The sequence below is a fragment of the Ischnura elegans genome, chromosome 1 (assembly GCF_921293095.1).
Source record: "Ischnura elegans chromosome 1, ioIscEleg1.1, whole genome shotgun sequence".
NCBI classification, from domain to species: Eukaryota; Metazoa; Arthropoda; class Insecta; order Odonata; family Coenagrionidae; genus Ischnura; species Ischnura elegans.
Window position 1 is genome coordinate 109,882,964 of NC_060246.1, and position 72,089 is coordinate 109,955,052.

At 38.3% G+C, this 72,089-nt stretch overlaps 2 protein-coding genes across 2 annotated transcripts; one reads left to right on the forward strand and one right to left on the reverse strand.

Moving 5' to 3' along the window:
* The first annotated feature begins 17,250 nt into the window (after nt 1–17,250).
* Nucleotides 17,251–19,808, forward strand: LOC124167899 (piggyBac transposable element-derived protein 4-like). Its single transcript, XM_046545967.1, has 2 exons — nt 17,251–17,630; nt 17,837–19,808. Exons 1-2 carry the CDS (start codon nt 17,492–17,494, stop codon nt 19,483–19,485), a joined length of 1,788 nt encoding a protein of 595 aa, XP_046401923.1. The 5' UTR covers nt 17,251–17,491; the 3' UTR covers nt 19,486–19,808.
* Nucleotides 19,809–31,149: 11,341 nt separating this feature from the next.
* LOC124161477 lies at nt 31,150–33,491 on the reverse strand. The gene is made up of 2 exons (XM_046537838.1): nt 33,311–33,491; nt 31,150–31,799 (listed from the first exon to the last, which is right to left on the reverse strand). The coding sequence occupies exons 1-2, from the start codon at nt 33,489–33,491 to the stop codon at nt 31,150–31,152; spliced, it is 831 nt and encodes a 276-aa protein (XP_046393794.1).
* Nucleotides 33,492–72,089: the final 38,598 nt, after the last annotated feature.

A 72,089-nucleotide genomic window follows, 5' to 3' on the forward strand; every position in this document is an offset into this window, starting at 1 on the left:
AAATACCGTTGGATTAAAAAAAAGGATGTTGAGTAACGAATTTTTCTGATATTTTAAGAAAGTTTAGCTCTTACAAATATAATATTATGATGAAAACTGTCATTAGCCATTATTATTTCATAAAAATCTGTAACTTATAGGAGATTCCTAATGAAGTGGACTTGCATTACCAGTTTCCCTCGGTAGTCATCAAGGATTACGAGTTTTTGTTAAAAAAAATTTCTGCCATGAGTCTGATTCCCAGGGCGCCCAGCATTACCCGTGTTTTTTTGCGCATGAGGTTCTTGGATTCGAGACCAAGGACTAGATTTAGTAAATATCTAAATGTAAGATTTCCTAAATCTTACATTTTATAAAGTCCTTGACTACGGTGAAGTGGTTTGATATTGGTTGCGAGTACTCTTTAGCAGGTTTTTTACTAACTTATTCATCATTATATAAAGCACAGACGTGAGTGGATTGTTTATAATAAAAATTTTTAATCCTGACTTTATCAATTTACTCTTATGGCATAAATCCACAGATATGATTTTATCTGGTTTGGTATGCTTTTTATTATTTACTCTGCAATGTTGAATCAATAGATCCATAGAAGGTGCATAACACAAATGATCTGCAAGAAAAACTGGAGTAATTTTCGAATGTGCATTATAGGTCAAATTCTGCTTATCCAAGCATTTATTAAAAAAATGACTTCGATACATAGGTCTTCTTTACCAAGGCATACATCAATTGAAAAGCGTTTAAAAAAATTTAATCTCTATTCATTGCGAATGCTCCAGTACAAAACACTTTGTTGATGCACGTGTCTTTCTCGTGATGAGACGATGTTCAATCCGTGAGAAAAACGCGCCGATTTCCTCTATCTTCCATATCATCTCATTCTCTTCCAATGCCCTCGGCGCTTCGGCAAAGTAATCATTGGAGATCTGCGTGAGGGAACTTCGGGTGATACGGATATAATCTGCGAGAAGAAAAGATCGGGAGAGATGAAGAATGAGGACGATTCCGCAATGTATTCTTCTCTCGTATTCTCTTTCTCGCCTTCCAATCCATTTCCGTGTGATCTCCCACCCGTGCGCTCGGGCGAGGAAGAAAAAGGGAACGGCAGCAATCAATATGTTTCGCCCAAAGGAGGATGGGACATCGGGAGGCGTCCTCTTCAAGCCGTCACGACGGACAAGGAGCAATGTCGCACAAAGAGAGAGAGCTGAGATGAGGGAATGGAGTCGCCGCCCTCAGGTGCTTCCTCATCCTAGCCTCAGCCTCAGCATCTTCAGGGTGAAGAGGGTGGAATTTTTCTTTTTGCAAGCCGAGAGTGCGGTTGTCTTTATGAATCTAAGGATTATTTTTCTATGTTGAAGCAATGAGTGGAACTGTGAAGTTCAGTTGCTTTTTCTATAACACTCACATTTTGGAGACAGAATATGTATCCCTCCCACTGACTCCGCCCTCAATCTCCACACCCTCGAATTGGCGTGCATTTGGCACTTGCAATCCAATAGCTTTCCGGGTTTGAACGTTGCATCCTAACGTCTCTTTCTAACCCCCTCTCCCCATACCCCTTCCCCTCTCCCCTCTTTTCCCTTTTCCAACACTCTCCTTTCCTCCCCACTCTTACAGAGGTTGAGAAAGAAGTTAGTGCTTCGAAAGCTTCCGAGTTTATTTTCCCGTGTGTTTATTTTTTTGTGTTTCTATGTTTATTGATATTGACTTGAACTATTTATACATATATGAACGGGGAGAAATATATATAGGGGAGTGGGTTAGCCTGTCGGGAAGGGCATTTGGATTTTGATCGAGGGATCTCGGGTTCAAATTCCGGGTGAAGATTTAGAAGGCCCGTAAACAAAATTCATCGAAGTGCGAGTTGGCTTAAGGGAAGTAGCAGGTAAAATAACCTGACTTTGTGAAGCTCACAAGCTCTTAGTACGGGGGGCTCTATCCTAATTTGGGAATAGATTGCTTGAGCAATTGAGAAAAGATATATTTCGTTGCAACACGGTGAACATCATATTATAACCCGATTATATTTCCAGGTTGGACAGATAGATGTTTTGTCGAACGGATAGGTATGGGAATTCATTTTTCCCGCGAGCAATAAAGGACCTTTATTTATGCTGGGCGTAACTTCGTTTGATTATTTTCTATTTATTTGTAGATGGCTGGTGTCATAACACTCCCCACCACACGCCTCTTTAGGCGGCTTACGGGGTAGTATGTAGAGGTATATATAAAAGAACAGACCATGGAAATGACAGCGCACAGCGCTTGAATATTTAGTATAGTTAAACCCAGAAATGAGAGCTATGCTGCGCAACCAGGGGCCGAAATATCGGTTAGAGAGAAAATTTCATGGAATATAATATTGCACTGTAGTCTATTTAAGAAAGAAAAAAGTAAAAAATGTTTGTGTATCAAACTTAATAACAAATAAAAATATATTTTCCATTGTAAGGGGTAAAATATTTTTCCCGATGGTTATTCACTGCAAAAAAGATCAAAGTTTATTTACTTTACTATGATTAGCTACTGTTTGGAGGAGTAATTAACTTTTCTCCTCAACACAAGTGAAATTATTGCTCTTCAGAAATTTTGCTACAGCCCATAGTACTTTGAGTAAATCTTATCCGGATATCTGAAATCATTTATGGTGTTAAGTTTATATAGCATCATAATGGATCTAAGTAGGCGCTAATAGATAATCTATGTGGATATCCTAAACACGATGTGAAGTTGTGGTCGCTATGATAGCACCAGTCTCTAGGCAAAAATATAAGTTCACATGCTTAAGAGGCTTATGGAAAACATGCTCTTCCTCCACCTATCAAAAATAAACACGTAAGCTAATTAATGCATACTCATATGAAGTTTTAACTCAGGAAGTTCAGAAACTCATGATGAAATATAACAGCCAGAGTGGAAACACGAAGTCAGTTTTGGTATGGCGTTTCTCTACACGCAGAAGTTGTGCGTTCCTCGAAAGCAATTTCTTGTTACACGATATTTGTTCCGCTTGGTACGTGAAAGACGACACGCGCTGATGTTCTCATAGCTGTAATAAAATGTATGCAAATACCTCGTCCTGTTTACACTATTTGTTTACATTAGCACGTATCATAGCTTTTAAATAATAAATAACAAACATAGTTCAGGACATACTTAAAGAATTATTGTGCTTTCATATTTTTTATGGATCACATATATTGCAAAATAGATTAAAATTATATTCTAAATTTTTCTGTGGCAGCATAGAGAATTTTAGCTTGCCTTAATGATGTTTTAATAATCTTTGAGAAAAATATTCGTCTATGCTAAACTTTTATGGCCATATTATTCGATGACCTTTTTGGAAAATGCATCAACAGAATTAGTTCATTTAATGTTATTACTGCATCCATACTTCAATATTGTAAAAAATGGTCCAAATTATGATTATATGAGAGAATTACGTGGACTATGGCTAACTTTGTAAATAATAACAGAAAGAAATAGAAATATAAAATACCTATAGCTGTATGTTACTGAGTCTCTACTTTTTAGGAAACTATGCCGATTATTTCTCATAACCTCTTATGTTTGTTATTTATACTTTCTATTAACCTTGCACGTATTATGAGCTGAATGTCACCACCATTGTTACTACTTCCAGCATCCTTTTCCTTACAGGGACAACGTTAGGGTCAAAATGATGTCAGGGTCAACACTATACCTAGTTCTCAGGAATTTATCTCATTTTTCATATGCATAAAAACCCAATGCATTCCAACTGTAACCGTTGCTTTCACTATATCTGCGATACTTCGTACGATCAGGCAGTCCAATTGCATTTCATTAATTTAGTTGCCTTCTCTAACACAATCACAGGTAAATTAGATACATTGATATTTCTATTTGTTTGCTCGTTTCGAAGACATAAATGCAAGATTTTGCCTCAAAAATGTCAACTTTATACTAATACTGAAATTAATAGAAAAGCGGTAGTAAGAACTGGAAACTTCATTAACTCAGCCATCCGAAAAAATAATAATACCAGCCATCTAGCTTCAATTAAAGTACTTTTGGTAAGCAAACAACAAAGCCACAGCAGCGTGCTGAACGGAAGCCAATGTATGAATGCACATCAGGACTCTTGTGGGCCCAGAATGAGAGTTATAAAATAATACATAGTTCACAAACCGTCTCCGGGAAAAAAAACACACACGTGCCAGCTTTCACGATGCTGGGATAGGGTTATAAACTCCTCTAATTTATTCCACCTGAGCAAAGCTTAAGGTTATAAGTGGTATTTTAATTTTTTCTGATGTCAGGCAGCCATACGTTAATTGATTAATCATTTGGCGGAAATATATTTTTATAGCATGAAGGAGAAGAATTGAGTTGAAAATTTCCCACGTTCAAAATACCCGGATTCGTGAGTTTCAAATATGCCACGGTCAACTTTGAAGTCCATGGTTGCTGTTAATTTGAGTAATTTTTCCTTTGATTAAATCCTTTCTGTTGCGCAGTGCAATCCTCAGTTGAGCAGGAATCCTCACTCGCAGAGTCTCTCGTATCTAATCGGCGGATGATTTGTGTTTGGGGTACTAGCTGCATATCTGGGCTGTTGGTCACTCTCCCGGCGGTCCTCGGTTGTATCCACCAAGTAATGCATGAGCTTCAGCTCACGGGATCCTCCACTATAGTTCTCCTCGGCCATTATGTCTTAGGCGGGGCGGCACAAATAGCATGCGGGTAAATCCATTGTTACATTGCCATGCCTCAGTCTGTGACCTCCAGCGGTTTCCTTCCTCTATCCCTTAGCATCCCCGTCAATGTGACTCCGGTAATTACCCAAGCCGTATTTATTCTGATATAACGCGCACGGTTCGGCGTGGACTAATCACTCGCTCAGGAAATGGGGCTTAGCGGACAGTTGTCTGGAGGATCAATGGGATCTCCCTCGTTGTCACTGGGAAGATCGAAAAAAAAATAATAATAACGTCGAAGCGCGGCCATTTCATGTTACTACTCCCATTTTATCCGAACTTACTTGGTTGGTACTATATCTCCTAGATATTTAACGCCTAACATTAAATGCCACGTGAGCCAGATTTATATGTATATATATTTTTTTAAATACATGTAAGTACGCTGTCTGGGTACGTTTAACGCCTCTGCAATCGGAATAAGATATTGGATGAACACAGGAAAGCATCGTGGCGGAAGTTTCATAGAGCGATATTTGGAGCTATTTTAGCGTCCGAACATGGAAAAAATCGGTGCTTGAAGCATTGGCTATTTAGAAAATCTTTCCTGTCGCGTCATTAAGGCTGGATTATGTCGGAAAAAATAAAGCGTCGCAATATATGAGAAGGGGAAGGAAAAACAAAAAAAAAAACATCGTATCGCGGCCGTTTCGAGTTGCTACGGCTATTTCATCCGAACTGTTGGTACTTTACCTTCTTTAGTTTATTAGCGCCAAATTTTTACGCCCCATGCGTCAGAAATATATTTTTTGAGAAACCCGAGGGTGCAAGTACGCTGTCTGGTTTCGTTTAATGGTTTTCTGCTCGGAATATGATGTTGGATTAATTCAGGAGAGCCTAGTGGCGGACATTCGGTAAAGCGATATGTGGAATTTAGTTTGCGTCCAAATACTATTCACTGACGATTAAAAGCAATTCTTTTAACTCTCGCAAAAGGGTGACATTGAGACTTTGATTCACCAGCCATTTATCCATGCATGAGTTGTTCCACGGGAAACAATCGCTGCTTGAAGTAATGCCTATTCACAAATATTTTCCAGTAGTGGTATTTGGGCTGGGTTGCATCGCAAAAAACAATGCGTCGAGAAAATGTCATTTCCATGGAAATGAAAAAGGTTATTGCATAAAGCTTGATTTTTGTTGCGAAAATAAAATTCGGCGAGAAACTATGCTGTAGTAACTCGTATTAGCTGAAAAACGCGTATTTGCATTACATTTGGTTGGCAAAATCTCAGCAGGTTTTAAACCCACCAATTCTGCTTTAGTAACCAATTAAATTTAAAACTAGCTTCTTCTGTATCAAATTTAGGTGACACTTAAGAGTATGTATCTTCATTTATATGCTCTTGACCTAAACATGTTTTCAACATATTCACATCAGTGTGAACGTGAGCTTAATCCATAACTTGCCTTTGTTGAAGCTGGGATACACATAAAAACAATTTCAATTGTTATTTAATCCGCAAAATTTATTATCATTGCCTGATTTACGTAGTGGAACTCACATTTTATTTAATAAAATTCTTCTTCATAAATTTATGGTATAAATAGATTAGTTCCAACCGTCTAAACATATTGGATACAACGTGGGTACATGAATTTATGCATCGTAATAATACCCTGACAATAAGACTATGAGAATTGAAACGGAGTTGTTTTTTATAATGGTTATATGAAACTTCCACTGCAAGACAGAAGAAGAAATTACGTTTCAAATTGCCGTACTAACAATGTCGAAGGAGAATGTGATATAGGTAATTTTCTTTTAGCAAATGAAACTTCATAGTGAGCATCAACGGAGAGATTCATGGCAAACGAAGGCGAGGAGAAGGGTAAAGGAAACTACTTGGTCAATTCTTTCAATTTTATTACCAGGGTCTGATTACGATATGTACGAGTAACTACCTGAGCCCTTTGTATTTTAATCAATTACAGGGACGCAAAAGTGTCATCTTTTGTCAGAAATATATTTAAACATTGTAGCGTCATCACAATGATTTCTCGATCGTAAGAAGTATGAAATATTCTCAATAGATTTATTCATTTTCGGGAAATGTAACTTAAAATCCACGCTTATAATCCCCGATTCAGCATTTACAAAGAGAGACAGGTGTTTTTCACGTTTTCTGGCTACGCCACTGTGAGGATGCGATTGAATGGGAGATATGCGTGCGTGTGTGTGTTTGTGGCGTGAACTTGTGAGGGTTGGAGAGGAGGAGAGGGAAAGGAAGGATGTGCTCACGACATTACACCAGAATTTGGCGCAAAATGAAACGCGACCAAGGCAGTGAACTGAGCTTCCTGAGTTAGATGATGCGGTTCGGGATGCTCTGGTACAAGGTCGGAGGGGGAGTAATTCGTTTGGAAGTGGAAAGGGGAAGGAGGGGCTCGGGGGGAGGGTTGTCTCAGGTGGGGAGGGAGGGCACTTGGAAGCGAAATTGGAATTGGGGGGAGGGGGAGGGAGGGAGAGTCGCCTCCCACTTCCCCTTCCCACCCGCCCCACCATGCTCTTTCTCTCTTTTGCTTTCGCTCATTCAGGCCTCGCCAGGATAAACACTCAAGAGGGTCGCGGAGGACTTCGGTGAGAGTTCGGTTCAATGGGGCCCGCGAGCGTGTGACGAAGGAAGGGTGTGGAAAATTCACCCCTCTTGACTCCCACAAGGTTAAAGTTCTGAAAGGCTGATGCAGTAAAAGTTACGCGTGGGACTCGTGAAAATTCTATAAAGCCGCAAAAGCAACATAGAGTTTGTTAGATATATCGTAGGAAACTGAGTTTATGCATTTGGATGCGTGGTACACGCGACTTGTAATTTCTTGCCAAGTAAATTTTCTTATTTAGTAGAAACCTTATCGGAAAATTATAGACTTTGTATTGGTCAAACATTTGTTTTTTGTCCCGTTTTAATAATTATATCTGCATTATTCCGAAGTCGCTTGATTTGACTTTTGTCTCCAATTTGAGGCAAGTTCCCGGGAATATGAAGCGATATTATTCATAATTTATCTCAGAAATTTACTGGACAAATGGCATTAACTTCAATTTGCATCGCTTGTAACAAATTAATTACTTCCGACGCAAAATCATCTAAACACTAACTTGAGAAGTGAGGGTCGCGATAACTAGTGTGACCCTTCTCAGCGTATCGTATTGGGCAATAACTCCGCAACGCAGTGCTCACTTGTATCCCTCGCCTAGACGGTGTCGACATCTCGGCGTCTGTGTTGGCGTCGCAGGGGGCGGTCGAGGGATCGTCTCTCTGTGGATGGGAGACCTTGTAAGGGGTGGGGATGAGGGAAGAGCACTTTTCGATCCGAATCATGCGAATCTGAAGGGGAGAGAGTTGTGGGTGCAGAAGGAAGGAAAGGGATGGAGGGTGTGTGGGTTGCATTGTGGTGTGTATGGGAAGAAGGATGAGGAGACGATTTGAGAGGAAGCCTCGAGAGATTCATGCGAAAATGTCGCACCTCCTCCACTTCCTTCGAATGACTCCGCTGACTTTCACGCTTTGGTTTGGAAATTTTGAGTGCGGGGAGAATCCTACTCACAATGCATTGGAAATTTTACGCATGAGATGCAACCAAAAAGTAACTACAAAGAAACGGGAACGCTGAGGTTGATGTTGGAGTCACCATTTAAGTACCGATAATGCTAGAAGTCTCGCCGAAACATGGAATTATTTAATTCAGGTTCAAGGTGAAATTAAAATTGTAGCACGAGCTAGCAATAAAAACTTAAAGTTCTTGAATGTGAACTGCACTTCACTTACACATGAAAACACCAAGATACTAAGGTTACGCTATTGTTATCGCTTCTTTTCACTGATCTCTTCCCAAGCTCTCCTGATGCCCTGATTCTCCTTTTCTTGGTAGGTGATGTGTGTTTTTGTTGTGCCTGTGCTTGAAATTCGAATGCACCCTAATAATACTTATTTAGTGCTATGGTAATGTTAAGGAAAAAAACAGAATCCTTTTTTAAATAAATATTTTTAAAATAAGAAGTTTTGAGAGCAGTGAAAGAAGAGCGTAACCCGTGGAGAGATTTGAAAAGAACGTGGGTTGGATGGATTGGACACATAATACGCTATTCGGGATTAGTGAAGGTAAAATTTGAAGCAGTGGTGAAAAACAGACGATATAGAGGAAGGCCAAGACTGGAATATTAGAAGCAGATAGTAAAGGATGTATATATTACACAGAAACGAAGAGAACGACTGCAGAGAAAGAAAGGTGGATAGCTGTCAACAACCAATTATTGGAATGATTTCTTATCCCATCCCATCATTCCTTAACGGAGCTATGTAATTTTATTAGAAAAAATATAGAACTTATATAAGCAAAGAATATACACTCCCCAATATTCGAAAAAATTCTGTGTGCATTGCAGGTTATATTTTTTGTATTGATACTAACGCAATTGCGCGGTATTATTTATTGTATAAAATTATATTCGACAGTTTCAAGGCGAGAATTTCATGATTTATTATGAAATCCTTTTGTTATTGTTGTGCGTTGTTACACTTGGAATTTTGCGCAATATATATTATTTTTAACACCGACACAAACAACCCAAATTGACGGCTCTCCACTCCTTTGTCCTTCTTTTAAGCCGCTCGACTTCCTTGCCAATTGAAAGCAAGTCGGCGAGTGATTCAATTTAAGAGCCACCGAGGGATGAGATTATGTGGTTGCCGTGGAAAGAGAGAGAGAGGAAGAGATAGAGAGATGGATAGAAGGAGACAGAGAGTGTGGAAGGTCACAGAGAACGGGAATTCTGAGTGAGAGGAGTGGAAGGGGGAGAGGATGTTTTTCAGGCGAGTGATGCGGCCGACGGAGTGATGGGAAGGAGGAGGTGTCAGCGGAGGGGGCGCAACGCTCGTGCGTGTATTTTCTGCGAGAAATCATATACACATACGCATCATCGTCATGACGGATTGTATCGTCGTCTCGCAGTTGGTAGTGGCTATTTCATTTACAGTGGCCTTGTTCGTGAGTGAGTCCTCGTTCCTTCTCTCCACAAGGTGACCATTCCTTTTGAGAGTGTTATGATCCAAGCCCTTCTTTTCCCAAATACATAACTCTTCCCCCTCGCCAAGTAACTTCCCTCATCGCGTTCCCTGGTGACAATGGGACGCGGTCTTTGGGGAAAGGAAGAGCCGTGCCGATTGTTTGGAGTGACCGTGAATTTGTATTGTTTTATTGTTTCGTTTCCACTTGGGTTTAATTTTCCTTTTAGTTGCATTTCATTGGCTAAGTTTGACCTCTCAGGGTGAGGATTAGCAGTGTGATCATCAATCGGGGTTTAATTTAAGTGAATAAATAGCCATATGTTTTTGAGAATTAAATTCACCGACGGTTGTCGATATAAAACTTTTATCGTCAAAGAAAATGAATTATTAAGCTGACGGTGAGGGCATGAACTAAAAGCAAAGATTTTTATTGAGGCCATCATCGGTCGTTTTACGGAAGAATTAACAGCATATTTTCCATGGTAGATGAAATTCGAGCGGATGAACTTGATGCAATAATTAGATGTTACTACAAAAATGGAAACAAGGTAAAAAAATCTCTTCAAAACTTGTGTGACCGGAATCCTTTGATAAATATGGATTTAATTGAAAAACTAATATATACATTTCTGATACATTGATTGCGTTTTTTAATGCGATCTACATTTGACATAAATATGTTATCATCTTTCAAATTTCATTATTGAAAACAATATTGAGCTAGGAATTACTATTTGAGGTTAAGAAACTAGAATCTGAAATATGATTGATTAGAAAAAAAGTATTAGATTAGACCTACCTCATGGATTGGAAAATTCGGGTGAAATATAATAAATATCTTCATAAAAATCTATTCGGATATCAAAAATTGAGCTACGTCATAGTCTTTACGAGAGAAAAACTAAGCCATTTAAAAGTATTTCTAAAGCTGACTGAAATAATTAATGTTTTCCTGTCGTGTTATATTAATAATTCATATAATTGAAATTTAATTTTTTCGTTACTCTTGGAATATTTTGTGGCGGAGTAACTTCAGTTCTAATGCGTTATTTTTTCATCAATTTGGTAAGTAAATATTTGATACGGCAGTTGGGAGGGTGACAAATGATTTTCTCGTTGAAGTTTTGGTCATTAAAATATTGTCACAGGCTCAAGCGAGAGATATTTTCATTCATATCTCGAATGCCTTAAAAAATTATTACGCCGGTTATTTTTTTGAGATATTGGGTTCCTTTGCAGAACCCGTGAATAATTACCCTCGAGGCCCTCATTAATGTCAGCTCTATTTTTTTCCTGCCCTATCTCGTTACGTTCGCGGGAACACTCATCCTCGCACCGCGGACGGGGCGGGGCGTTGCCACCGGAGAAAATTTTAAGATCTTCGTGAAGATTTATCGGGATCTCTGTTTCATTTTTTCAGTGAAAATTTTCCAAAAAACAAAGCTATTAAATTAAATTTTTTATTCAAGGAATACTTGAGATATACGTAGACAAACGGTGTGGCATTCGAGTGGCGTACATGGAATTTAGAGAAGTAAGCGCCTCTCTTTACTAGTTAGTGCTTATGAAGCGAGTTGTCAATTGATAAGAGCTGCGAATTTTAGCTGGAAAATATAAAAGTAATTTCATCTCGAGGTTAAAACCCTATAGGTTGGGTATGAGGCTCTGGGAATATACGGAAACGTATGTATGCCTATGTCATTTGCATCGATCCCCGCAGTGGGCTGCGCAACGCTTACGGTTAAGAATGGCTGAACCAAGGCAACCTCTCAAAACGTGGTGGGGATGGTTGCGGATTCTGAAATCCACAAGGGCATTAACGCCAGGGACAATAGGGACATCTGCGCTCTAATGGGCGGCCGTCCGCGTCTTGATACCGCCCCCCTCGTGAAAAGCCATAACAGCAGACCCTGGGATTCCGGCCAACCGAGACGCCGGATTTGCACCCAGACCAATTTAACCTCTCGTCATTTATTTCCTTGCCTCACCTCCCAGCCTCATACTGCAGTGTAGCTGGTTTTATGCCAAAGCGAATGTTGCGCGTTTATTTTTCACGGTTATGAGGTCGCATCAAAGCCGATCGAATGGTCGTATTCTATATTTTTTCGTGGACCATTGCTCATATAAACCGTATGCTGTAGTCTTGAATCATTCTGGATAATATGGATTAGACCAATGCCAATATTTTCCTGCCACTCGTGAATAAAAACATTACCTTTGAATGAATGCTGGGAAGATATTTTTTCATCAGAATTTCATGATGATAGATTAAAAAAAAGAAGTCTTGCCTGATAAAAAATGAAAGCCCGAACTGGTGTGATGCATTCTCTTCACCATTAAATAAAAACTTATATTTTATGCCGTGCAAGTTTTCCATGCTGAGGCATAAAAAGGACAAAAAATCAGAGAGCCGGTAAATTTGATAAATCATGGAGTGAAGAGGTAAAGTAATCTTTGACCTGAAGGTTTTCTAGCTTTTTATTTTTTGGCAAATCAGCATAAAACTAGAAAGACAACGATTCTTAGCATGTTCGTGTACGTAGAACTCCCTCAGCTTCTGCTTTAACCATGCATCGTTGTCCAGTGTGCATGCCCTGTATCCAGCAAGAGAGCGCGTTTCTATCTAAGACTATGATAAGCGCTGCATGCCTTTTATGGTATCATTCCGGGATCGGGTTGGTGTGGTGGCTAGAGTGTTGGCTTCCCACCCGGCGGGCTCGGGTTCAAATCCCGGCGGGGGAAGAGAATTTTCAGAGACTGCCCGATCCCTGCTTGAATGTTGTGGAGGACGTTTCAAGCGCAACACTCCGTCCGTCGGATGGGACGTTAAGCCGTGGTCTCCTTGGCGCCTTTCGTTAAGAGCAGGCTAATGCCGACACCGGTTTCTCTCCACCCTTCCTTACCTACCCTTTCCCTCATGGCGAAAATGACCTCAGCTGTCGGTCGCCTCCCCCAAATACCATACCATACGGAATCATTCCGTGCCATACATTCTGGTGGTGGCTTACTCGGTAACTCGTATATGTAGATTCTTTTCGTGGTAAAAAAATTTGCGCCCAAGCTTTAACTTTTAGCGTGATTTTATCTCTTAGAGCATTATCTTACATGTGAAGGGGAGTAATCACACGAAAAAGTATCCAATTTTTAATTCATCATCACTCGAAAAGGTATCCGTTTCGGTTATTGGAATCAGCGGATGACGGCGTTCAAGTTGACCTTGCTAGGGAACTTCAAGAACCTCAGCTCTCGATTCAATGCATTGCGATAGCAGCGTTCGTTAAAACTACTCAAGGTTACGAAAATAAATCTTTTCTTCAGATGACGCATTGCATGGGGTTCCTGGTGCAAGGCCATTTCTGCTGAGAATTATCCTCAGTCGTCCTCCTTACGAGCGGAGAGTGTGCAGAGAAATAGCTGGACGTGAGGTTTATTAGTTTGTGCCTTGAAACGCAGTGAATACTTATTTGCTTTGGGATTAGGTGGCATATTTAATAACATTAGTTTCTTGCTGGCATCTTAAGGTTATAATCATAGCGCAGAAACATTTAGTGTTTATTTAAATAATATAATTGTTTACCGTTACGTGTGAGGAGGTTTATCCGTGAGCAGTTTCTAATTTTTTCCACTGCATATTTTTTTGTCTCTCTTATTACGAGGTCTTATTCATCACAAACAGTAATTTTCCATTCCGTTTTCTAATAATGAGATCAATTAAAGTGGTGCATCGTTTTTAAAAATCGTCCCAGTGAATTCTTTTCCACAGCAAGGGACTACTTGGTGATAGGTCTCTTAGGCCTCCGCAAGAATATTGAGAAACGGTAAGTAACTTATTTTTTAGTATTAATTTTTAGTTTAGATCTTTATAATAAAATTATATTGAAGAACCTGGGTAGCGTAGTGGTCTACCGAGTGACCTGGATAGCCAAAGGTTCGCGGTTCTATTCAAGGTCAAAGGAAATTTTTTCTCTCGGAAATTAATGTGAATTTCACTGCCGTTCACGCAAACGGTTTGGAATAAGTCATATTTACAAGTTGAATCGTGTTTCAAGAAAATTAAGTCTAAAGCACAAGGTTCCGATGGTATACCACTAGATTTCATAAAAAAGCTATTTCCTGTCATTATCCCATACATCACCAACATTTTTAACTACTCTCTATTTCAAAATCACTTCCCAAGTCAATGGAAGCGAGCATTAATCAGACCTATTCCAAAAAAGAATAATTCCCAAGGGGAAAAAGAATTCCGTCCAATATCCTTTCTTCCCATCCTTTCCAAAGTTCTAGAAAAACTTGTATATGAGCAGATAACACATTTCTTAAAGTGCAACAGTATTCTCGATAAATTTCAGTCTGGCTTCAGACACGGTCACAGCACATCTACCGCTTTAACTAAAATCACCGATGACTTGAGACGCTCCATGGATCAAAAAGAAGTTTCAGTACTCGTTTTGCTTGATTTTTCGAAAGCTTTTGATTCCTTAGACAAAGATATCCTAGCAGCAAAAATGAGAGGCATGGGCCTTTCTCCTACGGTAGTCCATTGGATAACATCATACTTAACAGGCCGGCATCAGCGAGTGATTACAAATGATTTCTGCTCAAGGTGGATCGAAACCACAAGAGGTGCGCCCCAAGGCTCTATTCTAGGACCTCTGCTATTCTCTCTGTACATTAATGATTGCCCTTCAGTGATAAATCATTCTAAATATCATCTTTATGCTGACGATCTCCAAGTGTACCTAAATTCAAATGTTAAAAGCCTGTTCAATGGAATATGTAATCTAAATAATGACCTAGAAAATATCAACAATTGGAGCAAATCCAACTTCCTAAGCATAAACCCTAGTAAGTCCCAAGCTATTATAATTGGATATCCTAAAATACTCAAGTCAATCGACAGAGATCAATTACCGCAACTACACATCTCCGATTCTCCCATAAAGTACTGCGACGAAGTTATTAATCTAGGATTGATCATTGATGAAAGTCTGTCTTGGTCATCTCATATAACTAAGATATGTAAAGCAGTGAATAAGTCATTATTTCCATTAATACGTTTCAGAAACATTATTCCTCTCTCCTTAAAGAAGCAATTAATTTCAACATTAATACTTCCCCATTTTGATTATGCCGATGTTGCCTTTCAAGACATATCTCAGATGCTGTCGAATAAACTTCACCGCTCCTTCAACGCCTGCATTAGGTTCATATTTAATTTACAAATATCAGATCATACCACCAATCATATTAACGATCTCAAATGGTTAAAGCCTAGTTCTCGACGCCGGATGCATATCCTTTGTCTTCTCTATCAAATCTTACAGACAAATACACCAGCGTACCTCAGAGACGAATTTCAAAAACTTAGTAGAATACACGACTCAAATACGAGGGGAAATGAAAAACTCGTTATACCTCACCACCGGACAGTCAGATTCAATAAATCATTCATTGTTACTGCATGCCGCGAATGGAACAACATTGACCTACCACTACGTAAATCATCATCACTCGCCTCCTTCAAAAAGGCACTACACGTAAAACTTCTTCGAGAACAACAGCAAGACATGTAACATCACGGGAACAGTACGAAAGATTCATCAATTATCTCATCCGGCTTCATCTAATTTTCCTTTTCTTTACAGGTACTGGGTGAAATTTTCCATGTAATTCATTGTATTTGTATACTCAGGTTTACATTAGCTTTCTCAGTAGGTTTTCGCAGGTTTTTCACGCCCCCCTTCTTGTGTGGGCGTTTTCCTGCAGTGGGTTTTTTCCAATAAGGACGACAGTCAATATCCTTAGGTTTTTCCCACGTTCACTAACATCTTTTTACACTTGGTCAATAGTAACTTTGTTAAATTATAATGCTAATTGTTGATTGAAAATGGAACTTCTACTTATTTTTATGTAATTTTTCTGCATTTAATTTCATGAGCAACTAGACAATGTATTTAACTGCATATATTTAATGTTTGACGAGGGGTTAGATGGAAGATGGGACTTTCTAGTCCCAATCTCGCCCAATAAAGACGTATTATTATTATTATTATTATTATTTAACAATTAATTTTGTAATATGGTCATTTAAGCTGTTTAAGCTTTTATGGTTTTTTTTAAGTATCCTTAACCTAGTCTTATACTGATTTTTCTCCGTGATTGAAAAAGATTTTGTTTTCCACCCACTTCAAGAAGATATTTTTTGTAATTTTCCGGTGGATTTTCTAAACCGGAGTAAGGAGTCGAAATACTCTTTAATGTGCGAATCGCTAGCTTCGTTTTTCATCTTAACATTTCACTACAAGTACTTCCAAGGTAAGGAATCCTAAACCTAAGGGAAACTATTTATTTACAGCTCCAGTTTTGGTTCTCTATCTCCTCTTCATATTTTCGTATACACTCACTCCTCCTCATATCCCGCTATGACGCACACCGCAGTTGGAGTAAGGAGAATCATGGTCTCCTTTTACATCGCATCCCTTCGGGTTACCCCAAGGCAGCTTGCTCATGAATGGCGCATTAGATACGCCGCGGTATTAGACATGAGGAATGCCTTGAATTCGTCATGAAGCCCCGGCGTAGCGATGGCGTGCGCGAATCCCTCTGTTGACATAGTAACTGGCTTGCACTCCTAGCTCGAGTTGGAACCTGCCACTTAATCCTTCGATCTCAGCGAGGCTCGGGCTGCACGAATTTTTGGAGGAAAACAACATACTGACAAAATGCCAAACACTCACGTTCATTAAAGTCCTTAAAACATTGTCATCGTCGAATAATTTAATTTAATTAAAAATTACATATTCAAGATAGCTTACTTCAACATTCTTTCCAAGGCTAGATGAAATCGAGTCCTTCGGGAAGGAATAGTTTATTTTGGGATATTTTCCTCGAACAGTTCAATAATAAGGTTATCTGGCTCACGTTTTTGCATGATTTCCGAAGAATAAGTATTCTTTAATACTTGCTTTAAAGATGACAGTTGAATGAAAAGGCCAGCCATTCTTGATCTTTGGCAACTGAAAATTGAGGTAGCAAGGGAATGAATGTGTTTGGAGACTTTTTAATATAAATGGAAAATGTATTTAAAAAAAAATGAAATCAAGTTTGAAAAGCGGTCAAAATTTATTGTAAATATTGTATGTAGTTCAAAGACTAAATTGCTATTCCAGAGAGCGAGGTGGTATTTGTGCGTTGAGAATTTGCCTTGTGATCATCGAAAAGTTTTGGGTTCAAACTTCAAATACGATCAATTCTTCAAAAACTCGAAAAAGGCTTCGTAACTTACAGTTGACTTGAGCAAACAACTACCCTTTTTACCCATGAGTGTGAATGCCAGTAGCTTAGCTTTCTACTCTCAATGCCTCCTATTCTTCCACTAGGAAAAAATATTAAAATTAAGGTGTTCAATTTAAAACCGCGGGGGTAGATAGCTTTGCTTGTACGTTTTAATTGAAATGGAATTCATTTAAGTAATTCATTCTAGCACTTTGAGTGCTAACGACGTAATATTACGTTCTCGTGAATCTTCGTAGAACTGCGGGCAACGTAATATTACGTCGGTTTGAATTTGATCGTCTTTTATGTAGCCAGCGTAATATTACGTTCTGAAATCTACTTAGATCGGTTGCTTACACGAGTTAGTGCATAGAAAATATTCTAGATGGCAGCTCACTACAGTAATGACCGAAAAAATATAGGTATTGCATCACCCTGTCAGTTGTGGAAAAAGCAGTCATCATGGCCGACGCTATGCTCCGTGATGAAGATATTCTTAGAGAACTACGTCGGGAATGGGATGACAGTGGCACTTCTGATGATGCTGAACTTAGTGAAGATGATCCAGATTTCATTTTAAACGAAGTGACATCTGACTTAGGTAAGCTAATGTCTTTTATTTGGTATTTTTTTTATTCTGCGTAACGACCTCTGTTATTCTTGAAGCCCACTTACGTTACTTGTGAAATATTGCGTAAGGTCGTTTTTTAGATAATTTTATTCTTACATATTACTCAAGGTTTCTTGAATATTTTCAACTTGGTTTCTCAAATGCCTGTTTTGTATACTTCTATTTTGTTCCTTTAGATTCGAGTGACAGCAGTAGCACCAGTGATTGTGAGACCGAAGCAGCGGCCATGAATCAAAGGGGTTTGAGAGGTAGAAGAGGGCGGCCACGAGGCAGAGGTGGACGAAGGATCATGGCAGATGCACAAGATGGAGGTTGGAGTGAAATAGACCATGTTCCAAATATAAATGTTTTCACCGGAATGTCTGGTATGGTTGAGGAAACTGGTCTCGACAAAACCACTCCTCTTGCTGATTTTTTTTCTTATTTTTTTGATGATGATATTATAAAAATCATCAAGGAACAATCAAATCTTTATGCTCGGCAAATTTTACAGAAAAAGAGGAGTTTGAATCAAATATCTCCTAACAGCAGGCTGCTGAAGTGGAAAACTGTTACACTGGGTGATGTGCGAAAATTCCTAGCAATTATTTTGCACATGAGCATCAGTGAGAGGCCATCTTTGGCCAATCATTGGAGCACAGATCCGGTCATATCATGTAATTTCTGCCCTAGTGTCATGAGTAGGGATAGATTCCTATCCATCTTAGCTAATTTTCATTTGAATGATAACACCAGTGCAAAGAAGAAAGGGGAGGCAGGTTTTGACCCTCTACACAAGGTTCGTCCCATGTTCGAGTTGCTCAGAAGTAGATTTCAATGTGCATACCAACCGGCAGAGGATGTGACCATCGATGAAGGCATGTGTGCATTCAGAGGGAGGCTAAGTTTCAAGCAATACATGCCTCAGAAACCTAGCCGTTATGGCATCAAGTTATATATGCTCTCTGAATCTGATTCTGGGTATATTTGGAACTTCGACGTATTTTGCGGTCAGGACAATGTTGTGAAAGATGTTGTTACAAGGCTTCTTGGAAACTTAGCCGGAAAAGGGCATACTTTGTATACAGACAGGTACTATACAAGTCCCTTGCTTGCCATGGAATTGGAAGGTCTCCAAACGGGGTTGGTAGGAACAACGCAAAAAAATAGGAGAGGGATGCCCAGTGCTCTTCGTAATCCTCAACTAAGTCGTGGGGAACAAGTTTACAGGAGGAAAGGTAATGTACTCGTGTTATGTTGGAAGGATAAGCGTGATGTATACATCATAAGTACACGACATACATCAGAAATGGTGACCTATAGTGATAGAAGAGGTAACCAAAGAACTAAGCCAGCTGCAGTGGTGAACTATAATAAGAAAAAATTTGGTGTAGACCTTTCTGACCAGCGTATGTCCTATGGTGTATTTGACCACCGTAGTATGAAATGGTGGAGGAAATTAGCTTTCCACATGATTTTGATGACAGTACAAAATGCATGTGTCTTGTATAACCAAGTTACAGGGAAAAAAATTCCAATGACATCTTTCATGAAGGAACTCTGCAGTGACCTTGCAATTACTCAGGAAGAACCTTCATCAGGACCTGGTCCCAGTGGAGGTCATCTAACCCGTCTCTCCGGAAAACATTTTCTCAGTAGAATACCAATTCCCCCAGAAAAGAAAAAGGCTCAAAGAAGATGTAAAGTGTGCTCTGACAAGGGTACAGAGCAAGCAGGGAAGGCAAGGAGAAAGGACACATCTTTTGAGTGCAAAATTTGCCATTTAGGATTTTGTGTATCTCCATGCTTTCAAATATATCATACAAAAAAAAATTATGTAACATAAATAGTCGATAAAAATGATGCTCACACTTCACATAATGGTATTTGAAAGGAAAATGTATATTTAATTTTAATTGTGATTATCATTTGTATTACAAATCCGGAATTTTCAATTTTCTTTTTTTAAGAAAATTGATTATTTTTGTAGAGATGGCAAAAATATTATATTATTTGCGTATATTACACCTAAACACATAATTAAAGATAAATTTATAAACAATATGGTCGTCTTTATTTTCAATTTCTATGTATTGTAGTAAAATTATTAAAAATTTCTAAACTTTCGTAAAAACGCCCAGCACTGGGGTAAGGATGAGGCTTTAAAGCGCTAGCACTCAAAGTGCTAGAGTGGATACATTATTTAACCAGCTAATGCAAAATTCCTAGATGATAAATGTTGATTTCAATCTTTCCTTGATCCGTTTATTCCGGCCAGAATTTTCAGAGATAAATTTAGATGGATGTATCTCATCAAAATATAAAATATGTGATTATTATGGTGCAATTATTTGTATGTATTCCACGATACCGACTCAAATTGAAGGCGATCAATTAGAAGTTATTCTGAGAGAATAACTGAACATGTAAAAGAATCCGTATTGTTTTAAGTTCGACTAATTGAGAAGAAAGACTTGGGTATTATTTTGTACACTTAAGAGAGTTAGAGTAGGTATCCATTGCTTCACATCAGGCCTGCATGGTTGAATTAGCGAAGGGAGAAAGTCATATTATACCGTTCTAAATTAAGTGACAAATCTTGCAGGCGCCAGGAGTGGCAAGATTGTCTGCGGCAAGGCTTACTACCCCTAAGATAGCTTTAGCAAATATAGGACTATTTTTTACAGAAAATATAGCATATACGACGGGTAAATTGGGATTGTAAATATCTGAAACAATAAATCTTTAAGCTTAATTAAACGAGAGATCTGAGCGAGTATTGGAGATCGAGTTGCGCAATCTCACCCAATTTTAGATTCATTCAAGTGTATTAGATAAATATAATTTTTCCCAGGATAATGGAATTTAAGTTTTTGTGTCTAAATTGATTAGCTAAGAAACTTTTATCCATAGTATTTTGATAAGATCTCTTCCATTATTCCTACTGGTCTGAAGTCACAGGAGAAAAGAAGTATGAGCCCTGAATAATTGTAAATGTTGGCACTACATTATTAAAACAGGAGAGTTCTGGTCACGAAGAACGTTCTTCCCACTGAGAAGTATTTGAAATTTTAAATCTGAAATGAAAGCTTATTATGCTATCGTATGATGATTCTCTCTGCTTGTTAGTGCGAGAGAGGAATAATTAATTGAAATTCATGGATATCATTACCCTAATTGATACTAAGAAGAGAACTTCGGGGAACATTTTGCTTCTCTTGAGAATGGCTTCGAGGCAGCGGGCAATTTTCCCTCTTCCAATCCTTCTCCTTGGGGCATCTCCACCCCTCCCCCAGTCCCACTCATTATCTTCCTCTCACTCTCATCCATCCCGAATAGGTGTGTGATGTTTACACTATTTCGCCATCTCCTTTTTTCGTCTTAGTTTCAAGTTTTCCACGTTCAAACGGGTAACATTTTTGTCGACTGTTTTCACTGATGAGAAATATCATGCGAGCATTAGACTTCCTTTTCAAGGATTAATCCTTGAATTGCGTAATAACGCTTTCATACGTTTTTTTTACCGCCCATTCAATTATTTGGCTATTTCTTTTAATTGACACCGTATATCCGATATTCACATATATCATTTAAAGGCCTGTTATCCTACATAAAGTCGTTTCCACTTCAAATGCCTGTCTTACGTTTAGCCTCATTTTTCTCCCACTGTTATTTGTCTATTGCTGTCCACCACTACGCGACAAATTATAATAATAACTCCGCAAAAACATTTCAAAAATTGATACTATTCTATTCATAGCAACATCAGATGCTGGAATCTCACAATATTGAAAAGTTATTATTACTATTATTATTCATGAACAGTTTACAATGTTTAAATGTCGGTGGTAAAGATTTTCTAAACAATCTTTTCAGGGCATTATAAGATTTAAATCTCAAAGTACACTTGGGCAGGTAACTGAAGTTTACCAGGCATAAAGAGGATATAAATTATGAAACCTTCCAACAGCGGTTGAGTATATGTCATAGTCAAGTTGTATAGCTGAATGAGCATAACGCCGCTACAATTTTTATGGAGAAGGCATTTATATTACTAGAAATTTACTGAAACTTCATCACCCCCAATTTATTACTTAAAAATTTTACAAGTCAAATATAATATTTCATAGATTTCAGCGGCATAAATGTTGCAAATTCTTTTTTTCTCATCTGCCATTTTCTCGCTACTAAAAAACCCTTTTCCAGTTTTGCTCACCGAGACTCCTTTATGCTCAATCTTCAACACGAAGCCACGCTCTCATGACCCCAGGGCATTTCTCGACAGCAACATTATGAGCTGCTTGAAGGATGAATGGAGTAGAAGAAAAATGTGGTGGCATCGCTGCGGGTTGGAGGGAGCGAAAAATGTCTCCATGACATCAGACACTTGAGACATAAGCCGCGCGACCGGAGAATAATGCGAAGGATGAGATCGGAATTTCGGGAAAGAATAAAATAAAAAAGGGGAAGTAAAATGAGGCATGGAACGCTGAAATTAAGATAAAGGAGTAAGGACGGTAAAATATGCGATGAGAAGGCGTGAGTTCGTAAAATGTGACCGATGACGTGCTGAGAGAAATGTCATGTCTTTTCGTAATGAACGCACGGAAGTGAATCACTGGAAAGGGAAAAAACGAATATTCTCATGGCTCAGTTACCAGTGGTGTGCGAAGTCTGTGAAAGGAATAGCAATAAAATATGTTTCCCATTGTATTTTCTAGTATTAAAGATAGTTATCATTTCCTAAGCAATTTATCCTTTAGCAATTTACACTTAAGTCATGCTTATTGTTATTGCAGTGTCCTTTTTTATATTCCATGATAGCGAATTTTCAGTCAATGACGCCAATGGCTGGAGATCAGCTGTTGTGCAATAAATGTTCTAGATCAACTCTAGGAATATTTACCAAAATCATTAATAAGAGTCATATTTATTCGATAGTTCGATTAGACATAAGTATGTTGTATACCTCATTTCCCATTTAAAAAATCCATTTATGCTACATGCAGCAATACGAATTCTTTCGCAAATCCTCATTTATTTTTAAATTTGGCATTAAAAACATTCAATTGTTTTCGTATATTTATTATTCTCATACAATAGCGAAGTTAAGATTTATTCTCGGATAAACTGTTTATATGGTCGGAACCCTCCTAGAATATCAAAATCGCTCACTTTTAGCAATTTCATTTAGCCCTAGCTAGATATTGTCCTGGAATTTCAAACCCAAAACGAGACCCATACAGACTGGGCCTGTAATAGAAAAATGTATAAGGTAGAAACTATAGCGTTGGAGAAAATTATCTTCAAGTATAGAGATTTGCCTTTTTCCGTGTTGAAGAACTGAATGCCCGCGTAATCATAGATGCGTTTTTAACAGCGTTACTCACATGCCTTTTACAGTTGCTTAGAGTGACTGATACTGTTTTAAACTATTGATTTTACTTTAAAAAAATCTGAGAAGGAAAGTTTATTTGATAAGCATTATTTCAGTCGATCATTCCTACTATGCAAATAAGATTTCCGAGCTTTGTAGGGTGACGTAAATGACGAGGATATGAGAAGGCAGGGTGGGTAAACAGGGGGATTTAGCGACGGTATCTCAGTGTCCAGTGGTGGCTGAGGATTTATGTGAAAAAATATATGCTCAGAGTGGCCCAAGGCTGACATCTCAGCCTGTCTCCATTAAGGAAACCTGTGCAAGGGGCAAAATGGAAACGGAGGGATATCTTGGAGGAAGTTAGTACCTAAAAATATTTATTTATATGCTATTATTTTCATCGGCAGGATTCTCCAATAAATAGGATTTTTCAAGAATATTTTCTGGCAAATACATAATAAATCTGCATGTATATGCGGGCTCTAATGGCTATTCTTGCCAAAGTATAAGTAAAATTTTGATTAATGGTAGGATAACTACGTAAAGATTTTTGACAAAAATTATATGATGATCGTTCTACTTTTAGAAAGATGCACAAAATAAAAATTAGGCTAAAATACATGGCTATGTTTTGAGTTATTATCAAAGAAATACTTGAAGTCAAAGGATGTTCCGAAGGTCGGCGTAAATTGTTTAAAAAAAGTGTTGAGTTAAAATAAATTTGTTGAATTGCATATACTTTAATTTTTCTTCTTAACCTTGATTGATGTTGTTGATAACGAAAAACCATTTTAAACAGTGTTCTGATTGGAGTGAGTACTGAGCGGAGATGGGTTGTTAGAACAGAGTAAGATAGAATTTTATCATAGCGAGGCAGGGAAAGGATGATAATAAGATCCATGGATAGAAGGAAAAGAAGTTAGCCTTATGAACTGGAGAGTGAAGTCTAAGTTGAGAGATGAGTCAGGCGGGTGTAAGCTGCATGTTGCTCCATGTAAACCATTCTCACCGGTAGAATACTTATATAAAAATCTTAAAAGAACTTCGAAATCCTACCTCCTTAAAACTATGTGAGGGGTCTCCTCACAAATTTTAAGAGTGGAACTAAGAGTGAATGTAGTTTCATTTAAGTCGGGTGAAGTGGCGAGGTTCATGACTTTCAGAGTTATATCCTCACTCTTTCCTTCACTCCAAGTGTGACCTCTCATTGGATCCATCAGCGTACTATTCCCCCCACCTAGCAGGATTTTGACGCCACGCACCCTTCTTCTGGGTATCTCTCGTAAAATGTTTTCGATCATTGGAATGGCGAAGTCGTAATCCAGACCGTAAATCTCATCTTAGACGAGGAATGGGAGGTCCCGATCCTCCATCCTAAAACCGCAAAGATACAGCCGTTGTTTTCTTCTTTTTGCCCGTCCACCCATCTCTCCCCGCCCTCTTCTACTGCAGCGCTCTTATGTGAGGCGTAACTAAGTCCTCTCTTTCCTGTCATGATGGAGAAGGATTATGCACTGATGAAAAAAACTCTTTTTTCTATGTCATCTCTTTCTGGTGTGTTGCGCAGAGAGGGTGTAGTTCTTGCTGATTGGTTACCTTAGAAAGGTTTTGCGCTTATTTTTTTTTTACTTAACTTTGAGTTAACTTGCCACATCAACAATTAGTGAATTTTTTAGGCCTTACTTTTTATGCATGAAAACCGTGCTTGATGGATTGCTTGGCTGAAAGATACATTTTGATGGCATTTATTCAGAAATTATATGCTCTTTTGAGGGCCTTGCACACCTCAAGAAATAACGTACCTGAGAATGACAACACAACGAGCTTAGGGTATAGGATTAGGTATTTGAAATACCGTATTTCTGAAGCCTTGAATATTCAGAAATCTCTGTGGCTTAATCTATGAAGAATATTTTTGTGCGACACATAGTTTGATCATTACTACACAATAAATTTTGAGGACACAGTATTTTGATAATTTGCCTTTAAAGAAAAGCATTGGCGACTCATTTTTTCATATCGCTTTCAATAAAATATTATTAATCTATCCTGCATCAGAGTTCTCACTTCCTTGAAAGCATCTTAAATATTCCAATTGTATTAACTTTAACGTTTGTTAGTTTTGTTTTGGGAAGCTATGACATTTCGATGGATTCCCTTTCTGGAATGTTGTTGGAGGGAATATGTAAATTTTTTAATCTTATTTTTAGCATGAAATCAGAAAAAACGCCGAGAACCACTATTATTCTGTTCATCCATGACTTAATTACGATCTCAAGGGTACAAAAGAAAGTCAAAACCCGTAAAAAAAGAAAATTAATGGACTGAAGTTAACCCACACATGATAATTTGCCTATAGAGTCGATGAAAACGTGACTTGGAATGCGCTGTTCGTATACTGTGGAGTTGGAAAGCTTTTCTCTGTCATTTTTGTGTGTTTTCATCTTGAACTCTGCCGGGTGAGTGGTAAAAATGGGGAGAATTACGGGAGCCGCTCTGGAAAGAGAGGAGAGAAAAGGAGAATGGCAAAGAAAGAGGGTGAGAAAAGAGGAAATTGACGGAGAGGTGCAAAGGATATGTCCATGTGTGAGATAGGTGGGGAAGGGGTGGGAAGGAGCAGGATGGTGGTGTTCTGGACGGAGGGTGACGCTGCATAGAGGGGGGAAAGAGAGAGACATATAGAGAGATAGAGGGGGAGGAGAGAGAGAGAGAGAGAGAGAGAGAGAGAGAGAGAGAGAGAGAGAAGTCGTCTGGCTGAGATTTATGCAGACCTGCCCGAAATTTCCACTCCCATCGTCCTTCACTCTCCCTTCCTCCGCCTACCTATCGCTGCGCCCTCTCCAAACACCCTCCCTCATAGACCTTCAAAGCACACCCCTTGTGAACCCTTTGCCATCTCTTCGTCTGCATCGCACCTCCTCGTCCACGTTCATGAGATACACGTTTACTGGATTGCTTGGGGGACAGTGGGCGAAAGGGAGAGGGAGGGGCAGTGTTGCCACTCCTATCGATGGAGTCGGAATGAGTGGAACGTCAGAATGGGGAAAAGTTCACCCTACTGTATCACCACCGACAGTTATCACAGTTAGATAATGCCCTCTATACCCCTTCACTCCTTTAAAATGGCAAATATAGATTCTTTATAATCGAGTTGGATTGATAATATGAGATAAAGAGAATCAATGAATTTCGAGAAGAATTTTTCAAGAGTTCAAATCCGGGTTAAGAAGCCATGATGACGGTTTCAGAGCTGCTTGTTGATACCTGATGAGAGCAGTTCAAGGTTTAGCAGAAAGTTCACAGAGCAGTTTACACATTCCTATTACAAGAATTTTGATAGAACTATGTGGTAATATCCCTCGTTTCTGAAAACAGTTACTTTTATTGCAATTATTACGTGCATAGTTCTTTTAATCAATGCCACCGAAATACTTATCAAATCAAAAGTACTGAATTAGAACGACTGGAATCAGTTTCTAACGGAGCTACTTTGGTATCCAATAGATACAATTTCTACCGAAAAACTGCAATATTTCACTTATTCTAATGAGTAACATATACCTATACCTTCTTTTGTCTACTGTCTTTGAAATTTATGCCTACTGTTCTTCGTAAACAGCCTTTATTTATCAAAGAATGACATCTTTTTACATCATCCGAGTAATGGAAAAAATGAATCTTTCGTGTTAAATTTGCTTATTTTTTTGCATCGGAAATAAAGAACTTGGTGAATTGATCTCATCTTTTGGAGAGTGAAAAAAATATGGTTCTAGAAATTCCGAGTGAGACCTTAAAGCATTTTACTGGAATGATTGTAGCTGTTGGACAGCAATGAAATAGAACCTCAAGCAGAGAAATATCAATTAAATAGTAGGAATATCCATTTTCATTAGAAACAACTCAAGGAACTCTAACAAGCGAAGGGTAAATTCACGCAGTACAACCTAACCACTATAAACGTGAGGTGATCTATGAGCTGGTTCCGACGTGCGTGGGGACTTGTGATGCACGGGATGGGGTAAGGCAGGGGGTGGCTTCGGTGCGCGAATGCTTCGGTAGATGGATGTCCCTCGCATTTATCTCGCCCCCCATGACGGATCACCGTTCGAATTTTCAGAATGGCTGTTGCCTTCTGTACCCCTCCCACCGAAGAAAATCATGCCTCGTTAATCATTGTTCTTTGATTCTAAATGTTTCGACGTATGTCCCTCGATTTTATTTCCAATATAATATGAATCGATAAATAGTGCAGTTTTTGGAAAATCTGATCACAAAATAATAAGTTCATCAATTTTTTATGTTTTCTGGATAAGAATCGAAAGGAAATAAAACAGGATGGTGGTCAACGCATTCTGAAGTGATCCTAGTCTGTCAAGAATGCAAAAATTCAACTTTAGTATCTCGGTCTTACTGTAGGAAAGTGGCGTTTAAGAATGGATGGAAGTGAAGTTTTGTCATTGCTCTTAAAACGGAATATAATTTTCAAAAATCTATCTCTTTTCCTGAGATATGTTTTAATTCCAGCTTTGGAATAAACGAGAACATTTAATTTGGCTTTTATACGACGAACAAAACAGTCTATTTGAGCGACAATATTTTTAAAAGTAGATGATAATTTCCTCTTCATAGATTTTCTTCCTTCCTTCAATATTTATTTTATCTTAAATATGTTTCAATTCACAAATTTTAGTTATTTTTAGTGAAGATCAAGTTTGTCTAGTCAGCCAACAATTCCCTACCTTATTTTTTACCTGAATCGTGTTGTTTGCTGTGCTGAAATCGTGACAAATTGTCTCCTTTTCCCGCTCTTATCTGTAAAATCAACGTCATCAAAGCATGAAAGCAAAGCCCTAGCCACTTGAGTGGCGTAACAATATTTATGATGCGCAGAATTCGATTCGATTCGATGCGAGATTTCATATATTCTGTACGGTCATTTCTATCGCAGCTACTTGTAACAAAACCATTGCGTGTGCAAGTAATTTAACTCAAGGTAATCATATAATAACATAGAGTTGTTAAAAAAGATGAACCCACGACTTTCATTTTACAATTTTGAGTTCATGCTAAATTGTCTCACATGTTATTGTGAATCAATTCGAATTAATTTACTGGAATTGGTTTTCAGGTACAATTTTTAATGCTACTTTTTTACTCATTCATTTGAACAGAAATTTCCATTGAAGTTTCCCCAGATATACAAGAGACCGTGCCAAGCAAACTTAGTGATTCAACAAGGGTTGGTTGATGTAGTTGATGGTTGAGCTCACCGAAGTTAGAGCCGCAGGAGTGAGAATCAAATTAATGACAGAGATGACAGTCTCTTGCCACAGAGTCAGGCGAATTTTGTTCGTAGGGGTACACAATAATTCCCTCTACAAATGTCACTTGGAACCCATTTACTTATCCATTAACCCATAAAAACTTCAAATTTTGATATACATTTTCAAAGACCATGCTAAGATATGACTTGACTTTTATTTTATTTTACCTAGCTGGGGTGAGGCCACTATCTGGCCCCCTCTTCCCCCGAGCCAGTGCTGTTTTACATAGGTATTTAAGTTCATTCTTACAGTACAAAATATGATATCGGTATGTATTATTTTCTTCTTTTAGTACATTTGATTCAGCTCTTTGGACATTCAATGGTCATTGGATGTCGGGGTGGTCAAGTCTTTTCTTTGTTTTCATTCGAGTTCATCTCAGGAAATCCAGCATTGAGTCGTGCCTAGAAATTAATATTAAGCTGTAGTTGAATGAATGGCTCAAATTTCTTTAACAGTGAAATTTTTACACTAAATCAGAGGGTTCAAAGCATAACACAACAGGGTTTTCAGTGTTCATGTTGTTGGTTTGTGGTTCCGTGTTCAAATTCGTTTTTCAGTTTAAAACTCCGTTAGCTGATGATTCAGGACCATTACTTATTATGACGGCGAGAAGAAAAGCCAGCCAGTTCATTTAGGAGGTTTCAAACAGAGATTCGTCAGAGAAGCCATCGAAATAACAAAAGAGGAGAAGAGCAATTTTAACAGGGACACCGGCCTTAAATTTACTCTACTTGGCAACCCGTAATCCGAAAAAACCTACTCCTCCAACTTCCCGCTTCCCTCCTCCGACCCCTGACACGAATACCTATATTTATGAATAAAAATTCCTACTTCATCATATTCCCTTGAATGAGTGACCAGCATCGGTCGGGAAACGTTGGGGCCACACACAAATTGACGCGGCGACGTAGCCCAAACATTTTTTATTCAACATGACGAGTACCCGCGAAAGTTTTAACGAAGAAATATTTCAACGGCTTTTACGTTTCAATAATAAAATTAGTTGAAATAAAACTCCACTGTCCTTCACATGACTAGAACTAGTCCCTCCTTAATGTGAGAGCAGGGGGGCAAAACCCCCGAGGCCGGGGCCCAGTTGTCACGCGTCCCAGCGTGACACGTGTGTGTGACACACAAACTGGCAGTGTGGGAGTACTTAAGCCTAGAGTATATCTCGGCTTTAAGCTGCTCAATTTTTGCTTAGTTCTTATATTTCTGGTGGGGTGCGATAACTTCATGAAAAAAAGAGTTGAAAATTCAATAAGGTATATTTCACCCCTTCAATTTTCAGATAATACCGTGAAAAATCAATTATCTTTTCCTTATTCGGGTTACATTATGAGAGACACTAAAATATAAATCGATTTATTTTTGCTTTATTTGATATCAAATGGTCATAATATATAAGCGAATACTCAAATTACAAATCAGAAGATATCTTTACCGTCACATAAGCAGCTTCAAATGACAATTAGGGCCATTGGCTGCTAAACAGTAATAAGAGATCTTTCTTATGGATCTGAATCAGCCGATACGGACTCAATTCGCGCAATAAACTGTAATTGGCAATATCTTTCAACTTACTGTGATTTTTTCTTCAGCTATGCAACCTAGTGGCCTCCATATGGTGGAGATATGATAGAAAGGGAAAATTTCTGGTCGAGTCGACGTTTTTATATTTTATACCCGTCTATAACCATCTGGTCACATATTACGTCCAATTACGCGATTCATTGATTTTTATCGAGCATAAAAGGATTCACTCGGTGCTGTAAAAGTGGCCATGGGCAAGGAAACCACAGAAAAAAGGAAATATAGGAGGAGATGGTGGTCTCGTAGATGAGTAGTGGACAATGGGCGGATGGGCGAAATCCCAATGGGTGGTCATGGAAACGGGTTTCTCACTGAAGAGAAGGGGCGAGGGTTGAAAAAACGAGCAAAGTAAACACTCTAGTGGAGAGATTGGTGGGAAAATGGCGGAGCGAAGGCGAGCAGCAGATTTCTGGGCGATAAACTTCGCAATATATGGATTGGAAGGAAAGAGGAAGGTGATTCGGCCGGACAGGTGGCTTAAGGAGGATAGTGAAGGGGGTGGAGCTGTGGTCGAAGGCAGGGGGCGTGCAATGAGTGGAGTGCGGGTGGCGAGATTTAGGGAAGGATACATTACCCCCCGAGAGGGAAAGGTCATTGAAGCGTGTGAGTCCCTGGTGGGGGATGGTTGATGGAGTGAGGAGGGCAGATTGCGCGTGTGAGGAGAGGGCCCGCTTCACATGGACGCGGACCGTCCGCGCCACGCGCTACGCGCGCGGAGCGCGGGAAGCGGTTGCCGCTGTTCACATGGGAGCGGACGAAAACCGTCCGCGTCCGCCACGATGTCAGTTGTGTTCAGATTGCCAAGAAAGAGGTCATGCTGCCAAGTGCTATTCAAGTAGTTGCTGCATATCAGGTCATTAAGAAACGGAAGAAAAATGCCCATCAGGAGGTTTTGGGTGCACCCACTTGTGGCACGAAGAGCATTTAAAGGCGCTTTCGTGACCCTATTTATTGAATTGCGAGCAGATGAAAATAAGTTTTTTAACTATTTTCGCATGTCTATGCGGTCGTTCGACGAGCTCTTATCGAAAGTGGAAGGGCGTTTAAAACGACAAAACACAGTTAGAATCTCCATTACTCCTACTGAGCGGCTCTGTGTCACACTGAGGTAAGTGATAATGAAAATACTCTTACTTTGCTTAATTAATACTTTATTTCAATAGTATCTAAAAATCACAAATAATATTAGTACAAATAGCATGGAAATGTTTCAAAGGGTCTCCCAAGATGATGTCGACGTACTTGGTGAAGGTAAAGGAGCAGTTGCTTGGTTTAGCATATATTGATAGCTAGGATGCGGAAGTGATTTAGATAGGTACAGATTTTGCACAGGACCTTTTGGAGATGAGGATGGAATGTATGGTGTTTGCGTAAATTGGGGCTGCTGGGAAGAAACATTTTTAATACGCGTCATAAGTTGTAGTACTTCTGTACGAAACATGAGCTTTTGATCTAGGTTAAAAGTTTTCAATAATGGCATGATTGATGTGAAGAACGCTCGATCGTCGTCATCCTCTTTTTCTCGTGAATCTCGTAATAATGACAGCAAGCTGTCTTCAAAAGCTGATGGCCCTTTTTGTGGTCGTTTCCTCCTGAAGTCATCCTTTTTGTGATGATTTGCCTGGGAGCTAAAATTATCATTAGTAGGCAGCTCCTGTGTTTCATCCGTTTCAAAGGTTTCTTGTTCCAAGCTACATTCCGTGGTGCATTCCCGAACAGAATCAAGAAACTGCAACAGATCGTGGTAAATGTACTTAATGACTTTCGCTGCAGCAGACCCCGACTTTGTAGCTCTTGCCTTATTTCGGCTTTTGAAATAAGCATCTCTCGCAGTTTTCCACCTTTTTTGTACTCTGTCAACTGAAATAAAAACAAAAATGGTTCGATAATGTGTGACAAATATGAATCCATATATTTGTAAAGACAAATGACTAAGGTTGTGCGAATTTGACGCAACTAGGTTATGAAATGAATTGAATTTGCGACAATTTTACTTGATTCCAATAAAAAAATTCACACACCCACGGCTCACAACGGGTATAAAAATACTTTGAATTATTTTCTTACAGATACCTAGCAAGTGGGAACACAATGACGGATTTGCACTATTCATACTTAATAGGGCTATCAACTATTTCGAAGATTGTGGGTGAGGTGTGTTATGCTATTTGGACCACAATGAAAGATGAGTGTATGCCTCAGCCAACGGAGGAAAAATGGAAGGAAATAAGTTCAGGATTCAACAGCGTCTCCAACTTTCCTAATTGCATCGGGGCATTGGATGGAAAACATATCCGCCTTGAAAAGCCCACAAGAAGTGGATCTCTCTTCTTTAATTATAAACATTATTTTTCCATTGTTCTAATGGCAATTTGTGATACTAATTACTGTTTCTCGTATATTGATGTGGGTTCTTTTGGAGGGAACTGTGACAGTAACATCTTTAGAAAATGCCAATTCTGGATGCGAATGACGGAAGGAAATTTAGGAATACCAAAAGATGAACCTCTTCCGGGAACTAATGAGCCCCAGTTGCCTTACGTTATTGTTGCCGACGAAGGTTTCTCTTTAGCGGATCATATCATGAGGCCTTATGCAAGGAAGAACCTTAATTACAAAAAAAGAATTTTCAACTACAGATTAACAAGAGCCAGAAGGTTTATCGAGTGTAGTTTTGGAATTTTAACTAATTAGTGGAGAATTTTCCACCGTCCTCTCAATATTGACCTTGAAAAGGCTAAATCAGTAATTAAAGCATGTTGCCTTTTGCATAATTTTGTCAGAGTAAGGGACGGATATTCTTTCGAAGACACACTCTCTGTTACAGGATTGCAAGATGACCGGAATCAGGTACAATCAGATAGATCGGCCAATGCAATTAGAGATAAGTTTGCAAACTACTTTGTAGGCCCTGGGGCGCTCTCCTGGCAAGAGTCTAAAATTTAATTTGACTCGTTCAAAAGGAAATACAAAGTAATGAGATTTCCTGGTTATGCTAATTCTCCTGTCCTTCATTCATTGACTTGAAAAGTGTATAACCAAGAGTTATCATTCCTTGGTTCTCACGATGCAACGTTGAAAACATTATATGAACCATGACATTGTTGTTTTAGTCAAGTTCCCAAAGTCTGTTTATTACGCGCACGCATAAATCCGCCGAGAATATTTTTTTTAAATGCCGGTTTATTAAGCAGATATAGCATAAGAAAACTCATAACATAGATTTAACAATTAAAACACGTTATTCTTTTTGCACAGCTATAAAAAGAAGAATTTTCCTTCGGTATAACAATTAAAAATATGTCAGGGGTTGTATAAAAATTGGAACTTGTAACCAACTCTACTAAGAAAATAAAATATAATCTACTCACCAGTTTTCTTCTTTTCATTCTGTTCCATATCCTGAAGGCGAGGGTAGAATCTTTGGGTAATCTCTTCCCACGCTTTTAGTCGCAGATCACGGTCTTTATACTTATCGTGAGAGACATCCCGCAAGTTAGGCCTTTTTTCCACCTCACCAATCAAAAGCTCAGTGTCAACTACTGAATCCATTGCGAAAACACTCTTTATCACCGCGCTCGCTCAAATACTACTGACTCGCTCGAATTCTACTAGGTCCGCATCAGCCGTCCGCGTTCATGTGCAAGCACAAACCTGTCTCTGTGGCCCGTACGCGCGCGGATGATCCGCGGGGCGGAGGGGCCACGCGGATGGCTCCTCCGCGTGCGGACGATCCGCACTCATGTGAACGCTTCCATTAAACTCAATGGAACCTTAACCGCTCGCGTAGCGCGGAGCGCGGACGGTCCGCGTCCATGTGAAGCGGGCCTAAGTTAGAGGCGGGGAGGTCGAGGTTTGCAGGAATTTGAAGTAAGTGTTACTGTGGAACGCTTCGAGGGGAATGAAGGGCCGTGACCTCGATATGTGACCTTGCAGTATCATCAGAGCTCTCTTGCAGAACACAGGGAGTTGTCAGAGCAGCGATTGGCATTGGATCGAGGGAGAAATTTGCTGAGTGGGCGAGAATCAAACGGCGGTGACTCGCTTCCACAGCTCGATTGAATTGCAAGGGGAGCATCGATTGCGTTTCGGAGTTGAGAGTGAATCTTCACTTGAATGAGTGGCCACTGAGTCACCATCTAGACTGGATGTCAGACGTGACCATCAGATTCTGATTTTTTCTTTCGGAGCGAAGTAAAGGAGGTTTTACGTCCTAGCCGCCCCTGCCTTTACCATGGTTAGAGGGAATGTCATAACTAAGTCCGTGGTCGAGACACACCAAATCGTAACTAATACTTTTCAAATATAGGTCATTAGGATTGCATGGTGTATGTTCCAGTCTTTCGAAAAGAAGCTTCATTTCTGTTGCCATTACTTTTTGATTTTTAATCGATTTTCATGAAAACTTTCCGCAGCACGTTGGTTCGCGCTGTGATATTCTATTATTTTGAGAAATTAGCATTTTAATTTTTGATATTGCTACAAAATGGCATTTTAAAGTTGGTAATGAATTCGATATGCCATATCATCAAGAATACAATCGTCGGTTAACCTCCATTAATAGTTTTTGCCTCGCAAAATTCGGGACGCTCAACCGACAACGAAAAAAGAAATTTAGGTTATGTTATGCACAAAGGTTAAGAAAACACTTAGCTGTTTCACAAAATAAATTTATTTATTTAGGTTATTTTAGGTTAAGAAAGTTATAGAAAAAATAAAAAAAATATGCTCTAGTAGACCCAAACATATAAAGAAGCGGATATCTCCAATTCCTTTTTGATTGATAATGCACCATTTTGAAATGTATGCCTTTGAAAATTTATTCTTTGCAATTTAATTCCTAAATAATAAAAAGTCTATACATAATAGAAAGTCCAAAGTGCATTTGCTTTTGCAAGCTGTATACGGTTTTTGAACAATTCAACTAAATCAAAAAATACTACAACATCGAAACATAATTTAAAACTTTTAAGAAACAATGGTAATTTTTATGTTATAAAAACGTGGCTTGCAAAAATGTAAACGTAAAAATTTGGCTTCAGAGGTAGCGCTAATAAAAAAATCTCAAAATGTAGTACCATTATGTGGCTGTGTATTATATTATAATGATGATTATGGGGTGACGAGTTTATGCCAAATACTTTTACAATGTTACTCTTCACTTTCATTCGCATGTTTTCCTCTGCTTTGACCAGAATTTTCTTAAGACTGAGTTAAAGCGTGATTTTTTAAATAAAATTTCTTTAAGTTTATATTTTAATTCTTATAGAGTAGATCCATCGGAAAAGCACGGGGTTCGATGCAGTGATTTCTTCATTTTCTGTGTAATAATTTTTACTTAGGACAAATGCTCGTACTTTTCACAGAACGATGCTAAGCAATCAGACATTCTTAGCCTTACTTTTGAATTTCCCGAAATCTTACATTTTACCTTAAATATTGCCTCATAATAAAATTGTCACGCATTAATATACTGTCAAAACTATTTCCAGGACCGACAGAAACGATAAATTACGTGAGCTATTTTTTCGTTACGGATAAGTGTAGCAATCTGTTATCCTACCAAAAATGACTTCAATAAATGCTGTGTGGAACTTCAATAGAATATTTACGTCTTATGTAAATGGTATTCATTTGAAAACATATGTCGCCGGCCTCGGTGCCGGCGGGGTAACGTTCCCGCCTGCCAAACAAGAGGTCGCGGGTTCGAGTCCCGCCTGGGTAGGTTTTCCCCGGTCCAGGGCATGGTCGTTTGTGCACGTTTACTTGTTACATTTGTTGAACACCCCGGTGTAAAATGGCCAATAAGAGTTGTATCCGGTGGTTTGTGAACAAAATAAATAAATAAAATAAATAAAATAAAAATATGTTTTGCGAGAGGTAAAAAGCAGAAATTTCGCATCAGAGTATATAACAGTGCGCCGGAGAAAGATCACTGGAGAGAGAAAAAACATAATTGCACGAGAGCCACAACCCACTTTTTTTTCGCTCCATCGCATACGAGTTTCAGACTTTGGAGGGGATCACTCCGCAGAATTATACTTAAACAACCCCTCTCCGTGTTAAGTCCGGCTCAGAGGTAAGGGATGTGTCCCTGGATGGTGCTCTAGGCACTCTCTACCTAGTGCACCATCTCTAATAAACAAACCTCTCCCCTCCCCTCACTCTTGTCCTCTCAGTCCCAACAACTCCCATTCCACAGCACTTCTCTATATTTATTTCTTCCTCCGTCCCATCCCATTACACATCGTCCACCCCGCCCCCCAAAGTTTTTCCCTGCGCATCTCCCCCTTCCTATGTCCTTCCCATATCCCCTTCGGCCCCCCTGAATAATCGATGACCTCTTCGAGAGCAAGACAAGAGCGGTTATTGCAACAGGGACGAAATTCTTTCACGTCGCGTCCATCTCCCGTGCGATGCCCTTCATATGTTCACCGCATCCTATACGAGGGAGGGCGCAACTTGTCCATCCTACCACGGGGCCATCCTCCGACTACTTTACTCCAACGTCTCTTCCCGCAAAAGCAAAACCTCCGAAGCAGATTTCTCGGTCCCCGACTTACGGCCTTCTCTCAGCGGTTAGACCGCCTTCATGAATTCTAAATGAATAAGTAATGAATCTCATGTGCGCGTTCGGGGTTTATTTATCGTGTTCGACGTGGGAAAGGCGAGGTTGCGAGATCCTCGGGAAATGAAGAAAACTGTGATGCCGGCGACACGACGAGGACGTTGCGAATAAGGATCTGCATGCTATAACGGGAAGGGAGTGGCGAGAAGCTTATTACATCCCCAAGAGGAGTGGGACGAGGGACATAAAACGCGTGTTATTGACGGGATTACGGCGCTTCGGTGCGTTATGGAGGCTGAAAAAGACAACTCATTTTTTTCGAGGCAGGAAATGAAATGGTGAAGAAATGTGATCGTCGTGATACACCCACGCATTCTCATTCTGCAAGGGAACGGTAAAATCTAAAGGAACCAAGTTCCTTTTAAAATTTTGCCAGCATAGTAAAATTCAGGAAAAAATTCCCGTTCCTAGCCCTTTATATTGATTTCAGAAAGGCTTTTGATACCTTACATATTGATATCTTTCTAAATAAATTGAAGCACGTTAGGATTAGAGGTCATATATAAACTTAACTTTAAAAACTACCGAAACGGTAACAGTTAAAGTTAAAAATACTTACTGTGTATGATGTATGAAGTTCCTTAAGGCTCAATTTTTAGCCTTTCCTATTCATTATTAACATGAATGATATTGTTAGAGCTGCTAAACATAGTAAGACTATAATGTATGCTGGTAAAATTGTTCTAAGATTTACACATAAATATTATTAAACCTGTTATAAGAGACTCCAACTTGATTTTTGCAAGTAAATTTTATGGCCGCACGATAATAATTTAATAATAAATAAAAATTAAACTTTGACTATGCACACAATTTCAATGAGAAGCAAGAGGAAAGAGGTAAAGATAAATTTGCATTATAATATTTGTATTCACTGTATTGACATCGATTGCGAAGTTAATTGCAATTGCTCCATTTTGGAACAGGAGGAAAACTATTGTTACTTTGGTAATGTTACAAATGAACATTTTGAATTTCCACGCCATATTGACAAATTAAATAATCGAATCGTTGCATATCCAATTGAAATTCTCAGAGATATAGTATCTACACCCATAAGGCTATTGATATGAAATGCAATGGTGCTAAGTGTTTTGATGCATTGAATAACAGTTTGGGGATCGGCTTTTAATACTCCTTATTATAAATCCTTATAAAAATCAAATCAATAATCAGAAACCAGAAGAGAATATTGACTTTGGTTGATGAAGATAGAGGTGGATTCGACGTTAACTGTGAATAAAATAATGTCGGTAGACAATAAAAAGTTCCAACTGCTGGTCAATATAGGAAATGGGTAATTTTGACGTAAAATTATAAAAAGTGAGTTTAAAATTCCTTATAGAACCACACAAGGTAGGGTAGAAAGAAGTTCCCCTGTGTTGGTAACATACATACATTGTAATTTATACGGTATAGAGTAGCAAAGCACTATGTACCGGACGCTTTTAATTGAATTTCTAAACACCTTGAAGATCTTAAAGGAATGGTTAAATAAAGTATAATAAATAATGGTTAAAGAAAGAGGTGAGCCACACGGCTTAATGGAGGTTTACACATATGTACGTAGAATGTGGCAAAAGGCAGAACGGTATACAAAAACACTTAAAAACTTACAATACATGCATTTAGTGAACATTTAATCTAGTTTATACATTTAGATATTTGTAATGAATGTGAGTGATTATTAGGGGAAATTAAAATATTTTTACTGGCTATATTCGATATATTTGGTATGTATTTTGTCTGTGCCTTCGAAAAGTTGGAATGCCTATATTTATTACCTATGTTTTATGCTCACTAGATGTAATAATATATTTTTTGTAACATTTTAAGTGCTTTTGTATATCATTCTGCTATTTTCCGTATTGTATGTATATGTATGGAACTCTTTGTCAAGCCTTGTGGCTTAGGCGTGGTCAATTTTACATCTTTATGCATATTTTTTTTAATAACAAGAAGGGAATGGCGAGGAGCTTATTACTCCCCGAAGTAGAGTTAACCAAAGGGCGTAAAACGCGTATTATTGTCAAGGTTATGGCTTCGGTGTGGAAAAAAGTATATTTTTGCAAGGCAGGAAATGAAAGAGGGAAGAAATGTGATACACCCACATATTCTTATTCCGTAAGGATAGGCTTACACTCGGAAGCAAATAAATGCATCAACTGTATGTGTAGCTCTTCGTACGGTATAAGTGTTTTCTTGCCTTTCTTTGATTTCATGCAGGAAGTGTATTGTAAGTTCGATATACGTATTGCTCTAAAAATAATTTACTAGAATTTTACGTTTTTATTTGATATAAAAGTTTAAAAATTCTTGTTAATAGAGCTTTAAAAGTCTCTATGAAATTGAAAAAATGTTTTCCTGTTGAAATGTGCATTTTTATATTGATTTAGTGTTAAAAAAATGTTATAGGTAACTTTAAATTGTCTTCATCCTTTAGCTCATAATTATAACCACCAAAATGGCGGAGTTTTTCAATTTTAAATTTGCATAATTTCATAGTGGCGATTCTTTTCTTCGAAGAACGAGTAGACGGCAGTAAATGCTTGGAACGGCCGAGAATGAGATGCACTGGTCAAGTTAGTAAGGGTGTAAAGGATAAAAATAACAAACCATCGAAATGATGATTCCCCTCGATCACAATTTTTTATAGTTTCTACTGACTATATAAGTATGGTATTCATGAAGTATGAAGAACAGGAATTTAGAGAATATTAGAGAATATTCTTTGAAAAAGAGAACGCTACCTATTCCATCCATTTATCACTGTTCATTATTGATATTTTTATGCCAAACAAATACTAGTTGTGCCATGTTTATAGATGTTAATCAGACAAAAATCAAACTCTATCTTAAATTCTTGTTTAGTTTAAAATGCCATACCTTTTTATCCATATTACTAGCGTCTAGTATTTATTACCAACTGAGGTAAATGTGGAGGCTAAGATGCATTGCGGTAAGGTCAAAACCGGTTGTTTTTTCGCGGAAAATATCTCCTACCGCCGTTATATGGTGAGTTAAGTTTGAGATTTTACCGGTATTGATATTTCTATCACTTCCAATTTTGTGCGTTCGATTGAATGAACCAGAGAAATACTGAAAACCTTTTTCGTATCATTCATCAAGATATGTTGTTATGAGCGTTAACCCTCGAGCTTATTCCTATCATTGGAAGCAGAAATTTACAACATACCCAATCCGTTTTTCATCCCATAACAATGCCATCCGCGTTCTCCCACCCTTATCTCACACATAAACAATGGACTGATTCCCCTTCATTGCCTTCGACGTTCTCTATTGCAGCAATGCTATTTGCCGCCGTGAGTTTGTGAATTCAATCATTTTTAAATGTTTATCATTCGGCGCTGACGTGATTGTGACCCAAGGCTGAGTTAGAGCATAACAGTCGCCACCCCTTACGAAAGCAATGGAAACCACCCGAACGCAGCCCGGGGCTTTCACCCCCTTCCGCTCATATTCCCCACTCCCTGACCAACTGTCTTCCTCCCATCCCAAAGCGTTGCAAGTGGGTACCCTATGACTTCATTATGTGAGAATCCAAGTCAGTGACAGCCACTTAATATTTCATCGTCCTCTGGTTCCCTATCCTCCTGGCCACCTTCCCTGGGGACCGTGGGTCTCGGCGGCGCCCTCCACAATGGGTGTTAGTATGGCAGGGGGTGTAAGCGTCTTTTTTTTCGAGAGGAAGGAATGTGACCTGGGAATTCTGCTCGTTTGTCAACCAATAGTTTTGTATATTCGTGGGCGTGTGATGCGCAGAAGTTACTCGTCGCCATACCTCACCAGACATCATGAAGATGATGGGATGTTATTGCTTCTTTCGATAATTACAGATTTTTATAGCCAATTCTGCGAAAAAAAAATATATTAAGAGAGGAATATTTTCGTATTTGTTTTGGGTTTGTGCATTCATCGATGGAGGAAGAATATCCATTTTTTTGTTTCAGCTTTATCAGACATTTGAAAAGCATTCTATATTTATTCTAGAACAGCACATACGGATATTTGACGCTGAAACCTTTCGGGAAGCATGAATTAATTTTTTAAAATGAGTTTCTAATATCATCAAAACTTTTTCGTTGAATTCCATAAGAACACTGATTATAAAAGGTGAAATGAGCAATGTGGCCTACATTTTTTGTACTCAACAGATACACCTTAATGAGCTGGTCTAGGAAGATCATTTAGCTTGAGTAAGCTATTTTCTTGTCAGTTGGGCGTTGACCTGTTGAAGTACCTCGACGGTCATCAACCGCAGTGTAAGTGTTAAGTGGGGTGAAAGTGGGACCTCATCATGCGGTGAGATTGGCCTGGTGATAAGGTTCAAAACTTGAATATCTCATGGAGCGGAAAAATTGTGAAATTAGCCGTTACAACCTCAAAAGCCGTGGGGGATGGAAAGGATTCTACAACGAACTTTGCTCTGCATGAAAGCGGCCGCGTTGGCGTTGAAGTGCTTAGTCGCCCGAATAAGAGAAAAAGACTATACTAAATTTTTGTTTTCATTATCTTTCGAGGTGAACATATTTATGATTTTGTCAGTGGATATTAGAGTGGGTGTTTTGCGTGAAATTTTTAATTTGCAATGCATAGCGGAAAATGAAATCCTTTTATCAGAAAAGTAGATTGGCAGAATGATGACGGTGGCTCAAAAGTTGTGTAGGTGCAATAAGGGAAGAAGATACTTCAGGCGATGTGCGCACGTCGGTTATACGAGCAAATTAACATATAATTTCGTATTCAAAGATTTGTATGTTTTAAAAGACATCGTTAACCGAGAGGATACTATAAAAACTAACTTTTTCTTCTGTTAAAGAGGGGTGAGCACCAATAAGGAAGCAATGAAAAGAGAAAAAAATTGAATCTGAAAATAAAAGTCGTCAACCCAGGTGCTACTGTAACTTTCACCTTCTTTTATTGTCCTTCGGATTGTTTATTTTTAATTGACTGTTTTGAGTGAATTTTTCCTACTCCTTTTCAGTATCCAATTTTAATTGCTGTTTATTACAGCTCGAGAAGTTGAACAAACGGTCACGATTTGTTTCCGAAGTAGAGAAATTAATTTTTTGAGAAATTGCTTTTTAGAACAATTGATTTAGTTAGTTGGGGTAAGAGTAGTTACCTTTTTTTCGTTATTTTCTTGTCAATTGGCCATTCACCTCCTGTTTAAGTACCTAGACGGTCATCAACCGCAATCAAAGTGCTGAAAGGGGAACAGAGATTATGCAGATAGGTTGGGTTGATGATGAGGAGCGAAACTTGATAGTGTCAAGGAGCTGAAAACGCGCGAAATTAGCCACTACGTCCTCAAACACCGTAGGGGATTCTATTACAAAAGCTGCCCTGTATTAAACCGGCAGCGTTAGCATCGAAGTCCTGAGATTCCCAAAAAAAACGAACAAGCGTATATAAGCGTCTCTCGGTAAAAATATTTCTGCCTTTTTGAATGTCTTTCTCCAAAGAAGTTTTACACTGCCACGCGCAGAGGTATACGTTTTCAGAGAAGAACAAGGTCGCCAGAATGGTGATGGTGATATGAATGTGGTGTAGGTGCGATAAGAGCAGAAGATGAATAAGATGATATGACAAGGTAAATTGACGCGTTGTCGCGGTAAAGGTATTAAGTTACTCAACGTGAACTACACAGGAGACGAAAGAAAGAGGTTAGCCAACATTGTGAAGCTTATATAAGTGTACAAACTTCGTCAATCGTAGCAAGTTGCTACTAGCAACTGATATATTGTACCGATTGACTTTGTACCTTATCCATGCCTTTGGCATTTGCATGTACAGCCTTATCCATGAGAAAACCAAATTTCGATTTTTTTTCTGACCTACAACCTTTCACTTGTCAACGCCTCAATTATAAGAATCAATTCGGCGCATCGGATCGAATTCAAATATTCATTTCAATTACGTTGCATCGTTAAATGAGATTTTTTTTGCAGATGCTTTCCGTGATGTTGATGAAATATATGAGAAACAAGAACCGAGTTAGAGAAGCAATCAAGGGATGGAGGATTAGAATCTGAAAATATTCAGTGAAAATTGTCAAATATGAATCTTGGATGCAATTATGACTTTCATTCTTTCACTTGCCCTTCGGGGTTGTTGATTTTTGATTCAATCGGTGAATGTTTACAACGCATATCCAGTTTTGAATAGGTGTTTTGTTTGAATACTGAACGCGTTGTTCAAAATGAAACACTTTTTGAAACTAATTTGTCTCTCATACCGTTTTCAATTTTTGTTAATTTACGACCGTGAACTGTAATTGACGCAGTGAAATAGTAATCAACCTCAGTCTTACTTCGGATGTCAGGGATATTTACTGCAATATAAATTATGGTGGTTGGTGTTAGGTGGTCAGATGAATAAAATTGGTGCTCTTGCCAATAATTGGGGAAACATCAAATTTATGGTTTTACGATCATATTTCAGCAATCATAAATGAAACTTTTGGCTACCATGCATTTGATTTTAGTTAAAATTAAAAGAATATATATTTATTTTTTTAGCCTTTTTATCTTAATTACTAAACACTTTTAAGTAAAATCAGCTTCCTATTCATAAACTTTATTGACCTAAAGTTTTGGCACATACTGGAGGAGTTGGCGATTTGTAGTATATTTACTGTGTTATTACAACCACTTATGTCACAGGTGTTCGCATGAGTGATATATGCAATGCCTTCGCTTTGTGTCTCGTAGTGTGACATGTTTGTTGGAAGTTCTAACAAACTTTGGAATAAAAAAAGTGCTACTCTTACGATTAATACATTTTTGGAGCATGCATTTCACAGAAAAAATGTATGTTTTTTCCAGCTCGAAAAATCTGCGTTTTTAATTAACTATTAAATATAACCTGCATTTCCATGTATGGCAGATGTTTACAAATGTGTACAATGAAACGATATGAGTCCTCTGAAAGTAGCCTTAAACCAGCTTTGGAAAAGCCAATAGCTAATATTATTCAAAATTTATAGTTTATCCTTGTTATTAATGAAATTCGTGAGCAAATATATTTTTGTTCATCGAACAAAGGCAGAATATGTTCAGCTCTCATAATCATTTATATCAACAACACGATTGATTCACAAGGGATCTGAATAATAATTCAGACATGGTAATACAATATTCAGTCGCTAATTTTGCGTGAGTTTCAATTACGATCGAATATAAGTTTCATGATATATTTTTACGCAGGTTCCGAGAGAGAGAATATATAAATCCAACCCCGTTATTAATTGCCCCGCAGACACTCTCTGTGCTCGCGTGTGGATGGGTGTAGGTGTTTGGACAGACACTCCCAACCCTCGAGCATCAGTGCGCAGAGCGGTGAAGTTGACGAGTGGACGAATTGACATGAGCGCCCAGAGAATTGTCACGACAGAAGGGTCGTATGAAAGGCGCCTTTGAATACCCACACTCAGTCTGAAAAAAAAGGGAACGAAAATATTGGCTACACCAATATCATATTGGGAAGGGGATGTGTGCAAGGGCGGAATTACAAGGGCGTGCGGGCGTGAATCGGCTCTGGGGTCATAAGCCTTGGTGGCCTCCAACACCAGGAATCGAACCGGGAGACCCCAATGGCCTCGGGAGGCACTGCGCTCTACTAACGCCTCTCATTTTCTTTGAACGCAGCAAGCACTTGAACTGAAGAATCAAAGAACGTGCTAGACCCCATGCAGCGCTTACATTCCCTTTATTTTTCGTCTCGCGTCAGTCAATGTTCTAACTATGTTATTGAAAAGGTACATCTGGGATGGGTCCCATTTTTTTAGCCCTTAGGTTTATTTATGTTGAGAAATTTTTTTGCTCTTAAGGTGGACAGAAATAAAAGTGTTGAGATGCTTGCTTACAACTTAGAACATCTGAAAGGACTGTTACCTTGAATTTCAAAATGGATTATTTTATTTTCTTGTTTATCATAAGAACATGCTCACCAAGTTGTGTCCCTCCCTTGTTATATATCGCCTCACTATATAAATAAACCGCTGCATATAAAATCCTGTTAGTCGTTTCGGAGGTTTTTGGGAATTTTCCCGTTGGGGCCATTTGACCATGTTTATGTTGGGGCTCCTGGGTGACCAGTCTGCCCCTAGGTGTGTATCCACTGATGGAAGGAAGGGAAGGAAAGAGAAAGCTGGTACGCGAAGTAGGGGTAGTTAAGGGTTGAATAAATGGAGGAAGGAAATGGGAAGTGCATGGAAAACCGACCAAAAAATATGCGAGTACACCTGGTTATGTGTTTGGGTAAGAGGGGAAGTGAAGGAATGTCTTTTCGTGCCTCTGTGCCTCACCCCTTACTTCTCCCCACTCCCCTGCCCTAGGGACATGAAAAGGGTTGTTATTTGAGGAGGGTGAAGTGCAGGGGTTTAAAACACATGCCTAGCAGTCTCACGCCAGTTATGGAACTGACGGAACTCGTGTGTTTGAGCGTGTTTACCGAGTGGTTGTCTGGAAACAATTCGTTGCTTTGACAGAGGGAGGAAGTGGTCAGAGGTCATGTGTGGGGCACTCAGTTTATCCCTCCCCGCCCACGCCTTATCCAATATGTGCCCACCCCGCACAGCCATTCTTTGCGAGGGGAGTAAAACCCTCTTGGGAGTTTCACCGCGTTCCTGCTGCTGAGATAATTTTTTTCTGCCGCTCTACGGCGCTCCGATTCCTCTTTTTTTGCCTTCACGAGCGAAATGAAAGGGACGAGCGGTAGAAAAGGGTTTTTGGACAGTCGGGAGATAGCTTTTGTTTTGTTTTAGTACCTCGCTCAACCCAGGCCAACTTTAGAAGTAATTAATTTCGGGATTTCCGAAGATAGCCACGGCCGGTGATTAAACCATTGATTTATATTGCTGCGTTTTCATTTCGCGTGTGATACCATATTTCTCATTTCAACTCCATGGAGGAGTACTTAATCTTTACCTTAAAAAAGTTGAGTACCTATTTTATTGTGTAACTTTGAAAGTGTCTTTTGTTTACCAATAAATAAATGGAAGCTCCGATCAATACCTGTCGTTACTTATTTGTTTATGAATCTATTTTTATCCTCCATTGGTGTGGTAGACTTACATCCTCCTTATTTCGTAAAATATGAAGATTTCTGGATAGCTGCTGAATAATGTGCACCATATAGACTCGTGTTTACAGAGGTTATCCTTTTAAATTACCTAATTTCACTGCCAGTTTTCATTTCAAGTCTACCTACATCCATTATGCAAACATATATTGTCGGATGAAATTAAACGGCGATGTCCTGTCATGCCACATAATTAAGAAAACTCACATCCAAAGTACAAATGAAAATTCTCAAAAGTCCAAACTAGATTTAAGGCTCATATGGTAGCTAATTAAGAGCGTCATTCACGGGTAAATTCCCCCGGTTAAATACTGATTCCCTTCCATCATGCTGAATTATGGGGATTTGTTTAGCGCTGCAATGAAAACCAGTTGTAGGCATCGATGTACAACTTTTCGTGAACTCTTTTGCACGCAGAATTTAATGCAGTTTTTTTCTGCCACTTCATACCAAAGCTGAAAGTCGTTATTATATCAATGGATCAAAACACGGCGATAAGTGTAACCGCATTAGAATTAATTTCAATTCCCATTGCGTATAAATTCCATGACATTATTACTTTGATTAAATATGGCTGAACTCTCATATCGTCAAGATTATCTGCCTCATAAATATGGTTCGAAATCTTCAACTAGTTTATGAAAAAATTCTATTTTCATAAAGATACTTCATATAATCTAATGACAAATATTTTCTTCACCCTACGTGACTAAAGGGAGAAAATGAGTAGTTTAGTTAATAACGTTACCTAATTTTATCGAAAATCAAGCATGGAAATTTATTTTGTTAAATGAGTACCTTGCATCACATACCTTTGTAAATTTTTTTGTGATTTGAGGAACAAGGATGGAGTATTGATATGCGGAATGGCTCGGAAAGGTAACGGTCCGATGTTCCATTCCCGGTAGTAGGGAAAATTTTCAGAGTGAGTCAGAATGGAAATACATAACTGAGTAACCTGAACTGAATATTTGCTATTGACGGCCATAAGCTTTAAATTTTGTTGAATGACGATAATGGTTTTTAGGTTCTTTTTAATAATTTTAGGTTTATATACTCATCTAAAATTTATAAAAAAAATATCTAATTTCTGAAGAAATAAAAGAATAATTGCATTCCACAAATGCCATGAATAATTCTGAGTCGCAAGTTCTAGCAGTGTTGCAATAACGAGTAATATTGATGTTGTATCATTATTTTTACTCCAAATTTAGTTTATTCTGTAATTGGTGGGTCAACTAGTCTTGAAATTTTATTTTCAAATGATCATCATTGTGCACAGAAAACTGAGAATTTACCATTGGAAGGAAATAAAAGTAGGTTTTTAAAATAATAGATGGTGATTGCTTTAAATTAAAATTTGAATGAATGAATTAAAAAAATGACAAAAGCGGTTTTTCAAGTTGTTCTTTATTAAATGAAGGATCTTTTGTTCTTCGATGGAAGTCATAAAAACGATCATTGTGTCAAAAAAAATTGAGTTTGTGAATTCCAAAACAGTTCTAATAATGTCAGCAAATTTCTGAGGTTAAACAAATTCTCTGTACATATCCAAGTCTATTACAGAATTTTTACGCTTACCTTTAGTAGCCCCAAAGGTAAGCGTAAATACTGTTCATATCAAATTCCTGCCAAGTGGACACATGCCGTTTTGTAATTAATGGTTTCAATTATTCGAAATAGACCCCAGCAGCCTTGAACATAAACGAAGGTAAGCGCGATTTCCTGCGATCACTTATAATGGCAATCCTCAATCGAATCCTCAGCTAACACTGAGGTTTCAACAGGCCCTAATAGTTAGAAAGCGGTATTTTTCCCTTTTAGGGTGTTTAAAACGCCGCGCCGTGTTAAGCACGAATTTTATGTTAAAGAGGGTGGTGAGCGACACTTTTTTGCAAACAGGCCGGGTCATTACGGGGTAGGCCCTCCAATTAATGTATTATTCATAAGGGACTTTTATTCCACTCCACGAATACCCTGTCGCTCGGTTAAAACGCGAACGCGCTGAAAGGGTCCTCACTCAATAAGGGTTCGTTACATGGGATGAGGGTCCTGGCTGTATGCCACCCTATACCTGCCGTTCGTCGGCAATCGAAAGGTATGCACCCACGGCAACACACTCTATCCCCGTTACACTGAAGCCGCGTAGGCATTCAAAGTAATTCATCGAAATTAGGAGAAACTTTCTTCTCTCTGTGAGTGTATGAACGAACATTGCAGAGTTTTATTGCTTCCGAATCAGAAATTTTATGTGAGGTATAATACATAATTTATGATGATAGGCAGCGATTCTTCCGGGTTTCCTTCGCGTTTATCCATTTTGCTGGATAATATTTCGCCAACGTTCCCGTTGGCTTCCCCAGGTCCTCTGAAGAGTCGATGCAGGATTTTTCCCCTTTAAATTCCCCTGTTTGGCGCCTATTTTATGGAGGTGTGCCCTGATGTGTCGAGATCTTTGAAGACCCGTTTCCACGCGCTGGAGAGAGTGTAGCCGTCTACGTGGTTGAAGTTCTTGGGTGTTTTGGTGATTTCAATTGCCTCCCTAATGATCCTTGGATAGTCGCGGCCTTCTTTATTCAATAGAGAGGCGTGGTCGAAATCAATGTTGTGGATCGCCCCACTCCATTGGTGTTCCGCCACCGCTGACTGGCTGAATTGACCATTTCTTACGACCCTTCTTTGCTCTTGAACTCTGCATTTCAGTACTCTTGATGTCTCACCGACTTAGGAATCACTGTAGCTGCATTTAATCTGGTTTACTCCTCCGCAGATGTCTTTAGGGTGGTGATCTTTCGTATTGACGAGGATATTCGCCATCTTGGTGAGGCATTTGAGCCTGGTCATGATGTTGTGTTTCTGGAGGGATCTCGCGATCTTTTCCGTGGTACCATCGAAGGTAGGATGTAGGTGTTCCAAGATATAGACCAATCAGGGTACACCTCCACAAAATAGGCTCCAAACAGGAATATATAACGGGTAAAAAGGGTATGCATTGACACTTCAGTTGGCCTTGAGAAGCTAACTGGAACGTTGGCGAAATATTGTCCAGTAAAATGAATAAACGCTGAGGAAACCCGGAATAATCGCGGCATATCGTCATAATCTCCGCGGAAGCCTACTGGGAAATGATTTATGAGGCATAATAAATTATTTTCGGGCTTTAGCTCTTGATGGAGGGTGTCATTTAAAGGAGGAAAAAATATTACTCGAGCTATGGATTGGGATGCAACTTGTCCTTCTCCAAAAATCTACAGCACAGCGTTAATATTTAGGCGCTTAATTGGTGAATGCAGGGGCAGTGGTTTAGGGTGACATTTCCTTGCTATTAAGCCCTTGCGCTGCACCCGAAATAGAAGTCGGCACTCAACTGCCGCTCCTTCTCACTCGTTGATCTCTCTACTTTATTCTCTGCAGCGTCCTCTCTCGACGTGCATTGCCATACACTTCCTCTCCCCATCCTTCCGCATACACAGCTATCTTCATTCCTATCTATTCCACTCGTCCCTTCAAAAAGCTTCCCAAATGAATCCCCAGTGACGCACTCCCCCGTAGCTGCCGCCACCTCGAAGGGAATCCCATCCAACCGTATAGAATTGGTCGCCCGTTAACGTCACTCTGATTCTTCCTAGTCCTCTAATTCCTCCAGCCTGTACTACGTTAACCTATTTTCCTGAGGTCTCTTGCACTAGCCTTTGCTAGGAGATTAGAAGGCAGCGCGTTGGCAAATCAGAGTGATATGGGTCGGGGGAACCTTATTTATTTCGGAGTCGCGGGATTTTCGCCACAAATTACACGAGCGTATAGACCAAGGGAACTAAGCATTACAAATACAGCATTTTTTTAAAAATAGTCATTAATTTGTAATCTATTACCGGATAAGGTACTTTTTTTTTAAAAGCTGGGTTCATTAAAATTCTAAGCGCAAATCTTTGGCGCTGTTTGTTTCTCCGGATCAGTTACTATTTCCCCCTTTAATTCATCGAAAGAAAAACAGCTACATATATTAGCTTACCATTTCCCTTTTTGCATGGATTCCATTAACTTCTTACTCAAAATTCCATTAACTTCTCACTTCGTTTTTTCAAAGTTTACTATCATCACCTGCAACATCAAATATCCACTCTTATGATGTCTTAATCATCCGTCATAACATCTAAAAGAGCTAAAATCTAAAAATGCTAAAATTTATGTTGTGCGAGGTGATTTTATTTTAAGCTTATAGTTTAGGTCAGAAAACTGATAAAATATTCTAAATAGTACGTTTCAAATTCACTCAGAATCCAGTAGATTCTAGACTCATGTTATCTATTAGCGGCAAGGGGGAGTATACAACTTGCTACCGTTCTCTCCGATGAGCTTAAATGACTGCACATTGGTTCCAACAAACTTTGGCCGAAAGGAATTTTTCTGGGAATGATATAGTTATAAATGGGTGTCACTGAAAATTTTTTTTATCTTCTAGGAATTGTTACATTCTCAACCTATGCTTTCAATGCCACCGACGAGGACCACTCCGCCAAACATTAGCGAGTTTAAATAAAAAATGAAATTATAACTTGTAATATATAAATTATACGGTTTTTAGGTTTTTTTTCGCTTTAATTCCTTATTATTGCACTACCGAAAACGATCTAGTTGATATGCAATCCACGTTAAACCCCAATACACCTGTTAAGACCTCTCATGAAAATTCCTTTATTTTGGATTATTATGTCGATAAAACTGCAATGTAAATTTTAATTTGTAAATACTGGTATAATATAAGCACACCACGATACAAAAGTCTAAGCTATCAGCTAGAAAAATTATGCTGTAATTGAAATAAAACTTAGAATAGCTTGAAATGTCGTGTTCTTGAAAATAAGCAGTCGTATGCAACCCTTTACAATGTGCCCAGGAATACAGTTTTATTTTTAAACAAAATTTCCAAAAAGTAAAAGAAGAAATCTCATATGTTTTGAATCACATGTTAGCAGTGAGACCTTATTAAAAAGGACTACCAACTTGAGAGTGCAATGAGATGTTCAGTGTCTTTTTTTTCACGTTCATCCAAATTTACTCTTCTCCTTCTACTGCCAAAACGGATGCTTGTTCAACGCTTCAGCCTCTCTGACTCACGCTACCAAAGGACACGCGTGCGCGTGGACGTCAGGATACGCGCCTGATAGTCTATTTTCATCCCCCATTTCACCGCTGCATCTCCCGCACCACCTCCCCTAAACCCCTTTTCATTTCCTCCCCCTTCATTCTTCCTCCTTGTTATACCGTAATATCTTCAATCTTCCCAGTTTCGCCAGTGCGGCTGGATTAATCTGTTATTTCGATGCAAGAGGATTTTTTTATTTAGATTAATGCTATTTTTTAAAACCTTCGTAGCTCTGCAGGTAGTCAGCAGGACTTAACACTACTTCTGAGTACTGCCTGTGTAGGTGGAGACATCAATAATATCGAGGATTAATTTAGTAAAAAATATAAAATATTCTTATGTGTAGCTTTTCTCAAAGGAGATTTTTCATGTTGTCCTATGATATATTCATTTATTAATGCAGGAACCAAGCTCTTCCTTTAGAATTCGCGTATTTCCTCCCGAAGTAGTATTTAATATTTTTGTCTATTCATAACCCCTTTAAAACTTACGCTTTCATCATGGAATTTACAGAGAATGCATAATATTGCTGTATTTGAGAAATAGCAAGCAAAACGTTTTCAAATTTGGTACGCAAAAAAGTTGAACAAGCCTTAAAATATCCTGCAAATTTCAAAGATATTGTCAAGTATTTGAGCAAGCAATCTGACATCAAAATAAAGAACAGTCAAGCGTGAGGTTTGCGTCCTTTTATCAACTTTATTCTGACGGAGGGAGTCTAGCATTAATGAATTTGCTTGCAAATGTACCTGGGAAAGGATCTGCGATTGAAAAAGAGTTTTCAATACGCATTGCCCTCTCGCTACAATTGGTAAAATATCTAAATTTTTAAACGCAAACAAAAATCTATATACAAAAATTATTGGTCATGTATCGAGTGCCAGGAAAATATGAACGAGGTTTACGGAGATATTAAGAAAATTTGAAAAAAGCTTCGGATGGAAATTTTCTCTCTTATTTTCTATGTTCCCAAGAAAGGAAAAGCATAGTAACAATAAATATATAATATAAATATAAATAATAATAAAGCTTCCCTGAAAATACGAGACATTCTTTTGATAAATAGATTCCATTCCTCATTATTTGGAGTTATTGTAATGATAATCCCAGGGAGCTTCAGTTTTTTAACGGCTTTATTTTTAAGTGTGAAATTTTTCACTTCATTCGGAATTTCTGCTGATTTTATTAATTCAACTGAACTTTTTGATGTCATTTATCGAACGAATTCTATCTACAGATCTCTTTTGTTATCAGAAAGAGATTTAGCACTTCTTCACTTACATAAATGCATATCACATGGTATTTATAAAGGGACAGTCTGGATATTGCTTTTATTCCCAGTTTGCCGTTATTTTTCAGCGAAATATTTCTCGGCAAAACCTGATGAATGGGCAATGAAATCAATTTATATTTTTATAACGTCTATAAACAATTTACGTTACGTATATATTATCTTTCTCCATCTCTCTCTTTTGAGGCATTTTCTAATTATGTTGGTGCTTAATGGAATTTTGCATTTTAGATGAAATGAGGGAGCGGGCTTCGCTTTCAAAGAATAGAAGTAAAATAGCTGTTATACGGATCATAAATACTTTGCAGGGAACAATTCAGACAAAAGAAATTCAATGGTCACTGTGAGGTAAAAAATAAATTACTAATGCAGTGAAGAATAGTTGCGAACGGTGAAACTTTGGTGCACAGAGGGGAATCACACACAATTGTTGAAATAAAATTCTGTGTGATTCCTCTCTGATAATAAATGTTCTTTATATCAAATCCGATCTGAAAGATGGAAAATATATCAGTTGAAGAGATTTATCAAACGAGGGGTATGAAAATATTCCGTGAGAAAATTATGAGGGTTTAAATTGTGTATAAAAATATTTATTCCTTTGAACTTCCTTGAAAAATAAAAGTTACTTGAGGCGCGATGTTTTACGACCTCAAATGAGGAGAGTATATAATATGTCTTGCCCTTCACTCTATCACGCTGCAGACTTAACTCCTCCTCCATCTCTCTCCCTTCTCTAGTCGCACCGCCCGCTCCCCGAAGACCCATGGCGGCCCACCCATTCACCATCCCACCCTTCCCGCGCACTGACGGCCCTTGATCCGGGTCTCACGGTCGAGAGCCCGCTATGAGTAAACCTTTTAGCCTCTGCCCTGTCATCGAGTTAATCCGGATCATCTTCAATTCCCAACGTGGGCCCGAACAAATTCTTATCATGAATCGTTCTCCCTTACTATAATAAGCTCTTAAGCACCTTATTCGCCATACCTTACCGACTGCCTGACTCTAGAAGGTAGTCGCATAAGATAGAAGACGATAAATTCACTGAATTCTCGTAAATATCTTACCGGGTTTTTCAATGCTAAGGAAAGCTTCTGTGACAAGGGTAGGTATATAAAAATTTGAGAAGCATCTTCGATACCCACAAGGGGCATTAGTTGGTTCGGTTCGATATGAGGACATCTAAGCAGATTGACCGGAATGGTGGCTGCGACGGAATCTCATAACGAAGAATTTTGTTTTACTGGAAATATTTTGAAACTTATTTTCATGGAGTCGTATCTTTTCCAGCGCCCTCTCATACAGTCTAATATTACCTGGCATTAAGTATAAATTTTCCTTTTTTCCGTAAGTATGATAATTCTGTCATCATACTTATCAAAATATTACACTAGGTTTTTAAATTAGATAATTATGGGATGAATGTCTGACCATTGATAATTTAATGGTAATTTTTAATTTTATTAAAATTTTATTGATATATTTTAATATATTTTAAAAATAAAAAAATGCTCTTTAAAGTTAACAATTAAAGCATTGCGATACTAATATTAAAAAAAGATATCACCATGTCCTTATATTTTATTCTACCTCGCGAAAGCGATGAGATTGAAACAGGCGGGGTGTTCAGACTGGGCACTTTAAGTAGAAATAAATAATTAATCATACTTATACCGGGCAGTTAAAATTTGTTAATTATTTGACCATAGGACGTGCAGAATTTACGGGTGTGAACATGCAAACATATTAATCAGATAATAGTGACTCCTGAGAAGCCTTTGAGATAACTTAGATGAGGTAATGGTTTAATCAATATTGATTTGCATTTGAAACATTCTTTCCACAGTGAAATTTCGTGAATTTGAATTTGCGCAAATGCACGTCGCTCAAGCCGCGAAACTAATATAACTGTCCCTATTTTTACCCCCACATTTGAAAGTGACTGCCATTTTTAAATGACATAACTACATAAGAAAGTTATCTTTAAGCCGATGCAAAAATTCCGAGCTTATTGGCATTCTCGTCCCGTTTTGCTTCCCAGGCACAACAGGATGAGGGAGGGCATGACATGCTTTCCGATCGTTTGGAGCGCGACGAGAGAAAGTGAAAGCAATTACATCGGAGCGAGTGAAAGAGAATAAATGTGGGCTGAGGGTGGAAAGGGGCGGAGGAGAGGCTAGAAGGGAGGGGAGGGGGTAATCAGACACACAAGAGGGAAGAGTTAGTGAAGACCGGAAGAATTATGAGAGGCGAAAAGGAATTGGTCGGAAGAGATGGTATTTTCAGGGGTGAAAAAATAGAGGATCGCAGGTGGTGGTAATCGGGAAAGAAAAAGATGATGGATTCCTTTGTTGGTGGTGAAGGGCAATATATGTTCGCCTAGATGACCCCTGGTGGTGTTTGCAATGAAAATACTATCGACCTGAACTACTTTCGATACCATCCTCATCCCCTAAGGGGCTGTTAATCCTCTTACTGGGTAAGAAAGTATTTCCTCCACCAGTAGGGATCGGCTAAGGAAAAGAGCTAGCCAAATAGTGACAAGAGGATGAGTGATGGGAAAGAAATGGGGATCGGCCTCCCAAATACTCACAGGTTTCGTTCGCTTACAGAGCTGCTCACCCCGGGGCATCAGAGGATAAAAATAAAACTGGGCACATTTCGCAAGCGTGCGTTGGGTGATGTGTGGTAATCCTCTTCAAACGAGAGTCTCCGCTCCTCATCCATAAGTAGCACCCTCTTCCCTCTCGAGTACTTCCAACTTATCTCGATCTAATGCCCACGTTTACACTGCTCACTTGTTGTTTTCATTTCATTCCATCTGCCGAAGTGTTTTCCCTATTATTTTTTCCATGGAAGAACTTGAATCTTTCAGTATTTTATGTTTCTTCATTGCAGGCATATATTTTTATTATTTGGTCCCCAAATAGTAAAAGTAAACAAACTGTCCTTCTCTTTCGGCACATATTGAAATTGAATGGGTGTGAAGCCAAAGGGTACAAGTGATTTCTATTTTCTACACTGAGTTAGGTACAGAAATTAGGCATAGAAAACAAATGAGATCCGTAATATATTTGGTAGGACACTTGATTTTCCACTGATTCTCAGCATACAGCAGAGCCTCGTATCCAATGGCAACCAAGATTTTGTATTTCTTCTAAAAATCCATTCACCTGATTATGTTGAGAAAAAATAACTTGTACCCATCGGCTTCTCACCGCCTCAATTGATATTAGCATGTTTATATTTATAAAATATTTTCAGCTTTATTCCAAATATGCAAAAAAATTGTGAGAGGCTACTTTTTTGATAATGTTGACGGTTAAAAAATTAGTTAAGAGTGGATTTCACAGCTAAGATATATGTATTCATATTTTTGATCATCTCCAACTTCTACTACCATAAAATACAACATAAGTTGATATACTAAGGTGATGTAAGAGGCCCCTTCTGAAAAATAACTTTCTCGGTACTCTGTTACTTATTATACACTTTTTTCTCTTCTTATCGCGATATATTTTTCAAAGGGCAATTTTAAGTAAAGACTATTTTATCAGTTGCCGAAGTCTTAATCCCGCCAAGATAAATGTGAAAATTATCAAAGTGACAGTCTATTTGAATATATAGTTTTATTATTTCATGCTGCCGATTTCAGTAGCTATCATCAGACATAAAGAAAATTTAAAAATGTTATCAGTTTTCTTCCTGATTTTTAATTTGAAATTTAAAAATTTTAAATCGATGATTTAAAAATTTCCATGATTTTTTAGGTTCAACATTTTCAGACGGTGTAAATAGTTTTTCTTAGTTTTAAAAATATTAGTAACCACAAGCTAAGACCTTTTTTTAAGTATCGAAAATTTTATCAGAATCATCGCCTTATTAATGAAAATGGCATTGATAAATGTAAATAGCTAGCTCAACCTCGAATGATTTTCTTGCATTGCATCATAAAATTTGGCGTCTTATATGTTTTTTGGCTCTCTTTCTTCATAGTAAAGTAAATAAATAATTTTAATATAGAAGTTTTAAAAATTAAGCAGCCAATGCACTTAAGTCACTCTCAAATGACGAGGGAAGTCTTTTTAGCGGAGGTTGTTTTACATTTCCGTCATTAATGAAGCTGCTCGACTAATTGACTTCGGAAAGAGTAGTATGAGAAAAAGGATCGTTAATTTAGCTGAAATGTGGAAGTGCTCTTTGAAAAGCCGTAACTCACTGAAATGGAAGGTAATGGCGTGAATGAAATAAATGGAAGTTATGATGAGAGATATTGTTGTATTCTCCGCTTCATTCATGATGGTAGCCTATAAATCCTATATTTGCAAAATTTTACAAAAGTACATTTTTTTATGTTCAATTGTTGGCATTTTTTCGGATGTTTTATGTTCATTAGTTTTTTTAAAACATGCTCTACGTGACCAATAGTTAAAATATGAACGGAATAAATCATCACTTTCAAATCTCTCGGATGTCTCAGCCGTAATTCCTTGCTTTATGATTAGCGAAATTCCGTAGATCGTTAAAAAAATGTTGGTGTTATTTCCTGAAATGACAAATTAGTTTTCAAATTCCAGTTTCCTATACCCATCGCAGTTCATGGCAATAAAGTTTGTTCCTTGGTTGACCTAATGGCATCAAAGAAATCTTAGGATTAATCACATCTCTGGCTCCTATAACACAGCAGATAACATTCGCTGTGAAAAATGCAGCTTTGGTAGTTTGAAATGGTCACCATATTAAATGTTTAATGGTGTTCTTTGGTGCTATACTGTTTCTGCTTCTTATGCACACTCAAATATAAAGAAGGTAACATAAAGACGCTCAAATACGTATTTTTGTACAGCGATGATTGTATCGCAATAAGGTTTTTTAAAACTTTGTTCACCCAGAATATCATATTTTAGTCCCTTTTCGGTTACGAGGTTTCCCGCTATCACTATTTATTCTCGTTAAAGCAGTCTTGGATAGCTTTATTTATCATTAGAAGGTCCACATTTTGCCCTGCCATTTCAGCGCCAATTCTTCCAAAACAAAATATGCTCTTTATGTTTTAGTTTTGTAATACACATTTACTCTTTTAAAGTACTTAAAAGTCATCTCATCTGAATGAATGATAATTTTTAATGAAATTTAACGTCAACAATATATAGCGCAAATTTAGTCTGGCTTGAAAAGTTTGTGGCCCAATTCGATTTCAGAAATGAGCGAAGTCGTTACTGGTGATAACTTCTGGCGTTGTGACCCGAATCGTGTGCGAAATGATTCGTTATGAAATAGCCAAGAGCAAAATTACTCCTGTCATAGGGCGCTTCTATGAATAAAGTCTAATAGGTATACAATCTCTTTTCTTGTGTGTCTAAACCTTCCACTGACTTCGCCTTGGCTTTTACCTTTATACAATACTAGCTGACCCGGCGAACTTCGTATCGCCTAACAATCAATGAACTTAAAGTTTACTTACACCATTTATGAATCAAGAGCGGCTGTATCGTTTTTAATCATGTTTAAATTATTATAATGAAATGAGGATACAAATTCAATTAAACTACGTAAATCAGTACCAAAATTGCTTGTCAGAAGGAAATTTTCTTTATTGAATCTATATAGGGTGGATCGGAGCACGTCTTCGCGGATATTTTTCAGCAAATTTTCTTACGTTTTAGCTTAAGAAATTTTGGGCATTGTGGTTTAATAAAGCAGTTCATTAAATAAAAATTATACGCATTCAGTTGTTGGCTATTTGTGTTATTAGCTGTAAAAAAATTTTTTTAGGTCCAAGTCTGTTGCATACACTTGGCCCATTCAGGGGGGAGGTTGACACAACCCCAGACCGACGCTTGACTGATGCTCAAAATCGTGCAAGAAGAGCCCCTATGAGGCAGCATTCGCATTAAATGACTTAAGGCGCGCCAGTTTTAGTATCTCTGTTTGAAAAAAATGCACTGCGTAAACGTACTGCATGCGTAAACGCACCACGGTGAGCTCTACACATTCGGGTTTAATTTCTTGCGTCAAGCACCTTCTGATAAACAACAGTTTTTGTTTTGTTATCAGGCGCAAGATGAAGCGGATGAAGCTAAATAAACATAGTGAAGCAAAGCAGTGACGCAGCGAGGGGAGGTTTTGGGGGATAACCCCCCCAAGAGCTTAGAGAATTTTTTTATGAAAGATTTTGTTATTAATATTAGGGGGACGGATGACTAACAAACAAAACATATTTAACTATTCGCACGGACGCAAAACCCACTAATTTGAACCATTTATCTTAAAAAATATCTGGGGGAAGTGCCCCCACACTTCCCGCTTACCTTAGCGAGTTTTCTATACCCTACAGACCCGTGGTATTAGCTGCGCCCAAAACCCCCTATCCTAGCTACGCACTTGAAGCGAAGGAAGAAATACAGAGGATGGTTTATCGACTCGTGAACATAGCACGTTAAATTGACCATGAGAAAATCATGGGTTTTCATTAGCACATGAGCACAAACAACACAAAAACTGAAAGACTGACCATGCGATTTTTTAATCGTTATCACGAATGCAACACGAATTGGAAATTGAATACGTTTAATCTCAAAAGGGCATATGAGTTGAGATAATGGAATCTACGGAATAAGGACTTCCTCACCTTTGAATTTTTCTTTGAGTAAGTTGCGTGAATCACATTCATTACCAATTATTTTAATCGCCAAACACGTTCCGTTGGATAGTTATGGTTGGTTTAGGCTTCGAAAGATCATGAACACAGAAACTACATTTTTCTGTAAATCGTGCCTTGGTAAGCTAGGTATGTCCAAGGATTTAAAATATTCAGATAGGTAGTTGGTGATTTCGTCTTCGTTTGTTACACATTTAGAAGATTAGAATTCATGCAGAGTACGAACTATTTGAATTTACCTCGTTTTAGTCATCCGCATCTTCGTTCTTGCTCGCTAAATCAACCATCTTTGATTCTTTTGGTGATCAATCATATTCTGGAACTCTTTGTTGATGAGCTCACTGAAACTAATTTGCAATCATTCCAAGGAAATGAGTTAAAACTACTCGATTCCTCGACAGGAACACGGACATTACCGTTTGTCAACAATTGCTTGGAGATTTGTTTACAAACACGGTAGTGAAGTGTCAACTCGAGCTTGGCCACGGCTGGGCTTACAATTAGCTCGAATGTAATTTATGTACTGTGTAATTTCAATTTAATTAATATTTTGAATATATTTAGTAATTAAAATGTTATATTGTTACTAAATTCTGTTATTAAAGTGGTAAAAGCAAAACAAATTATTTAATTTGTAGTTTTGACCCACTTATCAATTGTTGTGTTACTATAACTCCTAAAAGCATGTCCATAGGAAAGAGATGAATTTTTTTTGTGAAATAATCCTTTTTTTAATAGCCTATATGTTAACTCCGCCTGAGACGTATCCAAAGAACCAAATCTCATTGAAATCGGTGCAGCCGTTCTCGAGTTATAAGTGTTCTAACTAACACGATTTTCGACTTTCTTTTATATATATAGAATTCTTTTATATATATAGACTAGCTGACCCGGCGAACTTCGTACCGCCTAACAATCAATGAACTTACAGTTTACTTACACCATTTATAAATCAAGAGCGGCTGTATAGTTTTTAATCATGTTTAATTTTTTATAATAAAATAAGGATACAAATTCAATAAAACTACGTAAATGAGTACCAAAATTGCTTGTCAGAAAGACATTTTCTTTATTGAATCTACATAGGGTGAATCGGAGCACGTTTACGTGGATTTTTTTCAACAAATTTTCTTACGTTTTAGCTTAAGAAATTTTGGGCATTGTGGTTTAATAAAGCAGTTCATGAAATGAAAATTATACGCATTCAGTTGTTGGCTATTTGCGTTATTAGCTGTAAAAAAATGTTTTTAGGTCCAAGTCTGTTGCATACACTTGGCCCATTCAGGGGGCAGACCCCAGACCGACCCCAGACCGACGCTTGACTGATGCTCAAAATCGTGCAAGAAAAGCCCCTATGAAGCAGCATTCGCATTAAATGACTTAAGGCGCGCCAGTTTTAGTATCTTTGTTTGGAAAAAATGCACTGCGCAAACGTACTGCATGCGTAAACGCATCACGGTGAGCCCTACACATTCGGGTTTAATGTCTTGCGTCAAGCACCTTCCGAGAAACAACAGTTTTTGTTTTGATATCAGACGCAAGATGAAGCGGATGAAGCTAAATAAATATAGTGAAGCAAAGCAGTGACGCAGCGAGGGGAGGTTTTGGGGGATAAACCCCCCCCCCCCCCCAAGAGCTTAGAGAATTTTTTTATGAAAGATTTTGTTATTAATATTTGGGGGACGGATGACTAACAAACAAAACATATTTAACTATTCACACAGCCACAAAACCCACTATTTTGAACCAATTATCTTAAAAAATGTCTGGGGGAAGTGCCCCCACACTTCCCGCTTACCTTAGCGAGTTTTTTATACCCTACAGACCCGTGGTATTAGCTGCGCCCAAAACCCCCTATCCTAGCTACGCACTTGAAGCGAAGGAAGAAATACAGAGGATGGTTTATCGACTCGTGAACATAGCACGCTAAATTGACCATGAGAAAATCATGGGTTTTCATTAGCACATGAGCACAAACAACACAAAAACTGAAAGAATGACCATGCGATTTTTTAATCGTTATCACGAATGCAACACGAATTGTAAATTGGATATGTTTAAGCTCAAAAGGGCATATGAGTTGAGATCATGGAATCTACGGAATGAGGACTTCTTAACCTTTGAATTTTCCTTTGAGTAAAGTTGCGTGAATCACATTCATCACCAATTTTTTTAATGATCAAACACGTTCCGTTGGATAGTTATGGTTGGTTTAGGCTTCGAAAGATCATGAGCACAGAAACTACATTTCTCTGTAAATCGTGCCTTGGTAAGCCAGGTACGCCCAAGGACTTAAAATATTCAGATAGATAGTTGGTGATTTCGTCTTCGTTTGTTACACATTCAAGATTCGAATCCATGCAAAGTACGAACTATTTGAATTTACCTCGTTTTAGTCATCCACATCTTCGTTCTTGCTCGCTAAATCAACCATCTTTGATTCTTTTGGTGATCAATCATATTCTGGAACTCTTTGTTGAAGAGCTCACTGAAACTAATTTGCAATCATTCCAAGGAAATGAGTTAAAACTACTCGATTCCTCGACAGGAACACGGACATTACCGTTTGTCAACAATTGCTTGGAGATTTGTTTACAAACACGGTAGTGAAGTGTCAACTCGAGCTGGGCCGCGGCTGGGCTTACAATCAGCTCGAATTAAATTTAAAAAATGTAATTTCATTTTAATTAATATTTTGAATATATTTAGTAATTAAAATGTTATATTGTTACTAAATTCAGTTATTAAAGTGGTAAAAACAAAACAAATTATTTAATTTGTAGTTTTGACCGACTTATCAATTGTTGTGTTACTATAACTCCTAAAAGCATGCCCATAGGAAAGAGATGATTTTTTTTTGTGAAAGTATCCTTTTTTTAATGGCCTATATGTTAACCCCGCCTGAGTCGAATCCAAAGAACCAAATCTCATTGAAATCGGTGCAGCCGTTCTCGAGTTATAAGTGTTCTAACTAACACGATTTTCGACTTTCTTTTATATATATAGATTTTCGTGAAAGTCGCTTATCTCTTCTAATTCTTGCGCAGCTTAGTTTTTCATTCAAAAGGGTTCCAGTCAGCCCTGTTCAGCAGAATTCTCGCGAGAACCACGGAGGGCCGTTGGAAAACGGTGCAATTCCGTCTCGTAATCGCTACTCGCATTTGGCTTATTTTTTACTTTTTTTTGGCTTTTATTGGCTTATTTTATTACTAGCCTAATTTCTTGCCTCTTTGCTTCATTAATATTTCCTCTTATAAATCCGCTTTCCCTTTGTTCTCCACCTACTGTTTCCTCTTTTTCTCCTCTCTTACGCTTTCCACGATCCAGGTTGTGACTCAAATTCACCGATTTTCTTTCTCGCCCTCCTTCTTTTGCCATACCTTATCAATTGACAGAAGACGAAAGCTCCTCTCTCACATGTATTGCCTACTTTTTCTTCCTTCTTCAACAACCAACTCCCTGACTTTATCTTAGTTAAATGGTACTGACTTCACCATTTTCAGTCAATTTACCTTTCTAACCAAAATGTTTTTTCCATTTATCGTTTTTACAATAATTCATATCGAAATTTCGTTAATGTGTACTTATTTAATTTTGAGGGACAAGAAAAATTTTTATTTTAGTGGTTAAAATCAATCACATAACTTTTATGGATTAACTTCATGCTTAAAATATATCCGTTAGCCATGTACTAACTTTTATTTAAAACGGTAATTAATGCGTACATGTCATAAAGACTGATTTCTGATAGAACATGAAATGTTATATCCGTAATTCATAAGCAGTGTAGGACGTAATCAGTATGAAATTAGGACGAATTATCATTGGAAAAATGATATAAAAATTATGATGATACGGATTAAATAGTATTCTAGTTCCATGTTGACCCAAAAATTAATGTTTCTTATGACTAAAAAAATTAATATCAATATTAGCTACTCATGCTCACATTTCCGTGGCATCTTCAGTGGAAGGTTGTATATTCTGGTAAATACCCTGTTCATCTTTAGTGCTTGATAGTTTAGTTTGTCATGAACAATGGCCAAAAGTGCTTTAAATGGTTCGACGTATTTGATTGGCTAGAATAGAATTTGCTTGAAATATTAAGTCTCCAGAGAAGGTTTTATGGAGGCTTTTATCAGAACTATGTCATCAGACTCGTGGTAATAATGAAATGATTCTCATGATAAATATGCAAGTTTTTATCGTACCTTACTCTATTTTAATCAGTCTTGAACGTAACTCAAGACAATATCAAGTTGTGGCGTCATAATTTAAATGAAGACAGATGGTAGAAAACAAAACAGTTTTTACGTAGCTAAAATACTTTACTATCGACGTGATGCCTTCTCAAGCGAAGTTCATGGGAATTAAAACCTTGTACTATGCTTTTATGCATTATTTTATGTGAATCATCGGTGAAAATCCCGCTGTGTGTATTCATCCTTGATAAATTATTTGTAACTACCTTTATTATAAATTTGCAATTTTGACGCATATGGCATCCTTGAAGAGCACGTGAAAATAAAAGTTTGTGGATGGCATATAGCGGAGCGAGTAAGAGCTTGAAAAAGGAAAAAAAAACTAACAAAGAGGATTTGGATTCTTTAAAAACATGTGCAGGCTGTATTTTTGTCTCCCCGCGTTTTTTCCGTCCACCCAAACAACGTAAATGACTGCCGTCGTATCGAATGGCAACAGTCAATCGCTGTCGGTGACAGGCCACTGCGTGACTAATCCCCCGGGAATGTTCCGCGCCGAAATTTGCAATGCCATGGACCGCGATCGGGAGCCAAGTGAAGGGTAAGCGCCGTTATATATCGAGTGGATCAGCGAACAATGGAATGAATCATTCCGCACCGCCCTGTCACGTGCCCACCACACTCGGCAGCGCACGGAATCCTAATTCGCATACTTCTCTCACCCACTTACAGTCCGCGACCCAACAAACGTCCGCCAAAATCCCAGTGCAGCCGCTCCCTTCTCTCCTCCTCTTCCGGACCGAAAACCCCGACTCCAGTAGCATTGCCGACGACAGTTAATGGGCCAGTCGCCACAGCACATCCGTGCATGATTCCGGCTACTATGCGTGCGGGGTCAATCTCGCCTCTTCCGTCTCCGTAGACCTCCTTTGTCCTGGGATCAATTTTTGCGCACGTGGCACCAGAATGCAGTCTCCCCGAAACGCACCCGTCCGTCCTACTCTCTTCATCCCCTGTGTGTCATGTCTCTCCCCCCTCCCCCGAGTAGAGCACCCTTCCACGGGAGACAGCTCCTTCCATTCCGGTCAGGCACTGTTACTGTCGCTCTTCATTACACTATCGTCTCCTTTTTCTTTTTCAGGGCCTTTCTGGATTGGTTGACCCGACCTCCAGATTCGCCAAAAATATTCTTTTTCAATAATTTGTGAAAACTCGGCCGAATTTTTTTTTACAGTGGAAATTTTTTTTCGGATTTATGCCTCCTTAACGTTGAAATATAGACAGACATAAATGTATGGTCGTTGAAAGAAATAAAAAAAATCACTGGCTATGTTCAATATCTTTGAGTACTAATACTTTGTCTCCAAAAATGTGGGAGGGCTAACTGTGTTAGCTATTTTTAATCTTCGCTAGTTGTAATGCCATAAAAAAATTTTGGAAATATTTTAAGTGATTTTCTACATCATTCTACTATTTTCCGCATTTCATGTATATGTGTGGAACCCTCTTGATGATTTATTCGACAATGTAGTATTGCTTTTACGGTGGCAGGAGCGCTGGTTGTGGACCATTGAGGTGGACATGTTCCAGGTTTGCGCAAAAGTCTTGCTTAGACTCAACTTTATTGACATGATTGGTTGTACTTAGTACCTCAAATAATTGGATGCAAGAAGGAAGTGTACTAAAACCTAAATTATGAGCCAGAGATTAGAAAAAGTTATGTTGTAACGTAAATGCCATATTTTTATGCATAAGTTTATTTCTTTTCAAATCCTTATTTTAATTTTTTGGATCCTTAAAATAGTTTTATTCGCAAAAATGAAATGTAAGATCAAAAATTTGGCTTCTCAAATATGGCTTGACTTTCTTGCGTCATGACAATGAGGAACTTGCATGGGTCGTCGATTGTTTTAAAAATATTTTTAGCAAGTAAAATGGGTATATTATCTCGCAAAAACACCTTTAGTTTCTCCATTCAACATCAAAAGAAATAAAAAAAAATTGCATTTAAAATCGAGAAAAATTTATCTGAGCCGACCACTGAGCGAAGACACCCGAGCGTTGCCGAGGTCAGGCGTGACGTCATAGGTGCCTAAACAACGGTAGGGAGTTGGGAAATACGCTGAGCGCATGCGGTAAAATTTGTTTTGAGGGAGTATTAAGCCACTCATCGCCACTTTATTTTGTTCTGTTATTCTTAGGAAAGTTTTCCTATTGCTATTATGCCTCAATTATTACTTGGTATAATAATAATGCGACATCGGGAGGATGAAGGACAAGCGTTTCACCTCTTATGTTTTAGTTATCAGATAAATGGATGATAACGTTGCCGCTCGTTCGAATAGTAGACCTGAAATTCATCTACATCTACATAATACCCCGCAAGCCGCCTAAAAGGCGTGTAGCATGGGGTGTTAGGACACCACCCTTTTTTTTTAGGACACCACTCTTTTTTTTAGGACACCAAAAATTGATGCCACGACCCTCATGGAATTTGTTATGACAAATTATTGGCATACGTCGGCGGCAAATCGAGTTGTAAAAGAAAATTGTTATACTGGGGGATAACGATCGTAATCTGTGCTTTTGACATTAGAGTAAGCTGTGCTGTTGAATTTGGCAACGCCGTATTAGCGAGAAGGTAGTCCTATATTTCCTACGGTACGAATTCACAGCAAAACAGTCTGCACGCAATTCACATGTGAGATCGCGAATCGGTTCCGCTGCCAACACACACACCAGCTAAAACCTATTTCAATAATATAGGTAAATCCATAAACAATATACCAGCATATACCATAAAAATATAGAGGGAAATAGGGAAATACAATTATCAAAAACTGGAAGTCACTACCAATCTTACGAGATTCTATCTTACGATTCTACATTCTCGAATATTCATCACGTACAACTTGTAATAACAGAGCTCGTTATGCTGAAAACAACTATTTATTCACTGATTTAAAGCCTAAAATAAGCCCACATAAGTGACACAGGTGACTTTTCTCACTACTATTCGTCGAAATAATGGAATAACAAACTTCACACACAGTTTTTATTTCAATAGCTTGATCGTGAAATGGCATATCTACAGTGAACAACGGAGGTTAAGACGTCACTGACAATTTTTACACTACTGTTAGACATTTATCGATAGCGTAATTGCACTTTATACCTACAATTAAATCACGCTGGAAGACTGATAACTCTTGGCCGATGTTTTTCAACCTTGTCAAACTTTGTGCATTACAACCACTGGCACTGTGATTATTAGCAGTAGCTTAACTGTAGATGTCACGTTGAAAATAACACTATTTTTGGCACAAAAATGTTCCTAGATGTCTCCAATCGGCGAGCAAAAGTTGCATTGACTGGAATTCACCTCATAATACAAGCACAGGCAGTCCTAAATGACGAATTCTCCGGTACCTACGAATAAACGGATGTAGTTATTGTATATAAAGGCTAGGCGGACATTAGTAAATATCAAAATCGTTCTAATTACATACTTAAATGAATAATGTGCCACCGATAACATCAACTTACAATTAACATATCCCCTTCCAAAGGCCGTGGCTCAGACTCCTACAACGATGTTATTTAGGTATTATAAAATTTTTGGTTTAACTGCTCCAGTTTTATATTTTATGCCCTTACTCAGATATTAATATTAAAAATAATACAAGATATGAGGGCTTCCGAGCCTCTATCGTCGGATATTTATCTTTATATAGAAAATAATCAACACGTCTAACAAACGAAGCTCTCACAACTGCTGGCAACTATTACAAACAATCACAAAATAGCTTCGTGTGATGTTTAGGCACGTTTGACGTCATCGAGGCTTCGTCGGCAGTGGCTTGGGGGGTGAGGGAGTTTTTCCCGCGCTTTAAAATTCGTTATATTTATCATTGAATATCTCGCGAAGGAAAATTCAGATATACATGCGGTTTCCTTTGTTGTATTCAGAAAATAATTTTCTGTCTGCCTGTGAAATAAAAAAAATTCATGCAAGTTCCCCATTTACGGAACAATGGCAAATATTCAAGAATACGTAAAATGAATGAAATAAATATTGTTCCTTATCTTTTGGATGCCTTAATTACTATAAGAAACACTCCAGTTATTTTTTGTTCGTCGATTCGCTTTCTGAAGGAATATGTGAGTAGGTGAGTAATTGAATCATAGCAAAAATATGTCGCTTGATGGAAAACATTCTTCAATGTGAGTAAAGTGAAAATAAAATTTAAGTCAGCTGAAATTGTTTACCTTTAACCATGGGCATCACGAAAAAAGGATTTATATGTAACTCAACTTGTATTGATTTTTATTGCCTCTATACCATAAAATACAAGTATTCCGGACATCATTAAAGGCAGGCATTCACTGAAGGCCATTGTTGATGCGGCTTTCTTTTCGGTAGTGTTGTAATAACAACATCAACGCAAAGCGAGGTGCTATATTGAGGAACTAAGATTCCATCCCTGGACCGACTGACGTCGCCTTTTCCTCTTGTTTCTTCTTTCCTCCAATGGTTTCCCTCCGTTCTTGCCGACCACGTTCCCCCCTGGAAATCCCCCCAATTTCGAGTGAATTTTTTTCCGCAACCGCAGAGGATCGCGTCAGCCAGAAAGAGACTCTCCGACTGCTCCCTTGCCTTCAGAAGCCTCTCATTTCCCTACCCTCCCTCTTTATCATTCCCTTTCATTTTCAACCCTCTGAATCCTTCATCCCTTTTCCTGCCACACCTCTTTCCGCACCCCCTGCGCCGGGGATGTGATTTTAGCGACTTCCCTTCTTCTTCAGTCTTTTTTTTTGTGTGTTGTCAGACCTTCCCCAAATATCTCTGTCTCTCTTTGTTTTCGACGCACACGCATAAACACAGCATGCCCACGGGTTGTTTCCAGAATTATGTACATTTGGGGTATATTACCACCTACTGGTATGTGAAATGTTCCCCCTACACGGAAATAAAGTTATTGGTTAACTTACAGGATTTCCTCGAATTTAATTTGGAATAATTTGCAAATTTTTTCATCTGTTTATCTTGGGAAGACTCGACGAAACTTAATCACGGACATGGTGAAACAAAACCCAATATTGTTCCACAAACTTTTTATTATTAGCTGTCAACTAGTTTCGACGTCTATACCGTCATTATCAAGACTAACAAGTTAGTAACAAATTATCAAGACTAACTCGTTAGTCTTGATAAATTAATCTTAATAATGACGGTATAGACGTCGAAACTAGTTGACAGCTAGTAATAAAAAGTGAGTGGAACAGTACTGGGTTTTGTTTCACCATGGGAATTTCATCGTTCCATCAAGTAAAGCCCAAATCCGTTGATTTTATTAATCATTAACCTCAATCACTCTGAAGACTCTCACATTTTTAACATTGATATATTTAAAAATTTATTATTCCACAAGTCTTCCCATGATTTTGTACCTGACATGCATTTAATAATCGGAACAAAATTTACCCCCTCCATATACTCCGCCATTCTTTGATAGCAAAAACCCACTCAGTGTTCTTCAATTAGTTCCGACTGATATCGGCAGTTTCCAGCTCACAGGTTGCTGCACATCGCCGCGGCTAATGCCTTCACGGAAATTGACTACGTGCGTTTCTGCGTCACAAGCATCTGCAATGTAATGCGGTGCATTGGATGCTAACGCAGCCCTATCCACTCTGCGCCATTCCTAGTTCGAGGCGTACTGAGTGGCAGGATCCCAGAGGATGCAGCTTTAGCATTTATTTCTTCTTTTATGAAACAGGGTCGGCTCATGTCTGGACGGAGTGTTCTAAAGCATTCCCCTGGGTGGTAGATAACATGCCTGCGTTTGATACGACATCATACCATACTCACGTTAGCATGTACGCTGAACTTCACAGCAGAGTGTCTAACCTAGCAACAACCTACTTGTAAAATCCAAATCCTTATTACGGAATTTTTTCCTCTAATTATCTTTTTATCACTTCTTTTGTGGCTTTACGTTACTTTCAAGACATTAAGCTTGAATGAACAGAATTTAGAGAAATGTTTCGGGCATGAAACCACCTTCCGGCTTTTCACATCACCTGGACCCTTCTTCACTTTCAGTATTTTCTGGCGTTTTTCTTCGGTCAGTTATACTTCATTATCAATCTTCATTTACTCCATATAATTTCCCGCAGCTGCCTCAAAATGAGTTTTGTGGGCTGTGTAAGGGTACCACTCATTTACCTGTGAATGTGCTAAAAAGGTACCTATAGTTATTTAACTACAGATAGACTGTCATTAAAGCACTTAATTTTTCGAGGAAAAAAATGAATTCTAATGCTTATTAATTCGAGCAGATTATTTATTTAATGACATAAATTATTCATGAAATGTGTTAAATTTTAATACTATCGTTTAAATTATTATTCTTAATGAGGGAAAACACCACTTATTCTCCATTTTAGAACAGATTTTTCCCCAAACACTTCTATAGAGTCACTTTCCTCATATGGGCAAGGAAACTTAAATATCTCTATGCTGTCTATGTCTGGAGTACAGTGTACACTAGGGTGCCTCGTTTTGCCACTTTTTTTTAGGAGCGAATCGTAATACCCGGCAAAAGTTGCGTACCCGGGTGGGTATTATAGATATGATTTTTTTTCAAAATCGGTTAATATCTTCTGTTCGCCATTTTGTCTTGAAATTTCGAAATTTTTAACGAAAAACGTAAAAAATGAAAATAATTCAAATTTGGTTTTAGCGAGCACTCATTTTTTCCATTGGTGTATAGCAGTGGTCTTTCCTTGATATTTTAGACCAAATACGTTAGCTCAATTCCTTTTAGTTATCGAGAAAATAACCTTTTATCGTGTCCCCGAAAGCAGTTTTGTGTGTAGGCAACCCGCAATACACATTCTCTTTTTAGTCTATGCATGCGAAAAATGACGCGAAAAAGAGATGTTTTTTTAGTCAAAAACGTGTAAATCGTGTCTGAAGTTGTCAAGGGTAGTCACCAGGGAGAGTGTATGCTCTTTTATGCCATTGCCGACTATATTGACCATATTTTCGTGTAAGAAGATATATATCACTGAAGTTTCTGCCAAGGTATGTGCCGTTTGGAAAAAAGCGTCTATTTTAGTAGTTACGTAAATCAGAGTACTTCAACTCATCTCACGCTACATGATGAAAACAGTTTGGACAATTAAATCCTATAGAGTAAAACGGTATTTCAGAAAACATAGGATGACTTATTAAAGTCTTTTACTAAGGAGGCGACGAAACCTTTTTATATGTATAGACTTCTGCAAATGTGCCAACTTTCCCAATCGTGTCTGTCATAAGAAAAAAGTTTCTATCCTAGAGTACCGGTTCCTTGTGGAACAGCGAGGTCCAAGAATAATCCAAATTACAACTATTGGCATTCTTACGTTAAAAAAATGCAAGAAAGGGCTGAACGTAATCATAAATGAGAGGCTTAAACTCAAATCATCTGATTCAACAGTTGTCATTTTGGAATGATAGTGAATACTTAAGAGGATACTCAAGTTGATGAGGAAAACCGTGACGGGTAGTGCGCTAACGATGTGGCATTCACCAAACCAAGAGAAAGAAAGTCCATAGTCAAATTATAATTTGACTATATAATTCAGTGCTTCATTAATGTTTGCCTCAAAACTAAATTTCGGTTATCTTTTTAAAAACCACGAAAATGGTTAAGTCCAACGTGAATTAAAAAAAAAGTTCCTCACCTATTATGTTTAATAGTTTCCATACTTCATGATTTGCTTTTCAAAACATGCTTTTCATGGAACTTATATTTTTGTGTCCTAACATAATATCAGCAGATGATGTCGGTCCTATATGGGCTGCCAATATCGGACCAACATTGGCAGAATGATGGCAATGAGGGGCCGATATGTCAATCTAATGCCAATACCGGTCCAATATTCAGCCGTCATTCATGGCTACTTGGGTAGACTTGACTAAGACTGCCATAATTCACCAGAGATATAGCGTAAGTGGGGGTTGCAGAAAACATTACATCTACTGTACTTAACGCAGGTTTAAAAGCTGGAATTATAGTTCAAGAGCAATATAGCGACATAACGTTAAGCAATATAGTTCTTGGCTATGACGAGACGATCACCAATGCGGATTGGAAGGGTGGTCTCCTGCGAAAATTGGAAGAAATATCGGGAAAACCTATGCAATGTGCTATTTGCCATCTGCATTTCATTGAGTTGCCGTTTCAACTTCTTTCCGCCTACATTGACCGCGCATTTTTTCAGCCCGTATTAATACACAGCAAACATAATTTCAAAACTGCCTGAATGTGAAAAGCTTCCAGTGCTGTCATTTCATCTCATAATTTGTGACTTGCCAAACGAAAGCCCAGAAGAAATTTGAAACCTTAATAAGGAACTGAAGTATTCAGTCAAGATACCCCAAGCCATTGCGTCTGGAATATTTCTAGAAGGGCTAGTCAATATGATTCCTGGGAAACTAAATAAAGCCCGTTGGTTGACCACAGCTAACATAGTTCTTAGGTTATACATTTAGAATAAGAAACCTAACAATAAACTCTTCGAAATAGTAACATTTATATAAAAGGTCACGTAGTGATGAAATGTTGGATTAGGACTCAATCTTCGTTCGCCGATGATGATCGTCACGTCTGTGATACCATTCATAGATATCGCCAAGGAAGCACCAAGCATTAGTTCATTCATCCATCTAAACAAAAGTGTTTCCCGCACTCCCAGTAAATATTCTTCTCGTAGTGATTAGTGATCGTCGACTGACGGAGGCACAAATTAAAATTCTTAGAGCTATAGATCACGAAGTAAGTTTTTTAAATCATGGCATCATGCGCAAAATTGTTCCCCATTTGAATTTTGAAGCCATGGATTATGGAGAAATGATTCATTGGGAAAGCACCGATGTTTCTATGTTTCTATTATCGTGTTACCAGTTGTGAGGAATACAACAAATGAAGAAATCGTTCAAAAACTGTCACTTCCTGATAATACTTCGCCAGAATAGTCATTCGCCGTATATCTCCACTACACAGTGGCAGTGGAACGGACAGTGAAGTTAGTCTCCGAAGTGGCTTCCCATGCATGCGGCAATAA

What these genes read in the sequence shown, in the direction of transcription:
- LOC124167899 (XM_046545967.1), top strand. Translation starts at nt 17,492, where the DNA reads ATGGCCGACGCTATGCTCCGTGATGAAGATATTCTTAGAGAACTACGT. An exon ending in CGAAGTGACATCTGACTTAG is followed by an intron (nt 17,631 to 17,836) that starts GTAAGCTAATGT and finishes TTGTTCCTTTAG; the next exon opens with ATTCGAGTGACAGCAGTAGC.
- LOC124161477 (XM_046537838.1), bottom strand. Translation starts at nt 33,491, where the DNA reads ATGGATTCAGTAGTTGACACTGAGCTTTTGATTGGTGAGGTGGAAAAA. An exon ending in GAATGAAAAGAAGAAAACTG is followed by an intron (nt 31,800 to 33,310) that starts GTGAGTAGATTA and finishes TTTTTATTTCAG; the next exon opens with TTGACAGAGTACAAAAAAGG.